General features: G+C 29.3%; 2 long non-coding RNA genes across 2 annotated transcripts; one reads left to right on the forward strand and one right to left on the reverse strand.

The window, feature by feature from the left end:
• Positions 1-4,973: 4,973 nt before the first annotated feature.
• LOC147810001 (uncharacterized) lies at positions 4,974-7,812 on the reverse strand. The gene is made up of 3 exons (XR_015433559.1): positions 7,706-7,812; positions 7,192-7,300; positions 4,974-5,062 (listed from the first exon to the last, which is right to left on the reverse strand). It is a non-coding gene; the product is annotated as an uncharacterized LOC147810001 (long non-coding RNA).
• A 25,317-nt stretch (positions 7,813-33,129) lies between these two features.
• LOC147810002 (uncharacterized) lies at positions 33,130-39,639 on the forward strand. Its single transcript, XR_015434043.1, has 4 exons — positions 33,130-33,209; positions 35,047-35,156; positions 39,206-39,255; positions 39,493-39,639. It is a non-coding gene; the product is annotated as an uncharacterized LOC147810002 (long non-coding RNA).
• The last annotated feature ends 26,704 nt before the right edge of the window (positions 39,640-66,343 follow it).

The following is a 66,343-nucleotide window of genomic DNA, read 5'->3' on the forward strand; positions in this document are numbered from 1 at the left end:
TAAGGCCAGTAAGAATGAAATTTTCAACAGGTTAGATACTGAACTTCAAGATATATCATTTAATGTATACGAAAACAGAATATAAATGATAATTAGAACAATTAATACCACAATTTTTGAAAGTTAAGTTATTCTCAAAACTAAACTAGGTAATTCTAACATCAACTGTTTCAACTTTTTAAGTAAAATAAAGTTTTTTATTAAAACTTCATAAACATGTTGATAAATTGCAGATAATGAAAAGAAAACAATTACAAATAACAAAATTGATTTTATTAATTTCTACAGATCATTTCATATAGGCAAAATAAACACCTTTAAACACTTTTTTAAAATGTTACGCACCCTGTGAATGAAGGAAAGAATAAAAAATTGATGAATTTATTAATGTCGACAATCTTCCCTTATGAAAAAATCGAGGTATAAACGAGGTATATTTTAAAGGTATAAAGGAGGTTGTTGTTTAAATACGTCGTAAAGGTTGAAAAGGGTGCAAATGAATACCTCAAATATACCTTAATTATACCTCCAGAGGTATATATGTTTCAGCCTGAAGTATATTTTTTTACACTTGAAGAAGTATTTATTCAACAACCTATGGTGTGTCATTTTACAATTTAGCTTATTATAAATCTACCTTAGGTGTATTTTGTTCGACATCAGGTAATTGTTTTTCAACCCCAGTTATATAATTTTATGCTTGTAGAGGTATATATTTATCAACCTGTGGTGTGTCGTTTTACACTTCTGGTTGCTATAAATCAACCTCAAATGTATTTTGTTCTACCTCAGGTAATAATTCTTCAACCTCAGGTATATAATTTTATGCTTGTAGAGGTATATATTTTTCAACCTAAGGTGGGCCATTTTACACTTCTGGTTGTTATAAATCAACCTGAAGTGTATTTTCAACAATTGGAAAGGTTATTTTTAATTAGCGCCATGTGTTCCATGTTCTACCTTAAGTTATTATTTCGTAACCTCAAGTATATATTTTTGTATTTTTAGAAGTACTAATTTATCAACCAAAGATGTTTTTTTTTAGCACTTACGAAGGTGAGGTGTTATATGGACCACCTAGTTTATTAATTTTTAGACTCACTATATAAAAAATATAATATATATATAAAGATATTATATATATTATATGAAGAATAATGTACATTACATTTTTGTTCACTAGTAGAGATCATTTATCAACCTGAAATTTTTAATATTAAACCTTCGGCAGTAATTGCTTCTTTTGTTAAGCTATAAAAGAAAGTTTCAAATGCATAATTCTTCTATAATTTTAATAGATTGATTTAAATCATCTTAAAATAACACTTATCCAAATTCTACAGTTAGTAAAAATTATTTATAGGAACTCATACTCGTATTTTTAGAAGATAGTTGTCTAAGGTGCTTGAATTTTTAAAGCTATAAAACTACAAATTTAAGTAATTAGTCAGTTGAAATTCAAAGTACTTTTATTTAAAACTAAAATTTCACTCTTTTTACAGACCAACAAAATTATTTTAAATACTGTTTCCGTCTACATGTTGAAACTTGTAATTATTGGAACCTAAAAGGAAAAAAAATATAAATTAGTAAGAAAGTCATATTTACAATAATAGTGGCAGGTCTTAAAATATTAGAAAATATTTTTTTTATCATTTAAATTAACTGGATGAAATTAATTTTCCTTTTCAGATAAATATCTTCTGCCATTTCTATTCAATCCTCGTAGCTTAAAAGCATGACATGTATCACAGCCACAAAATAAAATACACTGAAGACAGTATTACCATTAACAACATTTACAGAAATTCAAATATACAGGGTGTTTATAAAGTCTCGGACCCATTTTGATGTTTAATAACTCATAAAAATAATAAAGATAGATTAAAATTAATAACATAAATGGTTAGATAGACTCAAAAACTTTCATGAACCTTGTCAATGAACTTCCACGTGTGCCCCCTTCGTCGCACGGAGAATATCAAGTCGATAGTCATTTTCACGCCAGGTAGCGGCAAGCATGTCGGCATCCACAGAGGCTATTGCGGTTGTAATTCTGGCTTTTAGGCCATCAATGTTCGACACGATCCTCCTGTAAACATTGTCCTTTATAAATCCCCAAAGAAAAAAGTCCATCGGCGTTATATCAGGTGATCTGGGTGGCCAAGGAATTGGACCTCCTCGCCCAATCCATCTTCCTGTAAAATGATCATTCAAAGAACTACGAACGATGATACCCCAATGAGGTGGTGCACCATCTTGTTGCAAAAAGACATGTTTCTGAAGCTCTTCTAGTTGTGGAAATACGAAGTTTTCCAACATGTCTAAGTATACGACTGATGAGATTGTCTTTTCTGTAAAAAAGAAAGCTACCTCTCGTGAAATTGACTATCGACTTGATATTCTCCGTGCGACGAAGGGGGCACACGTGGAAGTTCATTGACAAAGGTCATGAAACTTTTTGAGTCTATCTAACCATTAATGTTATTAATTTTAACCTATCTTTATTATTTTATGAGTTATTAAACATCAAAATGGGTCCGGGACTTTATAAACACCCTGTATAATTCCAATCTTATTATGCAATTTTAACACTTTTTATTTTTCTATGCATCTGTAACATTATGGTACTTGTAAGTTTAATAATTAGATTTCCTTCCCTTTCTTTTTTAAAAATCTTTAAACTCAATAAACCTAGTCTATATTTTTCAACTTTTTGTCAGACTTCATGAAACTAGCAGCTTTTTTTTAAATTTTTGACGCTGATTCTGAAAAGGACTTATGTTATTGTCAATCACATCAGAGCTTCTTGAAAAATAGTTATTTTAATATTTTTTAATCAATGTAATCAAGAATCTACAATCGTTTAATAAATTAAAATTTTAAAGTTATGTACCAATTTTTATTCTTTTTTTACACTCAATCGAATAGAACAAATTACAAGCTGATAAGGAGCATTTATTTTAAAGTTGTGAGTAATTTTATGTGAGGAAAATGTCTAAGAGAGAATGATTTGAAATAATACTTTTAAAATAAGTTGAGTATAATATCTCCTATATAACTTATAATACCGAGCAGAATAAAACTAATAGTTGTTACAAACACTTGTTTAAATATAAATACACATCCCATAGGATGAAACTCAAAATAATGCATATTACTTTCAACAATAAATGTTTTTATTTGCAATTGATTTTATTCAATTCAGGATTAAAATTGCATACTATACTGACATATTTCTAAAATATTTAAAATTTCCGAAATTCGCACTGAAATAGTGAACCATAAACAGCTGCATGAAAAAGCTCATAACCTTGAAACAAATTGTCATATAAACTTGAAATCGGATTTAATTTCATTCTGCCCAATATTCTAATAAGTAATAACAATCTGCTTAGTAAATAATTAACGTGGGTAAAATGCGAGAAAATAACATGTAGTGAAAATAGTTTTGTGATCAAACATGAAGAAGTGAGCTAGTACAGTTACTAGTTTTCAATTATCAAATATCTAGCAAACTATTGTTATCAACAATTACATAAATTCTGTAGTTTATTAGGAGAGATTACTTTTTCTTTTAGGTATAAATTCAGAACTATATCCTAGGGGAAGGCTGAGCAGTAGCTTGCTTGTCTCTTCTTCTGCGCCGCCGCGCATGTGCTATTTACAGCCTAGGGCATCTCAGTAATATCAGGGAACTGTGGATAAGCTCTGTAAATATATATATATATATATAAATAAACTTTGTATATATATATAAACAATAATATAAACTTTGCAACAAATATCCAAACGATAAGCATACAGCTATAGTAGAATTTCAAAGCAAAATTGCTATTTTAAAAATCTTTCAATTTTCAATGATTTATTTATAAGAGAAATTGTGAACATTTTTCTCAATTAATCAGCGTGCATACTGCTACGTTAAAACATATACATTTAAGCAAAATAAAAAGAATAGTTCTATTTGACTGAACTACAAACAATAAAATATACTGTGCATATCCTGCTGTAACGATTCACCAGTAATGTTACCCAAAACAGTGACGAGAAATATTTCGGTTATTCTCTCTTATTGCTAAGCCTACAACGATAGCCTCTAAGAATATCCTCCAACTTAAATTATTTAAGATCAGGACGCGTCGTTGAAACAAAAATAATAAAATTTAAGTTTCAAAATCGAAGCATATTTGATTAAAAGTGATAAAACTAAATTAATAAATGTCAAGCACACTTACCGAATTTCGAATAGACTTTCGATTGTCAACACACACGCCATTTGCCGGCTCGCATGGAACTCTGGGAAGTGAGTTAGTTAATATGAAGTATACTTTAAGCAACCTTAAAACAAGCTTAGGTATAAATAAAATGACTTCAACACCTCAATAAATACCTCACTCTCTTTAGTTGAAATAAGGTATATTTTTTTATACCTCAATATCGTTAGTAGAAAAAAGGTATACTTTTTATACCTCGTAATTACCTCACTCTCGTTAGTTGAAATAAGGTTGATTTTTTTATACTTCATAAATACCTCTTTTGTTACAAGTGTAAGAGAAACAACCTCGTATACCTCAAAAATCATCTTATCAGTTTGGATGATTTGAAGTGAATTTAAAACAACCTCAAAATAAGGTTAGGTATAAATAAAATGACTTCATATACCTCAATAAATACCTTTTTATCGTTAGTTGAAATAAGGTAAAAATTTTTATACCTCAAAAATACCTCTTTTGTTACAAGTGTAAGAAAATAAACCTGGTATACCTTAAAAATCTCCTTATCAGTCTGGTTGATTTGAAGTGAATTTTAAACAACCTCAAAACAAGCTGAAGTATATATAAATCAACCTCGTACACCTTAATTACAACCTTTACGAGGTATAATTTTTATTGCTGTTTTCTCTGCAACCTTAAATATACCTCAAAAATACCTCAAATCAACCTTAAATATACCTTAAATTTTCATAAGGGTTTCACCCAACTGTCAAAGATAGAAAGCTTAAAATCTTTGGGTGAACTGGACACTGGAACTAGACACTGGATTTATTCTAACAAAGCACCTGAAAAATATGTTAAAATTAGTAAAAAATAATTTTATGTACATCATTTTTCTTGGGCTTCAGAAACAACTATAATTATGATAAAATTCAATATAATAGCAAACTGATTTTTTCTATTGAAAATTTTGCAAGACAAACATTACTCATATCAATATTCCAAATACTGATTTTTAAGAAACAAATTTAGCCAAAATAGAAAACCTTGCCACACTATATCTCAAATCTCATATTGTGGAAAATGAAAAAAAAAAAAAAAAAAAACTCCACGAAGTCAAAAATATTTTCAATACTATTTTAATACCAAGTTTTCATGGAGAATCGTTTTATTTAGAAGCGCTCAACATACACATATGTAAGAAAATAAAAGCTAAAAAAATGGCTATCAACAAAAGCAACTGAAAGGCAAATTAGAAATTACCATAAACATTTATACAAATTGACAAGTTTATTATTAGTTATAGACAGTTAATTATTAGAGAAACCAGTTAGTTGTTAATAAACTCAGCACAAAAAGTTTGACCAAGCCAAATGCAACTTGATGCAAAAGTTAATGAACAAATTTATTTTATTACCTCGGAACTAGATTAAAAAAATGCGTAAATATGTGTTATCTGTAGCAAAAAGAATCTATTCTCAATCAGTATGAACACTCAATGAATAAAATTGATGCATAGCATATATTCAGCAGCTTTTTAAGCTCTTAAAAGATAATACAACACTACTGTTTTAGTGACAGCCTCATTTTGTTTAAAATATTTTACTAACATAGGAATTGTAACTTTCAGTTATTTCTAACATTTTAGATATTACATTTTCACATGAGAAAGCAAACAATTATAGAATATTGAAAAGTCACATACATTTGTTTAACAGACTTAATCTGCAAACATTTTTAAATTAATTTAATCTATTAAGAGTAGTAGAGCATAATAAAAATTAAAAAAAGGCGAAGGCACATCCAAGCAGAATCTACTGTTAATTTGTATAATAAAATATTTAAAATTTCTCATAATTAAACTTATTTATCATAATATTTGATTTATTAGTGATTTGATTTCAGTAAAAAAAAAAAAAAATCGTGAGTTAAATCAGAGCTTCTAATCTTTAATCAAGGGTCTGTCCAGACATTTTGTGAAAGGCCCGTTTTTGTAAAATTGTGAAAAAATTACTCGTAATTTGTGAAAATAAAATAAACGTTAAGTCACATTCTTTCAACCAGGGTCAGTTTTTGTGAATTTGTGCAAATAGGGTCCGCTATTGCAAATAAACTTTTTCAAGGAGTTTTTAAATTGTAAAGACATACAAGATTATGCTTAACACTGTAAAATTATAATAAATAAAAAAAATTAAATTTTCAAAAATAAACAGCAATTGCTGCAACTAAATGAGAGGGGCAACATACAAATATTTCGTATTTAGCTTTTACTGCTTAACGCAGAATATTTATTTCGGACGAATAAAGGAAGAAGCGTCTGCCGAAGACAAAACTTAGTTTGTTTACATCTGTCTTTCCCCCCCCCCCTGGGAAGGTTTTATTCGATTAGCAAAACAATAATGAAGATAAACAAATTTGTGAAGAGTCCGATTAAAAGATAAATTATTTTGTGAAGGGTCCGTTTTTAAGTTAAAATATTTTGTGAAGGGTCCGTTGTTATGAAAAGATATTTTGTGAAGGGTCCGTTTTTATGAAAAGATATTTTGTGAAGGGTCCGTTAACGGACCCAAATTTCTTCTAAACAGACCCCAGTTAATTTAAGTTGTTTACATTATGATAAAAAGCACAAAATAACTGATGGATCATCCCTTAACTGAATTGAGATTCATTTGTAATTAGTTTGAACTATTTGAATTAATAATTAAATTTTAATCATAAACAGCAATTCTGATAGGATATTGTTCCAATCATAGGTTTATTTAAAATATAATTGGTTTTAATGAATAATATATTGAAACACACATCAGGTAAATTTTTGTGCAACAATTGGAAGAATGGTATAAAAAGTCATGTTTATAGGTCTTGTGGCATTCTAACGATTTGCTAAAACTTTTTTTTTTTTTTTTGCTCAAGAACTTTCGAGCTTAGGGAAGGGGGGGTGGAGAAGAAGAAAAATCAATAAAATTTTTAGTACCTCTAATTTGTAATAAGACGCAAACCAAGTTGCTACAGCTACTGCATCTTTAATTTTGGTGTTCTCGGCTATGCCATCCATAGTTCCTCACACCTCAACATTGATGTCCCTAAAATTAAAAATAATAATAATAATGAGTGATATGAGAATAAAAAAATGCATTATCTTATAAATTAATTTATAATTTTCACAAAATTTTAAATTTAAACATTTCTGAAAACATTCAAATGCTAAGACAACAAAAATTAGATATAGATTATTTCAAACGTGTGGAGATACATCTCCCAGCAGTGAGAAATTTTATGAAATTCTAATTAATTTTCTCAATTATTAATAAAAATATCTTACAACATTTATTCTCATGAAATTCAATATGCAAGTTTAAATAGGGAGAGAAATATCCCAGAAGAATTCTTTTAATCATTTTTCTCTTTTTAAACAATAGCTAAAACTAAACTAAAAATATATTGACACTGGCAAATTGAAACTCTATGTTTGTGGATCACACAATTACCTAAGACATGGATGCTTTGGTAGTGATTGCAGACCAAGTGGTTTGAAGACCTGAAAGAAAATTAACTATTTAGATGTACCAACACTAAGTAGATACTTAAAAAGTTTGAAATAAATTTTTAAATAAACTTATTAATAGTAAAACAGCAAATTAATTTATTTGCAACTAACGAGTTACACTTAAACTTAACACGGAACTCGTGTCTATGAGTTGACATGTGGAGATAGTACACTCTAGATGAGTAACTTACATAATTACATATATTGCAATGATACATTATAAATTTTGCTTTTAAATTATTATTCATCACATTTTCAATTTAGCCTACATTTCACTTTTGAAAACTGTAAAAATATATAGCACCTTGCCTCATTACATTAAAATAACTTAAAGTGAATTTAAGTAATAAAAATGAACACACTAGATAAGTTGTAACAGCAATTAATGGGATAAAAGCTAGAAAATAAACACTAAATCATGAATATGAGAATTTTAAAAGGGAATTAATTGTGTAAAATTACTAAATACACTACTACACTTTACAAAAACAAATAAAAACTAGAAATTTTTTTAATTTGACTCTTTTTTTCAATATTTAGGCATGTTCAGGTTTAGTAGTCGGCCTGAAAAAAAAACACAATAAATAAATAAAGACATTTTTTGTACATAATGGATGTACCAGACTAACTATAACTGAAATAAAAGGTTGGGATAGCTTGGTCGATAGGGCCCAGGGCACATGTCCAAGAGTTCGTGGGTTCGATCCATGCCAGTAGTAGTAAATGGTGACTGATGAACATTAAATCTGTCGAGTCTCTAAGTCCCTCATGATTTTATAACAAATCAATACTTCTGTGAGTACTGATCCAGGAGTTTTCTTGTCTTCTGGATTGGTTCAAAATTACAAGGCTACGGAGTTGAACATTTGTTGTCATAAACCCAAAAATTGGGTTGGCTGTTCAACAACGGATATAAAATAAAATATTACTGAAGTATAATTTGCTCCACTAAAGTGCAAGAAAAGCAATTTCAACATAAAAGAAAGAAAAAACTATTTTTAAATTCAAAACCTACTATTTTTAATTATTATTTTGTTTAGAAGAGAACACTTTTACAATTTCCAGTATAATTTTGTCAATATTGTACAGTATTGTGCAAAATTAACAGTCACCACCTACTTTAAGGCACTAAACATAACAAATGGCAATTCGCTAGCTAGTTGTCACACTGTCACTTTTTTCATAAAAAATATGCCTTTTACTACTATTTTAATAAATTGGAATCATTAAGAAGACTTTATAATATTCTGAACTTTATTTTACGGTTAATTCGCAAACTATCAACCAAGGTAGCATTAACCTCTTTTGCTGTTTCAATCAGATAAACATTTAATATTAATTATTACCAGGCAGTTTTTTTTCTCGATAAATTTATTAAAGCAATGAGTTTTTGAGTTGGTTCATACCTTGGTCAATGTCATCAAGTTCATTTTAATATTTAGTATAGAACAGAACTAATCAAAACTTTTAATTTATCACAAGGTCAAATGTTAATTATATATATTGAGGTAAACAAGACTTCTTAAAATAATTTAGGGAATAAGTCCATACAAGGATCTGTGCTGCCACTATCACCAATGTGCCAAATGAATTTCAAACTACCAAATTTAGGATAAACAAATATACTACAAAAATACAATAATAAATTCTTAAATAATTGCAGTCAATAAATATTATGTGACTTAAGGATTTTTAAGGCGACAAACCTGAAATGAAGTATCTGTTTACAGTCGATGGTAAAGCATTTGTGAGTTATTTAGCCAATTATCTTTGAAAAACCGAATATATTAAATAAGAAACTTCAAGGAACCAATAAAACTCTTGTTGATGCAAAAACGAAGATATTTGGCTTCATTACCCTTATTGAGTTATGTCAGAAATATATTAACAACAAAAACTTTGAACAGTTTCATTGGCTCCAAAAATGTGAAGTAAATGATACCACTTTACTTGTTATTGTCTATCATCTGAAAATTCTATCGGCTGATTTAAGAGAAAGATATTCTGATTTAAAACAAATTTATTTTCCAGCATGGATGTTGCAATCCATGTTAGTGGATTTGTCTGATACATCAAGAACTTGCAGAAATGGAAAATGATTAGTCAGTTAAAACTTTATTTAATATGAAATGAGTGATGTCATGGCTTCGTGAGGAAACAAAAAACAAATACCCAAATTCAATCAAATGTGCAACAAAGAATAATAATGGAAATTTTATATAAGGTGGGTCAAAAACATTCCCAGCGTCCGATATTTAGTGTATACTATAGTTTCCTTCCGTTAGAAGGCGTTGCTCTCGCTTACTTTCGAATTCTTATTAATAACTGCATATGAGTGGTTCATTTGGCTGACACTTTAACAATTTTTTATAATTTTTTGGTTTAAATGAGAACCTTGATCTTAATACCAAGTCAAAGGGTGGGCGTCAAAATTTCCTAGAACATATTCGTATGCAAAAAAATATTTTTTAATCATTTTTAAAAAAATTTTATGTTGTCCTTGTCACTCTACATGATCAGCGCAGTTGTTGCAACAAAGAATAATAATGGAAATTTTATATAAGGTGGGTCAAAAACATTCCCAGCAACCGATATTTAGTGTATACTATAGTTTCCTTCCGTTAGAAGGCGTTGCTCTCGCCTACTTTCGAATTCTTATTAATAACTGCATATGAGTGGGTCATTTGGCTGACACTTTAACAATTTTTTATAATTTTTTGGTTTAAATGAGAACCTCTATCTTAATACCAAGTCAAAGGGTGGGCGTCAAAATTTCCTAGAACATATTCGTATGCAAAAAAATATTTTTTAATCATTTTAAAAAAAATTTTATGTTGTCCTTGTCACTCTACATGATCAGCGCAATTGTTGCAACAAAGAATAATAATGGAAATTTTATATAAGGTGGGTCAAAAACATTCCCAGCGTCCGATATTTAGTGTATACTATAGTTTCCTTCCGTTAGAAGGCGTTGCTAGCGCTTACTTTCGAATTCTTATTCATAACTGCATATGAGTGGGTCATTGGGCTATCACTTTAACAATTTTTTGGTTTAAATGAGAACCTTGATATTAATACCAAGTCAAGGGGTGGGCGTCAAAATTTCCAAGAACATATTCGTATGCAAAAAAATATTTTTTAATCATTTTAAAAAAAAATTTTATGTAGTCCATGTCACTCTACATGATCAGCGCAGTTGTGGCAACAAAGAATAATAATGGAAATTTTATATAAGGTGGGTCAAAAACATTCCCAGCAACCGATATTTAGTGTATACTATAGTTTCCTTCCGTTAGAAAGCGTTGCTCTCGCTTACTTTCGAATTCTTATTAATAACTGCATATGAGTGGGTCATTTGGCTGACACTTTAACAATTTTTTATAATTTTTTGGTTTAAATGAGAACCTTGATCTTAATACCAAGTCAAAGGGTGGGCGTCAAAATTTCCAAAAACATATTCGTATGCAAAAAAATATTTTTTAAACATTTTAAACAAATTTTTATGTTGTCCATGTCACTCTACATGATCAGCGCAGTTGTTGCAACAAAGAATAATAATGGAAATTTTATATAAGGTGGGTCAAATACATTCCCAGCGACCGATATTTAGTGTATACTATAGTTTCCTTCCGTTAGAAGGCGTTGCTCTCGCTTACTTTCGAATTCTTATTAATAACTGCATATGAGTGGGTCATTTGGCTGACACTTTAACAATTTTTCATAATTTTTTGGTTTAAATGAGAACCTTGATCTTAATACCAAGTCAAAGGGTGAGCGTCAAAATTTCCAAAAACATATACGTATGCGAAAAAAATATTTTTTTTTTTTATAATTTAAAAAAAAATTTTATGTAGTCCATGTCACTCTAGATGAATTACGCAGATGTCGCAACAAAGTATAATAATTGAAATTTTATCTAAATTGAGTCAGAAACATTCTGTGCTACCTTCAATTAGTGTATACAGTTGTTTCCTTCCGTTAGAAGGCGTTGCTCTCGCTTACTTTCTAATTCTTATTAATAGCGATTCTTGAATGAAAAACGTTCTACATTTAAAAACAAGTATTTTTCTTTGTTAAAGATGCGAATAATGTTCATAATGGTAGAAAAATAGTCCCAAATGAACCAGGTCCGGGCGAAAACTTTAGGACCACGTAACTCCTTTTAATATTAAACTATAATGTTCAAACTCGCAACGAATTTATGTCTCCGTGGGCCGAACACCCGTGGCAGAGAAAATTTTCATAGAGCGTTTAGGGAGCCCATGGTGGGCCAAAAACGTTCTTTATTTTGTTTTTTTTCTCTATGTCATAAATTCAATCAACAATAGTTCTGCAATTGACTGATTATTAACACGGTTCCCAGCGGATGATTACTTGCCGATGTCAGCCTGCGGGTGAAAGACTGCTCGGATCAATCTGTGAAGGAATCGAGGGTGTGCGGTATTGATCCTCGTTAAAATGTTTTACCGAAGTACTTGATTTCGCGCCTATATCTTCGGTCTATTGAAGGGAGGCATCACCTCTGCAGAGTTCAAAATTGTGATGGCAGGTCAGCGGATCATTTTCAGGGATGCTTCCTAGATCGTTGCCCATTGAGCATCTTTAAAGCGACATAAATTAACTACAACAACAACAATGAACAAAATTTACGTGGTAGCACTATGTCATCATATTACCTCTAAAGTAATCTGAAATCAAGCATTTAATTTGTTTAAAGTATTTTCGTAAAATGTCTTTCGGTAAAAGTAAATAATTTAAAAGTAGCGATAATTGAAATAAAAAAAATATTCTTATGCAGTGAAAGGCAAAATTAATGGGAAAGTGGTACCAATTTGCTTAGTAGAAACGTAGAAAATTACCATACTATTATTAACCGTGATCCCCCTTTTTTTCTCCGGCTTTTTAATTCCTAGTAAGAATATAATTTTCTTTTTTTTTTTGGTAATCTTTAAGAATAAAAAACAGTCAAATAGTTGTTAAAAAAGATTTATTAGATTACGAAATTATATATGTTTACTGAAATACAAAATTAAAAATAGTTAGTTTGAGAAAAAGGGTTTTTGATTTATATTCAAAAATGTATTAATAATTAATTTTGTAAATTAAAGAAGCTTCACTTATAATCGCTAAGATAACTGAATATTTGTTAAATTGTTTGGAAGTGAGCAGCCTATGAAAGATTTTACCTTTTAGGCAGAAGACGTTATATTTCATTACCATATATTATTAAAATTCTAAATATAATATTTCTCATTTATTCTGACATAAATACGAAGAATTAACGAAAAAAAATATGTTTAATGAAAATTCTGTGTCCAAGGGTTAACGGTCAATTCATTTAAGTAGTGTAAGAGATGTATATTGAAATACTAAAAAATAAGCTATGTAGCAAAAAGCAACATTTGTGGAGTTTGGGTACTCAATCGTTTAGAGAATAATCGTAAACAAGCGCCATGCTGTCGCCAATGATGCTTAATTAATATGGTTAATAGCTATTATACGAATTTAAAAAATTATTTATTTACAAAAATTCCAAGTTAATGGTAAATTTCAATATTATGTCTAGTAATGCTGAATACAGTTAATTCCATTTGAATGGGCTGAACTGCAAAATAAGGTTTTATTTTGTTTATTAATTTTGTCAGTATATACCGCTCAGTTTTGCTCACGATTTCATTGCATTGTTCCGTACCGAGCTATTGTTTTTCTTATTTTATTAATCCTGTTTGAAGAGCGGATATTCAGCTAGTTGAAAATAAGAAGATGTTGAATTATAGTTGTAAAAATTAGTTCGTTAAAAAATTAGTTAACTAACTTTTTTCGTTTCCCGAAACTCTGGCTTTTCCTCAAGTTAAAAGCAAGCTTTTGTTCAATACTCATCAGTATTTAAATCAAATAACTTCCACTAAACTACTACTGGACGTATTTTCGAAATTTTAACAAGTTTTTAATTAAATATATTAGCATTAAATTCTAATTTGAGATTCATTTAAAGTGAAATAGTGATATAGTACGTGTATATTAAGTGAATTGCGTACCTTGGTTATATAATACTATAAAATAGTAGCTTTCTCTTGATCTTCAAGAAAGGATAAATAAATGAGATTCTTTTGAATATATTTTCTTTTCATTTATTTATTTTTCAGTGGTAAGTAAGAATGCATCAAATGTAAAAAGTATAATATAGGAAGAAAAAAAATAATCAAGTTGGATCTGAGAAATTTGAAGCATGTCTATTTCTTTTCGTTCTTACACAATAGAGAAAGAGTATTGGTAGCCAGTTTGACTCTATGATGGTGCACAATCACATAAGGTCTATGACCGCTACTAGTGGCAACATCCTGAGAGCAGCTAAAAGTCCTGTCTGCTTAGTCAGCTGTAAAATAGAAGCATTCATTAGAAATCATGTTACCTTAAAATTCTGCAGTGGGTCAGAATCCAACCTAAGTCTTCAGTTATACTAATAACTGAGAACTGTGTCAGAAAATAAAGAGCTTAATTATTTTTACGAATTTAAAAAAAAATACAATTATATTTAATACACATTGCAAGATCAATAACTGAAATGTTATCTTGTTAAGGAAACAGAGATATTCTTCAAAGTAAATGAGAATCTGTGTAAACCATTGTAGAGTCCTCACAGAAAAGCTTTTAGCAGACAATGCTGTGAGACTATTCCTCGGGACAAATATGAATAATCAGTAGAACAAACTACATTGTGAATACTAATTACATTTTTAGATTAAAAACAAACTATATTTATTACTCCATATATGATCTAGGCAAAAGCTAGAAGAGAACAAGTTGCCATATATATATATATATATATATATATATATATATATATATATATATATATATATATATATATATATAAGAATTTGTGAAGTTCAAACTTTATAAAGATTATTGTTTATTGCTCTTGGGGCTAAGATATTTTAAGTTAGTCACTAGAATACTGTGATAATATTTTCTCAATCTCTATTTTTTATTTGTTTTTAAGAAATATTTTGACAAAATTTTTTTTTTAACTAATTTACTTAGTAAGCAATTAAAAATGTCCTATTTTAAGTATTCATAAAATTCTCATAGTATAAATTATTTAGATATATTAATATGGATTTATATAGACTAATTTTTAGCAAGAGAAATGAGCATAAATTATGTATTGCACTTTCTGAAATTCTTTTTTTTAACAAGAAACATCTTTCAATATTGTGGTATTCAATTTTATTTTCTATATTGAGCTATGAGTTCGCTCCATGGATGTGACACATTCATAACCGCTCAGAGCTTCTTCTTTGAATTCTAATTTTTCTTAAAGTAATAAGTTTATCTATCTGTACTAGTATAATAAGTTTGAACTCTCAGAGTGGTTTAAATTTTATATTTCTTAATAAATTTAATTATATTTTTTAAGTTGTGTTGATAAATACATAGCGATTGTAAAATGAAATAGATCTACTTTTGTTTTAAAAATTCTCTAAGTTAAAGTATTTTTTTTTTCTAAATGTTTTTGTTGTATACCTTCATTAAAAACATTAAATGTCTTTTTCTTTAAGGATCTTTTTCTGGATTTATAAAGTTCAATGCACTCTTCTAAGGAAATCGTTTGTTGTTTTTTGTTGTACACATTAAATGCGCATACCTTCATTGAAAACATTGAGCATGTTTCTCTCTCAATATATATATATATATATATATATGTATTTATTATTATTATTGCTTTTTTTTTAATGCATAGGGTTTTTTAATCCCTAAGCTAATTTTTTTTTCTTTCAAATTTAATAATTTTGAAAACAGCCATATTCAATTTATAAACAAAATATATGTCTATATTTAAGGATCTCTTTCTAGATTTTTCAATGTGCCTTTGCTCAGGTTTAAGAATTCTTTTTTTTAATAATCACTAGAATAATGTGATAATATTTTATTAATCTGTAATATTTTTTTCCTTGTTTTAAATAAACATTTTGACATAATTTTTTTTAAAATTGATTTACTTTGTATGCAATTAAAAATGTCCTATTTAAGTAGGGGAGAGTGGGGTCAATTGTAACAGGGTACGATTGTAACAGAGCAAAAATTTCGAGTGTCGGGTTCTAGATTTGGTTCCTAGGTGGCGCACAAGGTGTATTTAATAAATCTACATGTACACCCCTGCTGGCAACCATTTTTATGTACTTTTGAAAGAATTACATCACAAAAGATATTTTCATGCTACGTAAGTACTTTTTTGGTATTAGAATATTATATTAAAACAAAGTAATTTTGTATAAACAAATAAAAATTATTAACCGAATAATTATAAGTGGACACCTTAATCAACATTTAAAAAAAAAGAAGATTGGTTTTGTTAATTAACTAGCATTTTTTTTAACAAATGAAGCTGAAGTGGCGTCTTGGGGACGATTGTAACAATAAGTAAAGGGACGAATGTAACAGCTGAAAATAAATAATCTTATGTTTACAAACCATTACTTAACTCTTTAAGAACCACCTATAGTTTCCTATATCATTTATATTATGTTACACGTGCATTATTTTATTTGTCACCTTTCTCAGCATAAATTAAAATTTTGAACCCCTTAAAGTTAAAAGTTTAACCCTTTAGGTCTCTGCTCATTATTATTTTTACTCCTAAAATATCACTACTATTTTGATTAATAAAAAATATATCACAACTATGATAATATGTATAATTAACTATGTTTTAGTTGAATTTATGGACTGTTACAATTGACCCCGTAAGTAGGGACAATTGTAACAAGTGCACGACTGTCAAAAATTGTTAATAACTAATATAATAACATTTAAAATAAGGTATTTATTTTTTTTTCTAGTAAAGGATAGTCTACTTTACTCGTCTGTCAATTAATACTAATAATATATTGGATTTTTTGTTAGTTAAAAATAGTTAAGTAAAAAATTTTACAATTGACCCCACTCTCCCCTATTCATAAAGCTCTCAAAGTATAAATCCTCATATGTATAGATTTATTTTTAGCAGGAGAAATTTGTATAAATTTATGTATTTCACTTTCTGAAATCATTCTTAAAAAATAAACATCTTTCAATATTGTGGTATTCAATTTATTTCTATATTGAACTTGGAGTTAGCTCCATGGATGTAACACATTCATAACTACCTAATATTTTTTTTCTTATCGTCTTTTCTTAAAATAATTAGTTACCTGACTTTATGGACCTATGAATTAAAACTATCAGAGTAATATAAATTTTAAATTTCTAGATAATAAACTTTTCTATCTTCTTGAAATTGTTTTGAAAAGTGCATAGTGATTATTAAATGAACTTGACCTAATATTAACTTTACCAAGAATTCCATTTGTTTTAAAAATTCTGTCAAGTTAAAATGTTTTTTTCTAAAAATTAGAAATACGAAAATTTTAACGGCTAAATAAAAATGGGAAAGCTTGGATGGATGGATCTCTTATTTAACTTAAAAGACTAAACTCGACTAAATTAAAAACCCTTCAAAACAAGCTCCGTTAAAAAGCATGGATTAACTACAAATAGAGAGAGTATGAGAACGCACAACGACCCAGCAAATAAGATGGCGGTGTCTTCTCTACTTACTCCTAGCTCCATGAGATTCGCCATCTCGAAAGAGACTTCACAGATTTTGGACTACGGCCAATCAAAACTGAACAGATGAGGAAAAGGCGTGGCCAGGACTACAAGCTCCTCCCACTCTACCTGCTTATCCTGCCTGACGATCCCAAGCACCGGGAAATCTTCAAAAATCGATTGAATACTGGACACGTGGCAACCGCTAAGTAATCCAATCAAATGCTATAGGTGTCAAGGCTTCGGCCACACACACAAGAACTGCACCAAGGAGCCGGCTTGCATGCCTCCCTCTCCCTCTTAATTGAAATTCAGAGTAAAAAAAAAAAAATTAATTTCGAAAATAACTTCAAAGTTGAATATTTTTTTTTTTTAAATATTAGTTTAACTTAACATTATTTTCATGAATGTCTAAATTTTAGAAGAGGCGAAGCACGTGATTCGCTTCTTTACTTTAATTTCAGAGGAAAATAAAGTTTTCTACTTAAAATATCGCTTCAAAGTTGGAAAAAAAAAAGTTTTTTTACTCAATTTCTAAATTTAGAAGGGGCAAAACTCATTATTGGCCCTGTAAAGTTTCAAAAGAAAATAATTTTTTTTCTTTAAATAACTTCAAAATTGAAAAAAAAAACAAAAAAGAAAACAGTTTTTATTTGTTGAAATAACCAATATTTTAGGGGCCTCTATTTTGGGGGCGAATGTTCACATTTCAGGAGGGGAAAAACATGTTCTTCGCCCACTCGCTTAAATTTAAATTTCAGAGAGTGCGACTGTTCCCTTTGCCTCCCCCCCCCCTCGGTTGTCACGCCAGGAAGTAGAGGCTATAGCAGACAAGTATAAACTGAACAATAGCTTTTATTCTCCTTCTAATAATGATGGTCAGCGCACAACTGGGCATGCATTAAGGAAGTGGTACACAGACTTGGGGCGATTGACCAACAGGGCGATTTCTACTTTCAATGGGGCAGTGAGTATTAACAAGGAAATAAATTAAAATAATGATAAAAAAAACCAGCGAATATTGAAATAGAAAATTTATACGAAACCCATCGTTCAGATGAAAAATTATGAATTTAAAAAGAACTAACATTTCTGAACTTTCTCGTTATAATTTGGGTAAAACGAAGATCTGTCTGCCAGATCCCTTCAGAACAAAGAAATAGGCTGAATATTTTCTTGAAAGCGGACCTCTAACGAAAATTCATGTTTTAGCTGGTAAAGCAAACCTAATTCATTGTTAAGACAAATAATAGTTGTCAAATTTTAATTATCAACGCATCCAGTTAGAAAAACATATGTATTTCCTTTATATATATATATATATATATATATATATATATATATATATATATATATATATATATATATATATATATATATATATATATATAGAGAGAGAGAGAGAGAGAGAGAGAGAGAGAGAGAGAGAGAGAGGAAAACATCATGAACTAGGATCCACAAAGCAGCTAGGAGGAATTTTTGTCATTGTGAAAAAATAGAAATTCCATGTGTGATGTTTCGAACATAGTGTAAACTTTCACGTTCAGGAAAAAAAAAATTTCAAAAAGTAGGTTTCATCAAATGTTAATAATTTTTATTACTTAAAAATTTGAGCTAAATGGGTCCAATATTTTCTGAAATATGAAGTTTTAGAAAAATTCGCATTTTTAAAATTTGACTTCAGAAGAATTCTTCAATACATTTCGCTCAAAGAGATTCCAGGACTGACTATATTCAAACCATATTTCCTCGATTGCAGCAACCTCCCTAGATTTGAGTGTCAGGAATCCGAATGTTTTGAAAAAAGTGTTTATTCAGAGACAACGCGTTTTCTCGTCTAATTTCGTTACTTATGAAAATTGCTATGAGTAAATATTATAAGAAAAGACATTTTACCCGGATTTTCATCACGGAAACTGCGGTTTTTTAAAGAGTATATAAAACTCAATAAAAACTCCAAAATTTAAATTAAAAAAAAAAAAAAAAAAAAAAAAAAAAGAATAACCTACAACTTTTTTGATCTAAAGATTGGCCCATGGTGCTATCTCAATATTTTCAGCGAATTATAAATAATTTATTAAACGTTGCAGTTGCCATAAGGGATATAAAATCATAAGAAAACATTTTTTCCCTAGAGCAGCATTTCCCAAGTTTTTCAGGCTACGGAACTCTAAATGATTGATGTAGCGGAAGACCAATTTAATAAACAAAGAAAGACTATCATTAATTTTGAGGTGAAGAATTAATTTTTGCTATCTTTTTAACAACATTAGTTTTAAAATTAGGTGTTGTGTCAGATGGTTGAATTTTTCCGGACGTGTTCTGAATTTGTAATTAGAACAAGTCTAGTATAAACTGAAAATGAATAAAATAAGCTGAGTTTCAGATAAAAACAAAATAATACAAACATTGAAAGTGGCTATTATGGAAACACTTTTTTTTTTTTACAATTAAATTTGTTTTTTTAGTATTAAAAGTTTATTGGAAAATATGAGTGGATTTATTAAAAAAAAACGAGACTGGATTGGTAGGATATTACTTAAATAAAAACTTAATTCGCTGTACTGATTGGAAATAAGAGTCAACATGTTTCACGCGCTCAAAAATGGGCACTCATTTTCAAGACTTGCCAGACGTAAATGATACAAAACAGAGGCTATTTTAGTTATAAAACGCGAAGTTGCAAACGTGAAATGGAAAAAATGAAGGTGAGAAACAAAACTAAAAGAACTCCAAAAGTCGAGTTATTTTTTAAAAACTGTTAACTTTTTCAGTGATATTTTGCTTGAATAATTTAGCAGAAATAATCGAAATATTAAATAAATAATGATTAGATATGAATGTAATTGTATGTTTCAAAATCTGTTTCTAATTTAATTGAATTTTCTTTTATAACCGACACATTTGTTAGGGTTAACGATTTCTAATGTTTAACTCCGTAGCCTTGTAATTTTGAACCCTATCCAGAAGACAAGAGAACTCCTGGATCATGCATTGGGAGAAATTTGCCTTCATGGAGAACTTTTTGATGAAACTAACCCGAATTTGCGTTACATGAAGAGGAAAATCTCCCACAGTTAGCCTGACTGCAAGGGGACTCTAACCTATGATCCGCTTACCACTGAGGATAATTTATGCTAGAAAGCAGCATGCGGAATTCGTATCGACCAGCCACTGATGGGATTCGAACCCGGTTCACCTTATTGAAAGGCTTTATCCCCTGACCCATCACGACACAATTTAATTGAATTGTCTCAACTCTTGGCCATCCGCGGAACACATTTTGGGAACCGGTGTTCTAGAGAAACACGTTTTTTTTCACGACGGATTTTTGATTCAAATTATAAGGAATAACCACAATTTGAAAATGCGGTCCAGCAATTTTGTTAATTTGAGCCACATACTAAGAATTTTATTTTTTGCAGAATATATTTTCAAAGAATTAAAAAGTAGTAAACGTTTTTGTCTTGTAACATAAAAATTTTTTTATATTGAAATTTTCAGCTAGCGTTTTACAATGCAAGATGATTCTTGCTTTGTTTAAAGCCTTTTTAAATAATTTACGAAAAATATTTTACTATTTATCAATTACTTTTGAAATTTTAACCACACCCGAATTGGACTTTTTTTCATAACATTGTGAGGAAAATGTAATTATTTCCTCGTTTGCGTTGCTTAAAACTACCGATAGTTCAAATATTAATAGTTCTCCAGTGTTTATTTTTTAAATTTTACGCATTGTTCTTTATTATCTTTTAAATACATCGTTCATTGAAATTCCTAAGATCGCTGGTGGCAGCGCTGTATAAAAAATAAAACTGTGGTAAATTAAAGAGTTCCCGCAACAGCCCGTAGTGGGTTATGGGGGATAAGACTGCACCATTTCGTGACCAATATGGCACGACTGTGATTAGCACTATGCACAGGCCACCTTTATTTTACACATCAACTAATACCCATCGATCTGAGGCTGAGTAGGCTTCTTACCGCCTCTGGAAATCGAACTCCAACTCTTCTCAATGACAGCTTATTGCGGCGTTAACCACTGAGCCATCACGACTCAAAACAGTGTTAGGAGAATTTCGATAACTTTCACCAATTTTAGCCGTTCTAAACCAAACCACTCTAAATTTGAAAATCAAAAATCCGAAGACACTCCCGCCAGACCTAATTGTCAACTTTAAAATTACCTCCGAGCTCCGATCGGGGAGTTATCCATAGTAGATACATATAAAATAAAGCCGGGATAGCTTGGTAGGGCGCTGGACTTAAGTTTATGAAAAGGGAAGTTCGAATACAGTAGGCCGAAGACTCCCGTGTAGTAAATGGTGACTGATGCGCGCTAAATCTGTCGGGTCACAAAGTCCTCGATGTTCCCATAAAAATCAATTCCTCTGATGGTGCTGAATTGGAGATTTATCGTTCTCTGGTTCAGGTCAAAATTACGATCTGTGGATGAATGTATGAATGATTCTGCCTTATTAACGAGTATGACAGATGTCAAATTCTTGGCCATAGACGCCACTAGAAAACAAGAATAATCGCACCCTCTGTGTCTTAATATCCGACTACAACAACAATATATATTATATAAAATATTTATCTATCAATACTAATAGATAAATATTTTATAATAGTTGCATTAATCTCCCCCAGATCGCACAGCATTCTTTTTCTATAGAAGTATTTTAAACAAAACGCTCTTGCAGAAAAGATCATGAATAAGGGAACATGGAGGACTTTGTATTTACTTCGGCTGACCGGATTCGAGCTGCAGTTCAAACGAACGTGGATCCAACGCCCTGCCAACCAGGCTCCTTTATCGTTGCAACACCGGTAATGTAAAAAAAAATGCATGGAAATTTTCTGCAAAAATTATAGCAATTTTTTACAATGTGCTAATTGCAAAGATAAAAAACCCTTTAAAACATTTAATAAATACATTAAATAATTCATTGAATTTCATAAACAAGATACGCACTCTCATCAAGTTCCTAAAACCTTTCCAGTTTTACGAAAAAATACACTCCTATAAAGTTGTTAAAACCCGTGTATAGGTTTCATAACTTGAAAAGAAGCTCCAAGGAATATATATTGAGTTCATTCATGCTTATAATTAAACTGAAGCACGTATGAATGTAATAAGTAAGCAGTAAGTATAAATTGAATTTTCTTCAAAAAGTGTTGTTTTTTTACTCTTTAGTTTCATAATTTCAATTTTGAACCAGTCAGGTTATATATTTTCTAAATCTTTGGTCTAACTGAGAGAGTTTTCGTGGTTTTCTTCTCCTTGTAATAAGGTACAAGGTTTTACTGCAATAGCTCCTCATTGATGAGAAATTTCACCTCCGAAAGGTTCCTAATTTTCTATATTGGGTTTAAATTAAAAAGGATGCTGAATTTTCACTAAAATCGAAAATTCGCTATCTCCCTTTTAGTTTCCTATTCAATGCTGGTATAAGAAAAAAAAAATTCAACTCTACGTTTTAATTTTTAGAACATCACTTTAAGAGACAATTCATTTTATCATGTAAAATTTATGAAGACTTAAGCTCCAGATCTTTTTAGTTTATCTGGTGATTTTTTTAATAGTTTCATTTTAAATGGTCGATTTTTATTTAAAAAGAGAAAAGATAAAATTCATGTACCTCAAAAATATATATATATTTTTACTCTTTGCTTTACCAGAATACTTTTTTTTAAATGAATGAATTTCATTTGACACATTTCAAATTTTAGAGTACTTAATATTTTTTTTTAGCAATAAATTGTTCCAGATTTATATTTTCTCCCAAAACCAGGAGTAATATCTAATGTTCGACAACAAAATTCGTTATCATTGCAAGTGTTCTACATGGATTATGCCACCGGGCGAACCATAGAAGGTTTCCTTGGTTTTCTTCATTGTTTTCCTGATTACTGCCATTGGAAGTCTTCCATGAAAACAGGTTGTGACAGAAACTTTTTTCTTCTTCTCAGTGATGAAAATTAGAAAGCGTTAAGCAGTGGTTGTCACGAATTTATGGTCTATTATCAACGCCCATGATAAAATAAATTAGACATAGCATTTTTACACACAGTTTGAGTTAAATTCTTATACATAATATGCATTGCAATGCTCTATATTTTAATCAAAATATTTATAAAAACTTTCCTTTTTTTTAAATTAAAAGTGCTAGTTTAATTGACACCTGTGGGGAAATACACAGAAGTTCCATCACCGTAGTTACGGGTAAATTTGCAAAAAAATCTATGCAGTATTTTTTTTTATATACTATTAAATAGAAGCAAAACTTTCCCAGGCTCTAATTTTTCTTGAATTGGCGTAATTTATTTAGTTTTTGGTAACCTTTAAAATGACGTTGAATCCCGTTCAAAACAAACTATTTCAAATTTAAAAGTTATAAAGTAAGTGTTCTTAATGATCCAATTCGTTCTATTTAATATTTTATTCTATATACTATTTAGTTATTTCAATACTTTTGTTAAAATGAAAGTCAATTAAAAATTGTTTTGTATATAATGACTTAAAATATCCCTATACTAAATTAACACTATGATTTAAAGTGTTGTTTACCTGCAGATGCAGGTTTATATCGGAATTTACATATCGTGATATATACTCAGAAAAATATTATGTTTTAACAATATATCACGTTATTTTTCTAATTTAACTGAATTACATTATTTTGCTATTGGTTTAAAAATTATATCTGCTATTGGTTTTAAAATTAGATTGTTTGTTTAAAATTGTATTCTTTTCAGAAAGTATATTGCAAGAAAGTATATATGAAAGTATTAGTAATATTGCACAGAGCTCTTTTGATTTAGTTAAAATTTTCGACTGATTATTTTTAGAAATTTGCATTTTTTTTTAAAGAAAACAAACACACAATATTCTCATACGAATGCACATATATATAAGAAAACAAATACTCAATAATTAGGAAAAATTCTATTTATAATTTATAAAATATATAATGTAAAAATTGAAATATTTTAAACCATGAAATCGTTCATGGTGTATGTATAAATTGAATTTGAATAAAATTGTGGTTTCAGTGGAAAAATGCAATAAAAGTTGAGATTATTTATGAGAGAAACATAATCTATATCCTTTCATTTTGGTATTTTATTTCGAACTAAAAGTCTTGATGAGAAATATTTATGAAACATTAATGCATATCTAATTCTTAATTTAATCAATATATTTTAATTGAAATTTTTTGAAATTTTCCCACTTTTATATAAATAATTTCATATAAACAATCAAAATATTAAATAAATAATGGACTGGATAAAAATAATTAACATTATTTCTCGGACCCCCGCAGAACACCTTTTAGGTACTACTGGCCTAAGGATCACTTCGCCCAAATGCAGTGGAGTAGCAAAATGTTAGTCAGACGTTGTCTCTTTAACTGAGAATATTTATGAAACATATTTTTCATACTTTTTATAATTTTGTCTTAATTTTGATCAAAGTAAGAGAAAAATATATTTAGCGTCAAACACCGGTGTCCATTTCTGTGTTGAAGGTAAAATCTTTCAAACACTGCTCACTTCCCAACTATAACTTTTCAAATTATCCAAACAATAATTTTGCAGTTATTTAGATCTATGAGAAACAATTATTCATAATTGAAATTTCTTTAATTTATAAAATCAGTTATTGATTAAATTTTTTGAATATGAATGAAACAAAACTACTTTTTTTGGATATTATACTCTTATTCAAATATAATTCGGATAATCTAACATACTTTCTTAGTAACTATTAGACTATTCGGTTTATTACTTTACTGGGACTCAATCTTAGTGATTTGAGAGTCTTAAAAATGCCAATTAATTCAGGTATATTATATTTTACATTACGAAAGCAATATTTTCTTTTAATAAACGTACTTTTTATTTACGTATTCAGACTTTTGACCTTTAATATTCTTCTATAATTCAATAAACGGGGAAAGAGTTGGACACAATCTGGAAACTTAGGCAGGAAGTGTGATTGGAAGTTTGGGTTTCTTAATGCTGAGTTCACTTTTTCACTTGCAAGATTATTTATCCGGAAAAAATTCTTTGTTCTAAACATTTTTTGAATAATTGATTCAGTTATTTTATTCAGTTATGGTAAAAAAATCCTGAAGTGTAAATCACATTAAAATTTATACCTTTTTAAACTATGTCAGTAAAAATTACGATGTTCTAAATTTGAGCATAATGAATCGAATAGTTTTTAAAATAAAAATTATGAAGTTTCTTTTAAAAGTTTTTTTATTATTTTTTATCTAAGAACAATTCGATTGATTTCATTCAAACTTGGCAATTTGTGTCTAAATTTTGATTATGCAGGTTTTTTGATTTCGTAACTAAAAATACGAACAGCGCAAATTAACTTGCTTGCTTAGCATCCTTGAACTATTAAGATTAAGCTCCAGTATTTAAAACTCCGATCATTGAATCAAAAGTTATTCAAAGTGTGATTTTCGTATTCTCGAAATAAGCAGGATTTGTGTGAATTTTTGTGTATTACTAACACCGTAAATAGTTAAATTATTCAAAACAAAAGCAGAACAACTACAAATAAGCAAAAGAAAAGATTATATATATCATTTAAATTTATTTATTTAAATATTTTTTAAGAATTGCAATTGGCAAACATCTCAAGTATTTTAAAAACCAGCGGGTGACCGAGCTCCGCTCGGAGAAAACAGGTATCGAAGCTAACTCGAAGATTTAAATTTTCAATTGTGATTTATCAAAACAATACATGCCATAAGAAAATTTGTGAAACCATTGGTGAAAAGATAACCGGTTAAAGTGCACCATTGTTAAACTATCTAAACAAAGTTTGGAAAGGGAACTATTCTATACAAAGGTAAAGTTTGAAAAGTCATAGGAAATAAAATGTAATTGATAACAAAAAATTATACAATTAAAGACACTGTTCACAACGAATTCGTAAATTTGCTTCCGTTCATCCGCTTCTTGAAAATTCTTGTCCAGGAAAAGGCGTCGATGAGAGAGGTATTGTCGAGCATAAAAGACGATGTAATCTCCGCAGGAAGACGCGTCATCTTGGTAGTTGTAAGCGTTGCGAGGTTTCACGATGCATCCTTTCAGCTTTTCATTCGTAACAACGGTATTCAAAACGTGTCGCAGTATTTTTCTCAAAACAGCATCGATGGGCAGCGGGTTGTCGACTGGATCGCAGACTAATAGTTGACGTTCTCCATAGCTTGCTTCGTAAATTCCTAGCATCCAGTGCTCGCCTCTATCCATTTGAGCTCTCTTGTGAATGGGAATGAGTAGCACGTCGAATCCTTGTTGAACGCCGTATAGATAGTTGGAAGTCTTGTTCTGGTCGCTGATATCGTTGAGAAGAGCCATTCCTTCATAAGCGCCATCCGCTGTTGTAACGTAGAAGCGTGCGACAAATTCAGGGTGAAGTACGGCAACTTTGACGGTCGGGTAAGCTTGTTCGGCGTAATGGAGAAGCATTCTGACAATGACGGTATCTTCTAGTTGTCCATTTGCGGGTAGAATTGAGTTGATCGCTTGTTGTTCCAAAATTCCTGCTCCTTGAAGAATTTCATGTAGAGGTGCGTTCTGCATGTTGAAAATGTAGCTTGAAATCTGATGAATGTTGAAATGTCGGACTTTGTTGACGGTGATTTTAACACAAAAGTTAAACTTTTCTCCACTTTGATAAATGTAAACTAATGCGAACCTTACAATTAAATTATTAATTCCTTCGTATATTATTGGTTTAAGTTGTCGAAAATTAATATTTCAATTGTAAGGTTCGCATTAGCATACATTTATAAGAGTGGAGATAAGTATCTATAGCCATTATGGCGAACTAATAAAGTTTGAAAATATCCTATCTGTAACTCCGAACTGCTCGACCGTAGCGCTTCAAAACCGGTGCCAATCGATTCCTCGTGGCCAAAAACCCCAGACCCCCAAGTTTACCGGAGTTTATAATTTCTGGGGCGATTTTCGACTTGGCAACCATTCCTCGTATTATAGTATAAGATATGCATAGTTTAAAAATGCTTTTTTTGACGTAGGATTTTTTGGAGTGATACAATTATTTTTAAAATTTATTAAAATTTTTGTATGTCTTAAAAAATGCTTTATTTAATGTATCTGAAGTTTTTTAGTTTTATTTTAAAAGAGAATGACACGTTAAAGGGTCGATAACATTTCCATGCCCGAAAGCTCTGCTTGCTAAGACGGTTAAAGTAATTTTAAAAAAATGAAACTTGGATACCTTATACATACATAAGGTTACCTTATACCTATACCTACTTGGAGTTTTGAGGTAAATACCCAAATAACTAAATGATCACTGTGGTCTCTTCTGTCAGAATTAAGGTTCTGTATATATTTTCTGTATATACGTATTTACATGCTGTTGGTATGGTATTCTTAACTGTATGTAAAGCTTTTAATACATTCACAATTTTATTCCTTTCTGCAAACCTTCATACCATTTCAATTAATTCGTGTATTTTATATTCGTGTATTCATACATTTTATCTGATTTCATTTATACCTTTTATCTGATTCTATTCACCTACTTATGCTATTTTAACACTTATAGTTAATTGTACGACAACTAAAGTGTTCTGTGCGAAATATTTTACTGTATTGTTTGTCGTAGTATGTCCTGTTTTGGATTTTGTGCCATTAAACCCTACATTCAATCAATCAAGGAGAAAGGATTAGTAGAAATATAGGATCAAACTTTTAGTGCTCTAGTCTCTAAAAGTAGATACAAAAAAAAGTTTTTAGTCTCTAGATGTATAACGAAAAAATACGGTAACTAAAATATGAGGGACTAAAAAATGAGAAGAAAAAAACATTGAAAAAAAGGATGATAGATAGAAAAAGTAATCGGTATATAAGAAAAATTTGCGAACTTAAAACTTTACTTGAAAAATTTACTTGAAAAGATACAGAAGGAAATTCGATGTTGGGGGCATTAACGCCAAAGCATGATAATTTAGACACTAAATGCCGAATTGTTTTGGTGAGGTGTTAAATGAAATATTTTTTTATTGACGTGGTTAGAAAATTTTGTCGCCTGAACCAGGAATTTTTTTTTTTAATCTAGATGATTAATGGAGATGAAAAATTTAATTAAGAAAATGGATGTTGGAAGTACAAAAAAATTTTACAGAAAATTCTGGATTTAGAAATAATGCAAGGCCTGAAATTTAAAAATTAACGATCATAAACGTGAATAACAACAAAATTATTTCTGGTGATAGACGAAATTAAAAGTAAAATTAGAATTGCGGTCAAATATTGCAAAATAAAATTTTTTGTCGAAAATGGTAAACTTATATGCTGAACGAAGTACCAGATTACGTTAGTAAGAATTTTTATTTCTATACAGTTCTATGATGGTATAAAAGTTAAGTTATTTATTTGCGTATAGATTTAGAAAAAATTTGATTGTGCATTATGTTATTTTGTATATACGTAGTTGTAATTTGCACACATATTAATTTCATGAGATTAGCATGTTACTATGTGTGACGTTATTAATGTCAGCTGGCACTCACAAATCATAGTATGCATATGATTCTTAACTTTTAAATGACGTAAACGAAGAACTTTTCAAAAGAGAAAAATTTGCCGAAAAAGATGCGCATTTTGTTTTCTTTTTCTTTTTTTTCTGCTTTTGTGTGACATGTAGAGAAATTGAAGATTTCGTAGGCTATTACCAAATTTTAGAGATTTTTTTAAACAAAACATCTTTATTATCATTGTATTTTCTCCTTCGCTATATCATACAGATTAAACGTATGTTAAATGAACAGTCGCATTTTAATTGTTTTGATAAAATAAGAAGGTATTAAATGTTTGGTTTCCCAATTATATAAAAAAATGTATTAACACTTTTCCTGTCATCAATATTTTTCTCTCCATAGAAATTTCCTAGACACACAGGCTCTTTCCATGAGTACAAGAAATGTTAATTATTCTTTTATAAATCAAATCACTAATAAAAAAGTAGCAATAGCATTTTAAACCATATATTTACCTATACATAAAGTTCTATTTTTTTTTTTTTTTTGCAACAAAGGAAGTTAGAAAAGTTTATTTTTTCACCTAAAATCACTTTTAAATAAAAATTCAAAGCTAAACCTGGCAAATAAAAGAACGATATACCTACAAGCCATTCGACCAATTCTTACCTACGCTAGCCCCGCCCTAACCACAATCAGTGATAATTTAAAGAAAAAATTGTCATACACAGAAGGCAAATTTTTAAGATACATGACTGGTGCCCCAAGATCTATCAGCAACAGACTGCTAAAGAAGGATCTAGACATAGAAGAAATTAACTGCTTTATTGCCAAACTCAACAGTAAATTCTATAGCGAAGCTAGAAACTGTAGGACCACGAATTTCAATCATTTGCTAGACATCAGCTTAATAGACGACAACATTAAATATAGCCCAGTAACCGCATTCCTCATATCAGATTGTATCATATCAAAATATTACAATATTATTTTTTGATATAACGTATTAAAAGTTTTTATGTATTTTTCTTTCAAAATACACGTGAAAGTAATTTAAAAAGAAAATTCATGAATAGTCTTCTTAAGAAATTTTTTTTTTAAATGTTCATTAAACATATTTTTTTTTCATTATAAATGCAGAAATTTCTCCTCGGTAGATACTTATCCGGAAATGAATTTTCATAATTACCAAATTTATTTCTCAGACATCTGTCTAAATTTGACTTCACCTAAAACACGTAACTACATGGTTATCTACTCTCTTTTGAAACTATTTATGCGTCGTGAACGAGAAAACTAATTTAAGTCACATTCATTAAATCGAGAGTCAAATCATTAAGCAATACGTTAGTTACCATTGACCGCAAGAAACGTACAGAAACTAAACAGTATAACTCATAAAAATTAATATGAATTTAAAATTATTATTTAAATAAGCAATTCTTTGGTAATTATATAACTTTTCGTTACTATTATATATTTGTAGTTAATGAATATTTCAAAAATTCAGATTGATAAAAGTTTAATTCTCGCAAATATATGTTTATGTTTGCTACCACCTCAGAAAAAAGAAACATTCCTAACTTCTTTCACATTTTTTCCATTTCAATTCAATTTCAGTGACTTTTGTGTATTAATACTTTCAGAACATTAAAAAATACTGAATTACTGAGATACATTCCCTTATAACGAAGTCCATAAAAAGTTAATTTCAGTAATAACATGAAAAATACGTAGTGCATGGCTTCATTTAGAATACTTCTAATATATTAGCATGCAACTTCTTTTGAGAGAATTGGCGAGTTTCTAGTCTTCAAGAATTTTATCAGGATTCGACGGTACTAAAATACGCCAATGCCAACCTCATAGTGTAATCCTTAAGCTTTCTCAGAGTTCTGCAACTGACTCTCTCTGCAACTGACCATCATTAATAACAGGTGTGTTCTCAGGAGAGGGGAATGTCTTGAGTAGTACAATAGTTATCATTTGGGTGGGAGAGAGTATCCCCGATAATGTCACTGTCATTTTTTTTTCAGGTGTCATATTTCAGGTGTCTAATTAATTTAACATACAATCTGGGAATGTCTTTACTTCCTAATGAGTTACTAATATTTAGCTAGGGAAAAAATTTTACAAATTAATGTCAGCTCATATTTGTAACTCTTTATTGCTATAAACATTAAAAGCTGACATACACTAACATGTAGTATGCTTTTCTAATACAAAATGAATACTAGTGGTCTATTCTATTTAAAAGGCTAACTATGTTACTCTGATGATCATTGTAAAAACCTGTTTACTGTATATCATATTATATTACAGTATTGTTATAAGTAGAAGATATTCAAACAGATTTCATGTGTGTCTATTTTGTTTTTATATTATGTCAGGATTTTTTCAGATCAACGTAAGTAACAATTTTAAAAAATAGTGTATTTGTTCTTGAGCTATGATTAATTATAACTTTTTATGATGCTTAGTTTTTAAATTGTTGTAATCCTTATCAGTTACTGAATCATATGTTCAAGTGTCAAAGAAAAGTTAAAATATTCAAATGGAGAGGTAATAATGTGTAATTATATACAGTTTTTTTTTTCTATTTCAAAAACTATGGCATGAGCATAATCAATTAAAGGATTTAAGACAGTATAGTGAAAAGTCTCACTTTTTCGAAAGATATTTTTCTATGTAACTGTTCTTTAGTATTGTTTCCAGAATTTCTGAAATTTCTTTTAAATAATAGCACAATTCACATAAATATCTTGTTGTCTGTCTATTCAGAAATCACTCTAGTTGCATTCTTCCAAAAACTCCAATTGGGCTTACTATATTCTCCCAAGCTCTTCAACTTTACAATGTGAAAAAATAAAATTTATAGATGAGCCTATTTCCAAAATTCTATTTTAAGTGCTTCTCTGTGCCTTCACTTGCCTATTTAGAAAGAAAAAATGAAAAAAAAAAAAAAAAAAGGTTAAGACAGCAAAGTGTTTTGTTGGCACAGGTTCGAGTTCTGCTGGGAGCTCCATCTTGGTAACAAATTGAACAACTTGATTGTTTATGCAGCAAGGTGCGTGTTAAACCTGTCATGAATAAAAGGTAATTATGTGGTATGGTAGTTAATAAAGAAGAATTCCAGATATTTAGGGTTCTCACCAGCAATGAAAATTTAATGGCCCAATAGAACCACCTAGGTATTCATTATGTTTTTTTTAAAAAAATTTAATGATGGACAGACTTGAGAAAAAAATCAATCTGTACAATTTACACATCAAAAATTATTGCCATCTATAATACCCTAAAACTCATTAGATTCATTAGCCCATAATGATTGAAGGTAAGTATTTATTATAATTAAGTATAAGAAAGCTAAAAGTAGATTTAACTGAGACGTTAAAATGCTGAGATCGAATAAGTAAATGAGGAGAATAGAGAAAGTAAGACCTAACTGAATACTAGATTAAAAATTATTAAATTATAAAAGTCAATTATCAAGTCAATTCTAAAAGAAAAAAAATTTATTTTATTTATTAATAATTCATGAATAAAAATGTCAAAGTCTGTACTTGGTAAAGGTTCAGTACATGAATGCAAAGCACAGCACAATATGTAAAATAACATGTTTTCATCATTTAAATTTAAAAAAATTTGTACCAGACACGTTCTCTTATTCCCATTGAATACCACACATTTTAAATTCCATATTAAACATTGAACAATAAAATTTGTGCAGCAAAGTTTTTTCTAAATACATGGAATTGAATTCAAAAATCTATTTTTCGTTACTATTCTGCAAATTCCGAACATATTTCTAGGTGACAAATGTGTCGCCAATGCGTGTGTGTGATTTTAGCGACATTATAGCCTTTGAAAAATAGATGGCCTGGTGGTTTACCCGTGAATAGCAATAAAGTTTAGTGTGTATATAAATAAAGTGTAGTCCATATTATTATTATTATTATAATAAACTGTCATTACTATTACTGTTTTGCTTTTAAATAAAACTTAAACTTCTTTTGAAAAATGGTAACAAAATTTTCTAATTACATAATTTCGTTAAATATTCTAAGAAAATTTTGTTTTATTAGTAGTTGTTAAGAAAAAAGATGTAATTTTATTTTTAAATTTTCGATTTCAAATTTCTCTCTTGCATAAAAGATAATAGTGAACCATCTTTTTTGTTTAATAAATGAAAGTATAAATTAGATTTTAAAAGGCATTTTATTTTAGGCTGATGTATTTTCTTTTGGTATTATCATGTGTGAAATTATTGCCCGAATCAAAACTGATCCTGATATTTTGCCTAGAACTGAGGTATTTTTTACCTTCTTAAATAGTCTACTTTTATGATATTAATTTACTATTTTTCATGTTTGCACAAAAAGCAAAAGAAATTAAAAGCAAGAATCAAAAGCTTTAATTGTATTTAATTTTTGGCCTAATGTTTAAAATAGCCAGCCATGTTATTCTGCCATGAGACTGGATATTCTGCTCTTTTTTAATTTTATCTAATATTCTATTTTTTAATTTATATATTTTTCTGAGTATGTTGAAAAAATAACCCTATTGTTGAAATTTTTCAGTCATTCAAATTTCGAAATGTGTCAAAACTATTCAAATAAAATTTTAATTTAGATTGATAAAGATTAAAGTCAGATGCAAGCAATTTAGATTTTAAAAAGTTTGCTTATTAGTAAATTAATTCCTTTATTAGTTTTTTGTTAGTTCTAAGTGTTTGTCAATTTAGTTTGAGCTTCTATGCTCAGCTTTGTTTTTTATTTATATTAATTGTGTCTGTATGCAATACTTTAATGTTATTCAATTTAAACTTGTAAGATTCCAAAGATAATTAAGTTTTTCCAAGATAGTTCAAACATTTTACAGAGGATACACTTTCTGAAGATCTATTAATGATATGATGTATGAATTATACTTTAAAAATTGCTGTAAATTATTATGTAGCTTTATATTTGATGCTTTTTTCTCCCATAAAGCAGTATTAAAAACATTTTGATTTGTTATCGATTTTATCTTATGTCTTGTATTTACCGCTGAAAAGTATTTGTGTAAAAGTGCTTTTTTCTTTGTTACATTTGTCATTCATGAAATAGCCATGTTTTAAAGCTGAAAAATTACTTATGAGATTTTTGTTATATAATCCTATTGCTTATTACCACAATTCTTGTGACAATTTATATAACATTTTATAGGATTAATGCAAAACGGGCATGAAAATAGGAAAAACTTTTATTCTTCTGCCATGAGTTAATTGGCAAAGCGAGAAGAGGGGAAAAAATACTTGTGACTTTTCTATTCTCGTTGAAGAATAATAAAAGATAAAGAATGATGAAGTAAACATTTTGGATTTATTTTCTGTGGAAATGTTCCTTCCAATTTTTCATGCAGTTATTGCTACTGATTTCCAAATAGTTTTTTAAATCTGTCACAACTAAATCTTGAAATGAAAAATGCATTTAGTAAACCCTTTTTGAAGAGTCTGATTCGCATGATTTCATCGTCTATCTTTTTTATCCGCAGTTACTACTGCAGATTTTATGATTTTATTTTTTTAATGTGATGATGAATTATAAAATGCGAAAAAGGAAATATTAGTGTGTTATCTTTCTACAAAAGGCGAGAATATCGCCCATAATATTAGAATGAAGAAATCACATATTCAATTAGCAAAATTATTTTATTTGATCCAATTTTTATTTATTTATTTAAATAGTTTAATTTTTTTTTAAGTTTGTATATTTGTTATTGTTAAATATCTTTCGGAAAGATATTAGTATTAAACAGGTAGGTCGCAGAAAGCCCAGCTAAAAAAAATCTGTCGCAGGGAATAGTACTAACATAACTTACGTTATTTAAACTGTGTACCCTAATTTGGTTTATTTTGACTACTGGCTAATTTAATCTCAATACTTAATTATGCTTGGTTTCACTTGAATGATTTTACAAGAATTATCTCTCTCTTTTTTTTCAAGTATGACAATGTGTCAGATTTTCTTTATCTTTAAAAAAAAGGGTCAAAAGTGCTTGATACATAAAATACCTATTTATTGTTTAATATCTGAAACTAATGCTTGTTTTTAAATAACTTAATCTTAATTAAAATAAATTATTCAGAAATATTTTCAATTTTCAGTATGATGATGATGTAGGATGCAAAACGAATGGATTTCAGCGTGATTCAACTAAAATTCCACCACCTTTTCATAGCTGTAAGATTGTTTCCGAGTCTTTTCTTTCTGAAAGGTAAATTTGCATTCCTAATCTAGGCATAGAAAACTTGTGATCAGAACTCTCTCTTATACCAATTTTTTACTGTGCATTTTTATTTATATTTGTATCATTCAATTTGCAACATGGATTTAAACACAGTAATTATAAGAACTAGTTAGATTCTTATTTAATCTATATTTAAAATCATAAGTCCCCAAAAAGTGTGATTTGACTGCAACTATACAATTCATACTCTAGATGAGTATGGATCTCAGAACCTTAAGACATTTAAGTAATATTTCTTTTTTTAATTTTTGTAATAAACAGCAAAACTGGTTTGATTACAGGAGGAATCTGAAAGGAGTTGAAAAATGATTGTTTAAAAGAAACCTGCAAATTTCAACCTTAAATTAAACCTGTTATGGTGTTTATTATTCACACCTTCCTTTGTGTAGTTTCTCAGATTTGATAGCATTTTTTACTCATTTAAATATCAATTTGCAACCCCAGTGTGTGTTGTATACATGCTTTAATTTCACTTTTGAAGCACTGAATGAGCATGAAAAATAGTTTTTTTTTTTAAATACCTCTATAATACTTAAAAAATTCATTCAACTAATTTTAAAAAATAAACCTTGTAGCTGTAGGAAACAGCTAGTTAGGCAGTTTTGGGTATCAATAAAATCAATCATCAACCTTTAAACAAAAGTTTTAATGTGTGTTCAACAATTTTCAGCTAAATTATATTCTTTAGTCAAACTACCAACCTTTACGTTATTGAATTATATTTTATGGAGTATTAGACAGTCAAAAACAGAAGCTTTCAGAATCAAGGTTAATTTTGTCAACATTGCATGTCTTGCCATAAAAGAATAGAACAAAATTGCTTTTCATATTAACTTTTGAATTATTAATGTATAGTGGTGTCAAAAATAATTTTAAATCAAATTTACCCAAACAAAGAATCATACAATAAAGCATAAAGTTTTCTACTACTATAAGAAATTTTTCCAAAACTATGGAAAGTTTGTAACCCTGCTTTAATTATGCATCATTTTGCTTCTTTCTTTTTTCCAAAAAAAATAGGGTTTTTTGAAATTTTATTAATTAAAAATGTTCTTTTGTACCTATTTATTAGAGACTGCATGGAGAGATTGTTTTGTTGCAAAAGGAGTTATCTTATTTTTGTAAAATATTTTCATGCATGACTTTATTGACCTGCTTTTATCGCAAAGATGTGGGAATACCATTTACGACTAAATTAGCCATTGGCTACAACGTTATAGAGCATTGGCTTGAATTTTTATGGATTTTAATGTAAACCACTTACAAATACATATCTGCATGATGCTCGATGTTTTATTTATTTTTTAAAAAAACGATTTCATTTTGCAAATGCGATATTTAAATGACATAATCATATTTAACTGACATAAATGAATCATGAAGACTGAGTGAACTGTATTTTTTATGTTAGTCAGCAATATTGAAATAGTAATATAGTTTTTTTATAAAAAAAATTAAATTAGTTACTTTTTTTTGCTCTTGTAAGAAAGTTTCTGATGCCTGTGCGACTAGTATAATCTATGATATAATGATGTACACGAACATTTGCAAACCAGATCTTTTTAATTAATATATTAATGAATGAAATAGTTATAATATCAGAAGGTAATGATATCAATATACTTTACTTTCCATTCTGCTTTTGTCATTGTAATTGTTCTTCCATCTTGGCATCAACTGTTTATATATAGAGGAAAAGGTGTAAATATGGGCACCCTCTTTTGTTTTTTTAATAAAGTTACTTTCAATTTGAAAACTTCTAGATTTTTATCTTTCATTAACAACTATAACAAGTTTCCTAAATGTGAGAAGGCAAAACAATGATTAACATCAATTATTTCATTTCAAAAACGACGATTTTCAAAAATCTTTCAAAAAGGCGCCAGAAAAAATGGGGTGTAAATATGGGCCCTCTTCAAAAAAGTCCCCAAAAAAAGTTTAAAAACAGAATAAAACAATACAAAATGGTAGAGAATTTATTTATTACAGGAAAAAAATTATTTACAGAAATCGCAAACATAACTGGCTCTTTCAGCCCCGGCACAGTGCCCACATTTGGCACATAATACATCTCACCCACACCTCTCCCCGAGTGTCGTTAGAGAACTTTCCATCACAAAAACTACAAGTTGCATCGCTTGAGTCTGGTTTATCCCCACCGTTGACATTTATTAGATTGGTATCATCATCGCTGTAGATAAGGGGAGAATCATTGAGTCTGATGATGAATCGTATCGTTGCGTGGGCCGAATTTTCTTTTTTTTGAAGGCCTTTCGTCTTCCCACCCTGCCCCCTGGCCGGTCTCTTACCCCGGGAAAACTCAAGGACGTCTTCTTGAGAGCACTTTTGTCCAGCGTCTTGGTCAACTGATCCTTGTATGGTAATCCGGTGATGAGGCTGAACCTTGCTGCTTTGCGTCCACGAGTAGTGGTTCTCTTCTTAATGTTGGGAACAGGAGATATGTCGAACGGAGAAATTGCACTTGAAGTTCCCGGGGAACATTGAGGTATTTCAGCTGCCTTATCAATTAGCATAACTAGAGCCTGATGTTCTAAACTCCACTAAAAAAAGTCGGTGTAATTATGGGCACCCTTTAAATGGGGGCCCATATTTACACCAACCCCACCTAAGAAGGATGGCCACTATCACATGTAACCTAAAAGCGTGCGCAACTAAAGGTGTGCTTCAAAAAATAGCTTAAGATCTCCGCTTTCCTGATATCACTATGAAATTATTTTTAACTAAACATAAGTACATGAAAAGAAAACGATTTCACATACCTCTCAAAAGTTTGCAGTCCAGAATAAACACCAATTTGCGCAATAACTCACGCTGCATCTACACTACTTGAAAGAATGGTTCCAACTGCTCTGTACAATCTTATATTAGCAACTGGCGCCATATACAGTCCTTGCCGCCAGTCTTCAGTACCTCCCACAGCTACTAGGGAGGGGTGCCCATATTTACACCTGTGCCCATTTTTACACCTTCTCCTCTATACATATATAAATATGTTACTGTGAATTACCGAAATCGGCGACTGCTGACTTTCACCGGTGAATATACACACTCACATAGTCACTTTGGTAAATGTCCCAAATACATACTACATTTAATTAAGTACCACTGTCTGTTATACATTTGTCGGGTACTCCGAACACTGTTTCTACTAATCGTTCTTTAGCAGACATTATAATATCGAATAAATATAATAATATCAAGGAATAAATTAATATCAAATTGGATACAGAAAAATATTTCGGACATTCTCCAAAGTGACTATGTGATTGTTGATATCCACAGATAAAAGTCGACATTCTCTCGATTTCGGTCATTCACTGTATCATATGTATAGTTTTGCTTTTCTTCTTGCTTTTGTCCCTTTCCCTCTCTTCTTGCAAATATTCTGCCTACTTACGAGATTTTCTTCAATATTTTCCAATGATTTTATGATCATTCATTTCTATTTATTCTTTTGCATAATTTTTGCTCATTAAATTTTTCTCTTAAGGTATAAGTGTAACTTTTTGTTGCGGGTGTAACTATAAGAGTGAAATTTAATAAACTTACTCTTTGTAATGATATTCAATAATATTTAAGATTATTTACGTAAGTTCAGAGATTTGCTGAATAATTTCCTCAGCTGTACAAGACCATGAAACAAAAAGATTTTTGACTTAGTCTTTTTCACACAGATATAGTGTCTCTTTATAAATTAAAATAAAATAAAATGATAGCAAAAATTTCTTTAAAATATGGAATAGTATGCACTTTACAGTTAATATGCTAAATTTCAACCATATCTTAGGAAATTTAAATTTACATGCTCTATCTTGTGGATAGAGCAACTTATGGCATTTTTTAATGTTGTGTTTTTTCGTAATATGTAAAGATTTAAAGCATATTAACTGTACAAATATAAAGATACTATACATATATAACATATATAAAGAATAAAGTACTATATATGTCTATCTTACCATCTCAAGTGTTTTCTGATAATTATTTTGTTTCAGAAATATGATAATGAGAGCTCATCACCCTGAAAGATTAGTATTCGCAGAAGGTAGTAAGTTATTAAAAATGATTCATAATTATGATTCTTTTTTTACTCACCTTTTTATTTATTTTTATTTAAAAGTTTACTTTCTGTATTTAAGAACTTGTTTTATTTTCTTTCTTAAACAAAATTTTATTTTTTAATTTGCATCATTAGCAGTTATTATTTTTCCTGTGCATTTGCTTGACAAATTGCATTAAAAATTATTCCAAACCCAAAGTAATTTTTTTTTTTATCTTGCAGAATATAAAGATATGTGTCATTTACAAATCTGGTAATACTTCATATTTACTTAATTGAACCAACTGTTGTTATAAATCTTTAAAAAAAAATAAAAATTATTATAGTTGTTTTCCAATAAATATTATTCACTTTTTGTAATGTGTAATATCAACGCATTGGCAGTTTTTACTTCAATGAACTTTTTTTAAAGATAAAAAAGAGATTTTTAAGTTGTAAAAATTTGTAACTGTTTAACTATATAACATTTAAAATTTCTGTCAATCCACTAACTACTTTCTGTTAAAGGTTATTTTTACCACGTTTATATAAACTTGCTTTCGTGTATGTCTGTCCGGGTGGAATTTTGTAATCGATTTTAAACTAACTTCCCGACTAGCTACAAACTTCAAATTTAGCACACAGTTCAGAATTGGATGACAATGCATGAAAATGAAGAGAAAAAAGACATGCAAAGTAAAATAAAATTAAAATTTAAAAATTTTTTTTTTTCGAGATTGTCTTTTGTTGTCGATTCCATTATTTCAAATTATTACGTGTCAGGTGAAAAGATTTTTATTGTCGGAGTATTTTTATTGGCTGAAAAATCACGTGGTAGGATCCAGTTTTTCCTCATTCATTTCCAGATTGTTTTGGTTGTCATCAGCATAAAACTAATGAAAGTCGTAAAGGTATTGCTTTTCTATTCGCGATCGCAACGAACTATAGGGGGCGTTGTTGTATGAGACGCTTACCTGCGATTTCTATATGAACCGTCATTCAGTTACTCTGGAGACGTCGTTAATGTAGCGTGTAGCATTGCAACGTTCCTTCTTTAATGTGGCTTATTAAATTTAAAAAAGAAAAATGCTTGATCTTCTTTCTTGTACAACCGAAAACAAAATGGTATCTCTTTTTATTAGAGAAGGAACATCCAAAACACATCGGAAAAATATTTGTACATTAACAGAAAAAAATATGTATATTCTTATAAGAGTTAAAACCTAATGCCCGAGAAATAGTATTACTAAATTTAATGATATAACATGAAAGGCCCATTTAAACTTTACATTCTATAGTTTTAAGAATCATATTAGTTCAAAAATTAAAATGAACAAAAAGTATACATAAGCCTCATAATTTTATGAAATTTAATTTTGTAAACAAAGTTTTTTGACAACAATTTTTATCAAAAAATTTCAAGTTTCAATAAAAATCATTATTTAGAAACTAAAAAACGTAAAATAAAGAATGCTGACGAAACAAAAACAAAAAAAAAAAAACAATTCTTTTTTGTCGCCATTTTTAGTGCTACGAATATTCGTCTTTGGGATTTGCCAAAAACAAAACAAGATGCAATTTTATTTTTTCAGGAGGGAAATATTTTACCGAAAAAACGAAAATGTACCAATTCCCACAACATAAAACTTTATCTTGGTAAACGTACGTTTTGGAAATGTTATTTCATTTGGAATCTTATTCATCAGAGTTCATATGGCGATATGATTGTTTTGAATCTATGCTAAACTCTATATCGGCTCATTTTCCACCGAAATCCGATTAACTATTTTGATTTTAAATAAAGTGTTTTATTTTATGAATTGTCGCAAAAATTTTAAGTGTAGATTGGCGGCACTTAAAAACCGCCAAATCTGTAGCGGCGGTGGCGTTAATACGTAAATACCGAATTTTTATTCCATACTTTTCTGAATCATATTATTTCAAACATTGGAATATACAAGAAGTATACATAAACACATAATGCTATACCATTTAATTTTTCAAAAGTATTTTGAGAACAATTTTTATCAAAAAATTATAAACTAAAAAACGGAAAATAAAGAATTCTTAGGATAAAAAAAAACGATTTTAAGAATTCTTAACATTGAAATAAAAACTTTCATATTGTTTCTTTTTTTATTATTCTTATAGTTCTTAATCAGACGTAAAAAAACATTCTGTAGAGAACCATCATCAAATGAAAAAAAAAAATATTTACAAGCAAATTTTTTATTGTAAAAATCATTGCACTTACCTGATTTATGATTCCCGGAGAATTCCAAAATGATAAGTTCCTTGTTTGAAAACTTTATTCTCAAATAATAGATACATAGTTTATACCTTCATTACTTTTAGATAACATATTACACAGCAAAATTTTATAATTGATGTGAATTTGAATATGTAGCTAAAAACAGAATAGCTGAATTCTAGTTGAACTTATTCTTTCAAAATTAAAAAAAAACTTACCAAGAAAACGATTTAAATTAATTAAGAATCAGCACAAATGGCACTATTTCAAGTAACTTGGATAATTTTTTATTGTTGTTTTCCGAATTATATGGATACAGAAATATATACTATTCTATAACGAAGAAGAATATGCTATAACTATTACAATTCTGTATGTTCTGAATTCATATTTATTCACTGGAATGACGAAAGCAATGTTGATTTCACTTTAATTCGTAATGAATTGAAGACAGAAGAAATTCATTTTACCTTAATACACACATCTGTAACAGTATCCGAAATCGGAAGTCATCAGTTGCAAGTTTGTTGATAATAGAAATTAAAAATTATTGAGGAATTTTTTTTCAAATGTTTGGCGTGTTCTGTTCCTGAAAGATTTACTAATATTCTGGAGATTTTTTTCAAGTTCTTCGGCCTTTTCCTTAGGGAAATTTTGTTTCTTATTTGCTGCTAAAAAATGGCGTCTGATTCAGTCAATGACTTTGATGGAACTAAATGAAAACGTGATAAATTAATGTCCGATATTTACAGGCTCCCGCTAGACGGCGTACTCGAGCGTTGCGATCGCGAATAAAGATTTTTGTGTCCCTAATTTAAAATAAAAGTTCTATTACTTTAGTAGTGGTCTTGTAGTAGTCTTGACTACTCTTGACTAAGAAAAATAATCTAAATAAAAATATATATTTTTAAAAACCACGTTTTTTGTAGTGAAGAATAATAATTAAAAAATAATAATTTTTTAAAAATATAAAATAAAAATTAAAAAATCATAGTTTAAAATAAAAAAATTCAAAATAAAAAGTAATATTTTTAAAAACCACGTTTTAGTAGTGGGGAATAATAATTAAGAAAAAAATTGAAAAACGAAAAACGTGGGGCGCATGAAATACATAACAGTACATATACACATACATATACACATTTTCTTACATGCACAGCCTCATATACATCCACATACATATGCATATACAAAAGCATATTCCACATTCAGATACAATTACAATTACTGATATGCATACACATATTCTCAAGAGCACACATACACACACTAATATAACATTACTGTTATGTATTTCATGCGCCCCACGTTTTTCGTTTTTCAATTTTTTTCTTAATTATTATTCTCCACTACTAAAACGTGGTTTTTAAAAATATTACTTTTTATTTTGAATTTTTTTATATATATATTTTTAAATCTTTTAATGAGATACTCCAGCTGAATTACTTTCTTTAAATGATATTATTATTTGTCATAACCAATAAATAGTTGCTTACCTTTTACTGATTTTAAGCAACTTTTTTTAAATTAAATATATTTCAGTTTATTTTTGATACCTTTTAAATCTTTAATATTTTTTAATAACTTAATTATATTTTTTGGTACATTTTGCATGACGAAACTTTTTTTTTCTTTCTATTTTTGTATTAAATAAACTGACAATTGATTATATTGCTATCCATATCAACAGCATTACTCAATATACTTGAACACTTTAGTACAAGTCATAGTTTTTAACTATATATTATTTAGAGAACCTTTTCCCTGTAAAGAAAAACTATCATATCCTACTAAAACTGAATTATAATGGATGAGACTTATAATGGTCTTTCAGATTACTTCGCGAGCTTAACTTGCCGAAAATGGTTTGCTTCTCCCTCAACGGAACCTCCCCCTCTGATGATTTTGGCATACACTGCAAAATTTTTCTTAAACTTCATTTCTCCTGAATTAAGTTGAATTCTAAATGAAGTTTATGTTCGAAAGTAAGACTTAGTAGCTGCAAAAGATTATATTTCTATTGCTTGTAAATTAAGCTAAACTAAATTACAAAGTATATATAATAATAATACTAAATTGAAAAATTCTTTTAAAGAAATAATCAGTCGAAGGCATGATAATCGAAAGGCACGAATCTAAATTCGAAGAGAATTAACGAATAAATTTACTCTTTAATCTTATATCTGGTAAGAAAAAGTTACAATTATCAAATTCAACCTGATGTGAAATTAAATTTTAAGTAACGTGTATGTTTACAAATTTGAAGTGTAGAGATTTAAATTGAATCTCTAATTTAGCAAACAAATTATAAGAGCGAGACAGTAAACGTATGCGCGATAGTAGAAGACAGAGAATGAAACAAAAAATTAAATATATTGGTTTATGTAAAGATTAAGATCCAACAACTAATTAAAATATTCATTTTTATAATGAGCATTGAATATTTGGTGTTTTGTTCATACCCAAAACACGGAAATGTTACGCATTTTTTTAGCATTTCAAGTTTATATAAATATTTTTATAATTTAATAATAACTCAAAAACCCTGGAAAATTTTTTAAAAACTTTAACGTAGTATGTGACAGCAAAAGTTTATAACTTGAGACTGAGATTAATTTTTAGTTTACATTGAAAAATTTTAGAAACCGTCAGTATGAACTATTTCATGGTCGTAAAAGTGTTTCGAAGTTTAAAGTGTACTCATTTCCAGACACAAGAGTATGTGATTGCAAAAGTAAAAAAAGAAGAAAAAATCACAATTTTCCTGCAAATGGTTTTTGCTAAACGCCGCGCATAGAATAAATTTATAACTTTGAAATAAATTAACTAAGAAAGTAATTATCACAGCAATTAAATTTTGTTATCGGTATGTTCTCAAAACGTTCCTGTAAAAATTTAATATTGATCATGAAATAAATTTTCAGTTATGACAATCAGAAGCCAGGTCGGTGATATTTTCTAAAACAGCTATGACTTTTTTTAACCGACCTAAAAAAAAGGAAGTAAAAAAAGCTATGCAAAAGCAATTGTTCTGTGATAATTATTTTGACTTATTTTAATAATAGGTTATTTTACTTTTCAAAATTAAGTTACTTTATCAAAAAATTTCTGTCAACAGAAAATTTCGTTCAAGAATTTGTTTGTACTGCTGTGTATGTATAGTATAAATATAGTGTGTAAATATGGAAGTCTCAATAATTTGTTATTTTTCCTGTTGTAATTCAAACATTAAATTTAAAGCGTAAAGCATATTGTAACTTAACCTGTTCATAAAACTTAAACTTGATCTTTGAGCAATTTCATAATAAAGGAAATTTTGTTAGAAAATTGAAGGACTAAGAGCATTTATACTTTTTTTTAGTAGCGGTAATTTTACAACCTTAAACTATTGCTGAGTATTGTTTCCAGACATATATTTAAGAACACTAATAGCCCATAGGCTAAAGTCTCAAAAGTAGTTCTAAACTAATTTTCATTCTGACATTTGAGAGGCAATCTTGGCTGAGAAACATAAATTTAAAAAGTTCCCCAAAATTCTAACTGTCCATTAATTGTTAGTTATCAAAACAATGAGGAACTGTTCTGTTTTCACAAATTCAGAATTAGCCTGAGAATATCCGAAGAGAAGCGTACTTTGACGTCACTTAGAAATGAATGAACTAATCAGAAGAAAAGCAATTGTCTGTTTATTACGATAGCCTTCGTTCCTTCTCGTTTATTATGCGTTTTTAACTCTACAATTTTATTAAAAGCACTTCCAAATTTTTATACAATTATACTTACTTCAAGTTCTTAAAATATTTTTTTTCCCTTCTTAATCATGATGACCATATCACATACTTTGTTAATTCAATATGAAAAGCTAAAAGACCCTTTCAGGGCCTAAAAGCTCAGACAATCTCAGACTATGACAACTATAGTTTTATGATGAAGGAACATGATAATTTATCTTTAATCATTTTCGAGTTTTTTTTAAATAATTTTTGTAAAAATATTTTAAATTTGAATTCTGTAGAAAATTTAAATCTTTCCTCTTCTCTGTAAAAATAAGAACTTGCATAAACCTTTTAAGAATTGCTTGCTACCCTACAGAAAATAATCTGATTTTCTTTAAAAATATGGAGATATTTTCCTCTTATTTATTAAAATGATATATACTTATTTTCTTTTTATTTTAGATATCACTTTCATTTTTTAGTTAGAAAAGTAACTATTTCATACAAATGAATATTTGAAATTTAGTTTGATGTAAAAATAATAAAATTCCATTTGTATAAGATTCAAATAAATTTTAACTGATTTGTTTGTTTGTTTTTTTCTTTTAGTGTTACACTTTATCTTAAATCCTCTTCTACTAAAGGCTTAAAACTTTATACAAGAGCAGTGTATTTTACACCCTCTGAACATGCTATTTTTTAAATAATTTATTTTAAGAAAAGTAAGATTCAAAAAAGGTAATTTTTTAAATTGAAATGCCAACAATATGCTATGTGCGCCGGCAATATAAAATGCCAGCAATACAAATGTGTATAACAATATTCTTCGGAAAAAACTTCATTTTACGTATGTTGATTTGCAGTAAGTATTCTTGTTTTAGAATAATGACTATTATCACTTTCTTTTCTGTTAGTCTACAATAAATTAAGAATGTTGAAAGATTTTTAAATCTTTATATTTCATACCTTTTTAAATAATTTCGCAACAAAGGGATAAAGTTTTAGTGCTTTTAATATTTATTTAATGGTATTTTCTTTCAACTTTATTTTATCTAATATCTATGATATAAGATAAATAAGCCATTAATAACAACCAATTTTTGAAACAATTCTTATCATTGTGCCTTTGTAAGTGAAAAAAATAATTTCTAGTACCAATGGCAAGACAAAAAGTACAAATATCTAAAAAGATAAAAATATAAATATGTACATGCAAGGACAAAACATGACCCTATGCAGAAAAACGATACTTAATTTTAATAATTAATGCTTGATTTTAATCTTTTTATGACTAAAATTTTATCTACTTAATAAAAAAAAGGAAAGAAAAATTGTTAAAAAAAATATTGTTAATATTTTAAAAAATAATAATACTTTTATTTCATTTGGTGTGATTTATACAGAAATATTCCCTTTAAATATGCATCGGCTAATATTATACAAATTAAAATAGGGAAAGCAATTCACACTTATTTTGAAGCAAAGGTTATATTTTGTCTTTTATAATTAAGGACGAATTCTTATAGGTACGTTGGTGAAGTATTAAAATGTGATTGGCTGCACAATTCTCGTTTTGAAATGAAAATCAAATATTGATCAACAGAGCGGTATAATTAAATATTATCAATATATAAATGGCTTTTTAAAGAGCCTGTTTATTATTATTTTTTCAAAAGTTTAAAAGGAAATCGAGAAAATTAGTTTCAATGCAACGATTTGTTTACAAACATTGTTGTAAGCAACTGTGAGAAGACAATGTATGATTGTCAGAGGAAAAAAATTTCAAGGATTCCATTGTTCTGAAGCGCCCAGAAATGGGGTGTGGAATAAAATCTATTGTTATTAAATTTTGACCAAATAATTTTTTTGAGAAATTAATAAAATAGAAGTTACTAAAACATTCCTTATCGTTTTGTTTAAAAAAAAAAAAAAAAAAAAAAAAAAAAAAAAAAAAAAAAAAAAAACTGCCCCTTAAGTATCGGAACAAACTTGAACGATAACTGAATGCACCCCCACGGACTATATGTTTTTTTTTTCCTTTTGCACTTTTAAAACTATATCAAAATTGGGCGTTGTATAGCCTCATGACCTTTCAATTTTAATAGCCAATTTGTTCAAAGCTAGCCAAACCTTACTAAACTCAAATCTCATAAATTCTCGCTTACAATAATAGAAAACGAATCATTCTTATCTTACATTTACCTCCAATAATATTCTTTCTTGTACATAAAACAGGTTTACAGATACAAAAGTATTATAAGCATTGGCGCAATTGTAACTGTAAAACTTAGAGCTAATAATTTTCTTACATAGATTTAATGTATAAAACTTTGGAACTTAAATGAGAGGCCAATGGAACACCTTAGAATATTATCCTAGTTGCCCCAATGCAAGTTATTATATATTGATGTTTATAAAATTTGTTGATTAACTTTTCTAGAAGGGTAAAACTTTATATACATTTTTTTATGTAAATCTAAATTTAATCAAATTTAAGGCAAGAAAACACACGTACAGTTGAGTGTAAATGCCTCTCTTAATTATTTTTTTTTAAAGTAAAAATTTCCGACAAAAATTAAAACATTGAATACATACGCCTAGTCACTATGTTACCCAAACTCTTACCACTAAGAACTGTGAGAGAGAGAGATTTCAATTATGTACTTGAGCTGCCACTCCCCTCTAAATTACCTATAATTTTGAAATGCATTAAAACATGTTACTATATATGCGACCAAATTCAAAATAATAAATTGATATTTATGAAAAATACTGGCAATTGTATATGGCCATGAATGAGGTTTGTTCACTCACATTTCTGAGAAGAAAAAATTATCTTTCATTTTGACGACATACGATTTTATCAAACTAAATTAAGAGGATTTATTTACGTTTCAATTAGGACTGTTACTCCCCCTCGAATTAGTCTACAATAATAAAATTTGGTATGGTATAAATGTTTTAATATTATAAGTGGTTAAATTTCAAAATTATAGGTAAGTATTACTGTAAGTGCTTTTATTTGTGGCCATATAATATAGAGGAAGCAACTACATATTAAGTAGGGTTATATTTTAAACAGGCTTTAATGTATGGCCAGTTTCATCAAGGCAACATTGCCTGCAGTGTGGACTCCATGTTATAGATATACATATTTTATAGAATCCAACATTATTTCAACGACTTATTGAATGGAGCCAAATAATATGTAACATATTGTATAGCATATTCTACAGAACAACATGCAGTCCCTGACCAAATTATTAGACGCATTAGTCTCAGTGTAGAATGCATTTTTCAGGATGCAAAGCAGTGGTGCTTATTTTAGTTTTCTAAACACTTGTTATGTTTTTTTATGATGTGCTCCTCTTCTCTTTTCGTGTTTTTGTTTTAAATTTTTTTAATAAATTAAAAGTTGTAATATGTAGAAAAAATTTGAAACAAAAACGAAGCATTTTTCTTGGGGGAGGGGGGGATTTCTATTTTAATTTGAAAAATAGCTATTAAATTGGGAAAAAAAGTAGTTTCTTTTTCTGAAATTCTCAATTCTGCTTTACCTTATTGTAGCGAATGTCAAATTTTCAGCAGGGGAGGCTAAAGTTTTCGATTTGGAAAATAGCTTTAAAGTCGAAAATAAGAGTTAAATATAAATTTTACTCTTGAGAATGTCTGAAATTCAGAAGGGGTGAAGTATATTCTTCACCCCCTCACTTTAAGAAGAAAATAAAATTTTCTTTTTGAAAAATAGCTTCAAGGTTTTTTTTTTTTTTTTTTTTTTTTAAAAAAAAAAACAATTTTACTCGACTTTATTTTTTCAAATGTCTAAATTTCTGAAGATACAAAAAAATTTTAGCCCTCCTTACTTTATATCAGAAGAAATTTAAGTTTTCTATCCCCTTACTATAATTTAAGAGGAAAATGAAGTTTTCTGTTTGGAAAATATCGTCGAAGTTATGAAACAAAAATTTTTTTTTCTTCTAAAATTTTCAACTTTACTTGATTTTATTCTATTAATGTCTAAATTTCAGAAGTTGAGAAGCAAATTTTTCTCCCCCTCACTTTTATTTGGAAAATAGATTCAAGGATGACATTTTTTTAGTTACCAATTTGTATTATTTTTGAGCACTTTGAAATTTCAGAAGGGGCGGAACACTATGTTCGCCCCCTCATTGCTATTTCGGAAGAAAATAGAGTAAAAATTGGAAATAAAATACTTTTTCTACTTTTACTTTACTTTTCCAAAAGTCAAAAAGCATATTAATCGCCCATAACAGAATAACTTGATGTATATCTCTTCAAACCTGAAAAAGAATAGCTTTTTTTTCCCTCTAAAATTACCTATTTTACTAGACTTCGTCTTGGCGAATAACTAAATATTAGAAGAGGCAAGGCACGTAAATGTTAGAGGAATATAAAGTTTTCTATTTCAAAAATAGCTTCAAAATTGAAAAAAAAAATTTTAAATTACTGATTTTACTTGACTTTATTTTTGTGAGTGTCTAAATTTCAGGAGGGGCGAAACGCATCGTTTGCCCCATCATCTAAATTTTAGAGGGGCCCTCTGCCACTGGGTCTGACGCAATCAACTACATGCAGCTGAGGCCTTTCCCCTTCTCTGTAAAGCGTGTTTGTTCTTTTAGGAAAGGGAAATAATTTGTGAAAAAGTGTTTTACCGTTTTTTACCCTTCCCTTTATGTTATAGTAGGTACGCAATTACAAAAAAGAAAATTTTCATCAACTCTATCTTAACACAATTTCTTTCCTACATATATATAATTAGAGTGCTTTATTTTGAAAGAAAAAAAAACATGATGTGGTCTCTTCATATGGGGCCCCCTCGACCGTCGGGGCCCCGGCGTAGTTACGGCCCTGGCTGTCGCCCGCAAACGCGATCATGCTTTAGAAGTTCTTTTTACATGAAGTTTCTTAACATTCACACGTATTTCTCGGGCAATCTATTGCAGTATAAATGACTTGCGAGAAATTCGTATGATTGAACTAGAAGATGCGAATGAGAATTTGAGTGGTTGAATATATTTACACGCGTTGTCTTGCTAACTAGGTTTTCGTTGAATATGTTTTAAGAATTTTTATAAGTGTAAAATTAATATATATTCGAAAGGGAAATTACATAACTAACTAGTAATTATAAGATCACTTAGATGACTTTTTTAATATGATAAATTAGACGATTTATTGTATAAATTAGAATATTTCTTACATCAGTGCATTATAATAATTAGACTTAATTATTAGACATACGCTAGTTTTTTAATAATTCCATGCGCTGCACAAGTTTAGATGCAATAATTTTATATTTAAACATAAATGTAATGGGTTTTAATTCGGGAGACTTTTTATATACTTCCTATTTGTATTTATTTTTAACTTATTGCATTGTAAGGTTAAACAATTGATTCACGGATACAAATGCAAACCGGTTTCAGTCGCGTAAAAATAATTAAGATTTTACATAGAATCTAGATATATTTGAAAGCATCTTTTGACTGTGGGTGGTATGAAGGTGTTAAAACCTTCATACCCCCCCCCCCAGAATTGACCCACAGTTATCCGACTCCTCAAAAAATAGCCATCTCCTTTTACACCATGGGAAAATGACATTTTCCTTCTTTAAATTGCCTTAATCATTTTTATGACCCTGGGCTCTTTTGTGCTTTTATAAAATGTCGTATATATTTACAGTACCATCTATATGTCCCTTAACTTGTCTGAAACTAGCAATTATCTAGATGTTCTAGGAAAACGGATGTAAGCTTTTAAGGGATCCAAGGGGATGACTCTTGTTAACATTTACTCAGGTCATTTTGTCAAGAGATTTTTTCTGAGACAAACGTAAAACGTTGCAGTTAAATTCCAGTTTTTAACTCATTTAATTGCGTCATTTAAATTAACCATTTTTAATTCAGATATAAATTTTCTGTTACCTTTTGTTTTGTTTAAATTTGGAAATTAAAATTTAACTTTAATTAAGAGTTTTTAAAATTATTTGCAACTTCATTTTTTCAAACATAAATCGTGATATCAATAATTCCCATTCTTAATAAATTTTTTCCTTGGAAAACAAGAAAACCAAATGTAAATTTATTTATAAGGAGGTAAGTAAATGTTTGCATTAACTCATTTAATACATTTAAATTTTATATTTATATACTGTTAGAATTCTTTTATAAGAATGGTAACATAAAAATTGCTTTTTTTTATGTTCGTATATAAAATTTTATTTGTATAGTACTTTAATTGATAATTTTACTGTTTATTGTGTGCATGGATTTTGTTCTTATTTTATATTTTTGAAATTATTAAGACCTTTAAATTTTTTAAATTGGAACTTCGAATTTTTAGGGTTTTTAACAACTTTGTTTCCATTAAAAAATTAAATGCAATCTTTATTTTATATTAAAAAAAACGCATTTAATTTAATAAAAAAGTTATGAACATTAACCTAGAAATCCGTAGCAGTTAAAATTTATTGCCATGACAAACCATTAAGAGGAATTTTTTTTTTAATTAGCAAATATGCTTTGGCTTTTTCTCATTTTTCTTTCATAAAAAAAACAAAAAACTATTACTCTTTGTCATAATTTTGCCACATATCGTTGGTTCAAAACTAAAACGACACTTCTGCACTATCTTCTCATGTTATTTGAATGAGAAGTGAGTGCAGAAGTGTCGTTTTAGTTTTGAACCAGCGATATGATTACATGGCGTCATGAATACATAGACTAAATATTCAAGAACGAATTCTTTTCAAAATGTAGCTATATTTTCTAAGGACCTGTCCATATTGGAGTAAAGCAACTTGGTTTTTTGTTAATCGATGTATATAATAGAGAAAAAATTTCTGTATATTTTTTCAATTAGGACTTTTTAAATTGTGGCTATATGTGCCGATAGAAAAAAAAGTCTATTATTTCCTTCAGTTTCCATAACGCGATCAAAAACTTTTAGATTTGAAACTAAAAAATAATTTTAATTATTATAATGATTTTGTCTTGAAAAGACCTTCCTAACGGTATAGTAACCCGATTCAACAGGTTTATAAAATTGGTATTTTATGATTAGCATTATATTTAGAGGAAAAGGAGGCTACTGTGGACATGGGGGACAAGAGGAGACAACATGAATAGCTTTCCCCCCCCCCCAGTCATATTTCTTAGGTGAGATGCCGTAAATTGGTAACATTTACGTGCAGTGAACCAAAAACGTACCACCTAGAATAACTTTTGATTTAATGATCGGATCTTCACGTTCTAGGGCTCCATCTTAATAATTCGAGGGTGTGACTTCAAATATGCAAATTAATTAGTGCACGATATTTTATTTTAAGTTACGCAATGAGACACAAAAACATACTTTCCAGTTCAACAGATTTGATTTTCTAACCACCGCAATATAGGAGGTAGCTGTAATCTGGGAAATATGGTCCCAATAGTTGGGTCGGGTGAGCTATCCAAAGTTTGGACCCCCAAATGTTAAGGGAATTGAAAAATTTTTGCACACTATTATAAAATTCTTTTATCTAAAGATAATTCCATGCAAAAAATAACTTTTAGTAAATATTTATTATTTAATAATAGTCAGATGTTGTTGATCATTTACGTCGCACTAGTGCCACACAATAGGCTATTGGCGACGGTCTGGGAAACATCCCTTGAGGTTTGATCCTCTGCAGAGGGGATGGCACCCCCGCTTCGGTAGCCCGGCGACCTGCACGCGAAGTCGAGCACTTTATGGTAGAACAGTTTAACGAGGACCAATACTGCACAACCTCGGTCCCTACGCAGACTGATCCAAGTGGTCGCACACCCGCACACTGACAGCAGCCAGTGATGCTTGACTTCGGTGATCTGCTGGGAACCGTGTTTTAACGATCAGTCCTCTACGGGACAATAATAGTCTGAAAACTTTTGAATCGTAAGGCATATTTTTTTTTTGTATCATTTTAAAGTATCTAATTCCACATGGAAGATACAAAATTTGAGCGAAATTGGCTGATTAGTTCTTGAGAAATCGAGTTTTATAAGTACGACTTTTTTAAAATTTAATTTCTCAGGATTAATCGATTTCGCTGAAATTTTGTACTTTGCCATGTGGAAAACTTACAATGTTTTGTTATCCAATTTATATGCGAACAAATAACTTGTTGTCATAAACATATTCGCTAACATAATACATAAATAGCTAAAATGACGATTAGAGATGGAGTACTGAAAGTTTTTGAAAGTGCCTCTGTCAAAAATTTTTGCCCCAGGGCCCCGAGGGGTGAAGTTACGGCACTGGCGACAGCATCACTTGCCCCGAGTATCAACAGGAATCACACCGTACCGAGCACAGTTCAAGGAAGTGCATATTGTGACATGCAGTGAGCATGCTCATTTAGACTTAAATGTAGAGAATCCTTTAGCATGAGATATATATATTAATTATAAAATGAAAGAATTTATAAGAATATATTATTTAATAATACTTTAAAGAAATTATTCTATACAATAAAATATCAGCGTTGATTTCCTTAAGAACATACAAGCACTAAATTTAACTTCTTTTTTTTTAATATTTTGTCTTTATTTGCCATAAACATATGAAGAGAAATAATTATTAAACATCTTTTAAAAAAATTATTTTGTCCGTATTTCCCTAGATTATTACCATAAGTATCGCTAAAATCGATAGTGATACTAATTTGATGTAAGAAGGGTGGGAAAAATTCGTTTTGGCCTACTTTGAAGTACGCCAGTGATTCCCAAAGAGTGGTGCGCGTACCCTCAGGGGTACGGGAACAGTTTAGCGGTGGTACGCGTTCTTATGCGAAATATCGTGCAACAAACGAAAATTTCAAAAAGTTTTATTTAAAAATAAAGCTAGCCATGAAAATTTACAGTCACGTAATTTTCGATTGGCTATTTTTTGCAGAGCTAACGGTTAATAATTAGTGGTATCAATAGCCAGTTGTGATTTTTAACTTTTGTGCAATTTTTTTTATAGTAAAAAATACATTCATTTTTTTATTAGTGATACACACACTATTAGTGGTATCTACTTTAGCACAGGTGTCGCTAAAATCGGTAGTGACGCACATTTGAAAGGAGAAGGGTGGGGAATATTCGTTTTGGCCTACTTTGAAGTAAAGTAAGCTATAGTCTATTTCAGTTCTAGGCACTGTTCTGATTTTCCTTCTAATCAATGTTAAATTCTGCATCATTTGGCCATTTGGTGAACACTTAACACTTTCGTGCCGACTGTCACATATACGTGGCAGCAAGAAATGCACTCACTTCCCGGCCGACGCACCGGTGTGCCAGCTTTGGGTATTTCGATTAGCGGTCCAGTTTTTACTGCAATGTTAGTGTTTTCAAATTTTTCATACGAAAAAAGAATTTGAAGTCATATATTTAGTTTTCAGATATATAATGTTAAAAGTTATTAAATGGTACGGTAAGTACATAATGGAAATAAAATGTGTAAAATATATATTAAAACAAGAAATAACTTAAGTAAATAAAGTATCTGTAGAAATATTTGTAAAGCATATGCCATTTAAATACTCTACAGAACATTATTAAACAAAGCGTTGATATTTCGGTAATTTCATGGGTTTTAGGCTTAACAGCAAAAAACCATCCGGCCCAGAACAGACACTCGCAAGACAGACTGCCGGCCTCAGCGATAAGTGCGCGTTTGTTCTTCCCATCGCGAAAGGGTTAAATGATTAATTATAATTTTTTGGTTCACAAGAGAACTTTGGTATTAATTTCAAGTCATTGGATAGGTGTCGAAATTTCTAACAATATATACATATGCTAAGATATATAGATTAAACATCGTTAAAAAAGAATTTTATTTGTTCGTGTCACCCTAGATTATCAGCACAGTTGTCGTTAAAATCGATAGTGACGCAAATTTGAAAGGAGAAGGGGGGGGGAAATATTCGTTTCGGCCAACTTTGTTGTTGTTGTTATAGTTCATTTACGTCGCACTAGAGCTGCACAATGGGCTACTGGCGACGGTCTGGAAAACATCCCTGAGGATAATCCGAAGACATACCATCGCAATTTTGATCCTCTGCAGAGGAGATGGCTCTCCTGCTTTGGTAGTCCGACGACCTGCACGCGAAGTCGAGCACTTTACGGTAGAACAGTTTAACGAGGACCCATACCGCACACCCTCGGTCCCTACGCAGACTGATCAAAGAGGTCACCCACCCGCACACTGATCGCAGACAGCTATGCTTGACTTCGGTGATCTGCTGGGAACCGCGTCTTAACGATCAGTTCACTGCGGCCCTGGCCTACTTTGAAGCGCACTATTATCTATTCCAGATTTAGGCGTTGTTCTGATTTGCTTTCTAATCAATATAAAATTCTGCATCTGAGGGGGTCATTTGGCGGACAATTAATTGATTTTTCATATTCTTTTGGTTCACACGAGAATTTTGGTATTAAATTCAAGTCATTGGATAGGTGTCAAAGTTTCTAAAAATATATACATATGCTTAGAAATATAGATTAAACATCGTTAAAGAAATTTTTAATTTGTCCGTATCACCCTTGATTATTAGCACAGCTGTCGCACTAAAATCGAGAGTGACGCAAATTTGAAATAAGAAGGGAGGGGAATATTCGTTTTGGCCTACTTTGAAGTGCACCATTGTTTATTCCTGATTTAGGCATCGTACAGATTTTATATCTAATTAATATTAAATTCAGCATTTGAGGGGGTCATTTGGCGGACACTTAAATGATTTTTTACAATTTCTTGGTTGACAAGAGAACTTTGATATTAATTTCAAGTCATTAGATAGGTGTCAAAATTTCTAACAATATATACATATGAAAAGAAATATTGATTAAACATCGTTAAAAAAAATTATTTGTCCGTATCACCCTTGATTATTAGCACAGCTGTCGCACTAAAATCGAGAGTGACGCAAATTTGAAATAAGAAGGGAGGGGAATATTCGTTTTGGCCTACTTTGAAGTGCACCATTGTTTATTCCTGATTTAGGCATCGTACAGATTTTATATCTAATTAATATTAAATTCAGCATTTGAGGGGGTCATTTGGCGGACACTTAAATGATTTTTTACAATTTCTTGGTTGACAAGAGAACTTTGATATTAATTTCAAGTCATTAGATAGGTGTCAAAATTTCTAACAATATATACATATGAAAAGAAATATTGATTAAACATCGTTAAAAAAAATTATTTGTCCGTATCACCCTTGATTATTAGCACAGCTGTCGCACTAAAATCGAGAGTGACGCAAATTTGAAATAAGAAGGGAGGGGAATATTCGTTTTGGCCTACTTTGAAGTGCACCATTGTTTATTCCTGATTTAGGCATCGTACAGATTTTATATCTAATTAATATTAAATTCAGCATTTGAGGGGGTCATTTGGCGGACACTTAAATGATTTTTTACAATTTCTTGGTTGACAAGAGAACTTTGATATTAATTTCAAGTCATTAGATAGGTGTCAAAATTTCTAACAATATATACATATGAAAAGAAATATTGATTAAACATCGTTAAAAAAAATTATTTGTCCGTATCACCCTTGATTATTAGCACAGCTGTCGCACTAAAATCGAGAGTGACGCAAATTTGAAATAAGAAGGGAGGGGAATATTCGTTTTGGCCTACTTTGAAGTGCACCATTGTTTATTCCTGATTTAGGCATCGTACAGATTTTATATCTAATTAATATTAAATTCAGCATTTGAGGGGGTCATTTGGCGGACACTTAAATGATTTTTTACAATTTCTTGGTTGACAAGAGAACTTTGATATTAATTTCAAGTCATTAGATAGGTGTCAAAATTTCTAACAATATATACATATGAAAAGAAATATTGATTAAACATCGTTAAAAAAAATTATTTGTCCGTATCACCCTTGATTATTAGCACAGCTGTCGCACTAAAATCGAGAGTGACGCAAATTTGAAATAAGAAGGGAGGGGAATATTCGTTTTGGCCTACTTTGAAGTGCACCATTGTTTATTCCTGATTTAGGCATCGTACAGATTTTATATCTAATTAATATTAAATTCAGCATTTGAGGGGGTCATTTGGCGGACACTTAAATGATTTTTTACAATTTCTTGGTTGACAAGAGAACTTTGATATTAATTTCAAGTCATTAGATAGGTGTCAAAATTTCTAACAATATATACATATGAAAAGAAATATTGATTAAACATCGTTAAAAAAAATTATTTGTCCGTATCACCCTTGATTATTAGCACAGCTGTCGCACTAAAATCGAGAGTGACGCAAATTTGAAATAAGAAGGGAGGGGAATATTCGTTTTGGCCTACTTTGAAGTGCACCATTGTTTATTCCTGATTTAGGCATCGTACAGATTTTATATCTAATTAATATTAAATTCAGCATTTGAGGGGGTCATTTGGCGGACACTTAAATGATTTTTTACAATTTCTTGGTTGACAAGAGAACTTTGATATTAATTTCAAGTCATTAGATAGGTGTCAAAATTTCTAACAATATATACATATGAAAAGAAATATTGATTAAACATCGTTAAAAAAAATTATTTGTCCGTATCACCCTTGATTATTAGCACAGCTGTCGCACTAAAATCGAGAGTGACGCAAATTTGAAATAAGAAGGGAGGGGAATATTCGTTTTGGCCTACTTTGAAGTGCACCATTGTTTATTCCTGATTTAGGCATCGTACAGATTTTATATCTAATTAATATTAAATTCAGCATTTGAGGGGGTCATTTGGCGGACACTTAAATGATTTTTTACAATTTCTTGGTTGACAAGAGAACTTTGATATTAATTTCAAGTCATTAGATAGGTGTCAAAATTTCTAACAATATATACATATGAAAAGCAATATTGATTAAACATCGTTAAAAAAAATTTTTTGTCCGTGTAACCCTAGATTATTATCACAGGTGTCACTAAAATCGAGAGTGACGCAAATTTGTAATGAGAAGGATGAGGAACATTCATTTCGGCGTACTTTGAAGTAAGCTATTGTCTATTTCAGTTCTAGGCATTGATCTGATTTTCTTTCTAATTAATATTAAATTCTGCATTTGAGGGGGTCATTTGGCTGACAATCAAATGATTTTTCATATTTTTTTGGTTTACAATAAAACTTTTTTATTGATTTCAAGTTGTTGGATAGGCGTCAAAGTTTCTAAAAATAAATACATATGCTGAGAAATATACATTAAACATCGTTAAAATTTTTTTTTAATTTGAACGTGTCACCCTAAATTATTAGCACAGGTGTCGCTAAAATCGAGAGTGACGCAAATTTGAAATGAGAAGGGTGAGGAAAATTCATTTCTTTGAAGTGCACTATTGTTTATTCCAGATTTAGGCATTGTACTGATTTTCTTTCTAATTAATATTCGCGATCGCAACACTCGAATACGCCATCTGGGGAGAGACCGGTTTCATGCCTTCAGTCCTTCTCCCTTCCCTCTCCTCCTCTTTTCAGTTATATAGGAATGTACTACGATATTTTCCATTTTTTTAATATTTTTCCTTTTTACTTAATAAAAATATTTTTAAAAATTTCCGTGATACTTTTCTTTAGAACTATGCTTAATGTAGTTTTCAGTTCCATATAGTTTTTCAAGTTAAAAGATTTTAATCTATATGAAAATCAAGGGAGAAACTAACATACTTCCTTCCTCTATAACTTTCCACACTCTAATGGGGAAAGCATGTGAAGTGTTGCCATAGGAAAAGATTTCTGCTCTACGCCACCTGCAGCCCATTTCGATCACCAATTAAATTCTGCATTTGAGGGGGTCATTTGGCTGACAATCAAATGATTTTTCATATTTTTTTGGTTTACAATAAAACTTTTTTATTGATTTCAAGTCGTTGGATAGGCGTCAAAGTTTCTGAAAATAAATACATATGCTGAGAAATATAGATTGAGCATCTTTAGAAATTTTTTTTGAATTTGTCAGTGTCATCCTAGATTATTAGCACAGGTGTTGCCAGAACTGATAGTGAAGCAAATTTGAAATAAGAAGGGTGGGGAAAATTCGATTTGGCCTACTTAGTAGTTTTTTCTTAATAACGGCCTTAGGCCATTCAAATTTTCAGGGCCCTTAGATTAAATTTTTTTCCATTATGTTTCATTTATTCAAATATAAAACTATTTATTAATCTTTTCATTTACGAAAGCATATTTAAAATAAAAATAAATAATAATAAATTAAATTTTACTTTATTTTATTAAATTATAACTAAAAAATAATTATAACATTTTAAAAAATCATTATTTTTCTTAATTCTTTTAAATTTATTAGTTAATGAGTTGGTCTAAACAGGTGTTAGGTGATAAAGTTGAAAAATTAATCTAATCTCTCTGCGAGTTATACATTATTGAAGTCAGCGAAAGGGGTTTTACCTCACTTTGACCTACTTCACTCACACATCATTTAGAATGTAAAAAAGGCACAGAGTGATTTGTTTTGTAGTCAAGACTTGTGGTCCCCTCCTGGTTCGCTATTAGCTTTGATAAGAAAAAGTTTCAAAAACATAAAACAGTGTGTCTTTCTCTTAAGTAAAAATAATTATTGCTTAATCCAGTGAATAACTCTGAGTTGGTTGTAAGTTGAGCGAGAAAAGAATGGATTTGGATTAATTGGAGGAAAAAAAAAAAAGCAATGAATCTGAGAAACAACAAACTTACAAAAAAATCCAAAACCAAAATAGCGCATTAATTTAGAATTTCTCAAGACAAGGATTAGAAAAAAACAAAAAAACAATCTGAATGTATTTGAAAGGAATACGCAAGCCATGAAAGTTTTAATAGAAACTGAAAGGGAAAATCTAATCTTGATAAATTGACGAATTAAACGGGTATAAAAATAGTCTTTAATTATAGATTTTTTTGGAAGGGATCAAATAATATTTTAGTACTTATATTATATTTTTCACTAATATTGATTTATTTTTATGTAACTTTAAATTACATTTATATTTTATGATACTAACACAGATAGTATTAATTATAATTGTCTATTGATCATAAAACTAAGTTTATTTAATCAAAATGCTATACTTTGCATTAAATACCATTAAGAAGTAAAATTTCGCAGAAATTTAAAATTGAATATTGCACTCCCCTTTTAGTCGAATAACCCGCTTAATTGCATAGATTTGGTTGGAATCGATGGTATTCCTTTAAGCGAGGTTAACTGGTTAAGCGTTAGCCATTGTTTTTTCAAAAATCTTAAAGATATCATTGATACTTGATAGCTCTTTTTAATAAAAAAAAGAGTTATTGCGCATACTTTATTTAGTTTTTTTTCCGCTACGTCATAAATCAATAACAGTTCCGCAATTGACTGATCGTTAAGACACGGTTCCCAGCAGATCACCGAAGTCGAGCATCACTGCTAGCGTGCGGGTGAGAGACTACTTGGATCATCAATCTGTGAAGGGATCAAGGGAGTGCGGTATCGGTCCTCGTTAAAATTTTCTGCTGAAGTCAGGGCCGGATTAACCTATATGCACACTAGGCAGGTGCCTAGGGCCTACGAAAAACTTGGGAGAAAAAAATTAGTTGACAAAAATAATTTAGCTTTAAAAACAACAAGTGTATTTTGCACAAAATTATGAAGATGCAAATAAAAATATAATATTTTTCGGTAATAAATTATTGTGCAGAATCTTATGATCTAATATATTACTTTTTTGCGATTTTTGGATTCAACGAAATCTTGTATTATGCTGTCGAATTCCAAACTACGCAAAATGTCGTATTCAATAGACATAAGTGCGAGCGATGCCAAACGATCTTGATTCATTGTTGAACGCAAATAATTTTTTATCAATTTTAATCTGGAGAAAGATCTTTCTCCTTCTGCATTTGATCCAAGAATCGACAAATATATTCTTAATGCAATGTGAACGTTAGGAAAAGTATTCACTAGTTTATCTTTAACATAGTTATCGATCGAACTAATCATAATGGTATTATCGATATCAACTGCAATATCGGCAGTATGTCGGTATTGCAGATAAAGTTCGATAAACAAATTTGTAAACTAAAATCCATATTAATAAAAATGTTAAAAAAATATGCAAGAAGATTTTAGCATATATTTTGAAAAGAGGGGAGGAGTGGGGGAAGGAGGGGAAGGCCCAAAAACGGCTATGCCTAGGGCCTACGAAAGGTATAATCCGGCTCTGGCTGAAGTAACACTTGATTTCGCGCGCATGTCGTCGGTCTATCGAAAGGAACGGGAACCATCACTGCACCAGAGTTCAAAATTGTGAAGGCATGTCTTCGGATGATTTTCAGGGATGTTTCTCAGACCGTTGCCAATAGCCCATTGAGCAGCTTTAATGCGACCAAAATTAACTACATTGAACAAAATTTCCGTGGTCGCACTATGTCACCAAATTATCTCTAATGTTATCTGAAATCACGTATTTCATTTGTTTATAGTATTCTTCTAAATGTTTTGGGTTTCGGTGTAAGTAAATAATTTAAAAATAGCGGTAATTAAAATTAAATTTCTTTTTAATGCATTGAAAGGCAAACTTAATTGGAAAGTGATACTAATTTGCTTAGGAGAAACGTAGAAAATTACCATAGTATGATTAAATACTGTCCCGCTATTTTTCTCTGGCCTTCGAATTCCTCGTAAGAATATACATTTTTTTGTATTCCTTAAAAATAAAAAGTCAAATAGTTGGTAAAAAAAATTTGTTAGATTACAGAATTATATAATTTTACTGAAATATAAAATACAAAATAATAAATTTGGAAATTTTTTATTTATTCATATTCACTAAATCTATTAATAATTGATTTTGTAAATTAAAGAAGTTTAAATTATAAATAACTATTTCGCTAAGATTTAAATAACTGCATATTTGTTAAATTGTTTGGAAGTGAGCCACGTATGAAAAATTTACGCAGGAAAAGACATGGTGTTTCACGTTTTATTTCATTACCATATATAATTAAAATTCTAAATATAATATTTCTCCCTTATTCTGACAAAGAAATAATGAAAAAAAATATGTTTAATGAAAATTCTGTGCCAAATGGTTAACGCTGACGCTCAATTCATTTAAGTAATGTAATAGATGCATATATTGAAAAACTAAAAAATAATCTGTTACAAAAAGCAACATTTATGGAGTTCAGGTATGACTATACTTATTCTTTCAGATTAATTGTAAACAAGCGCCATGCTATTATTGTCGCCAATGATAATTAATATGGATAATACCCATTATATGAATTAAAAAAATTACTTATTCACAAAAATTCCAAGTTAACGGTAAATTTCGATATTAGGCCTAGTAATGCTAAATACAGTTAATCTCTATTTTAATGGGCTGAACTACAAAAAATGGGTTTGCTATGTTTTTGCTTATTAATTTTGTCAGTATATACCGTTGAGTTTTGTCCATAAGTTCGCTGCGTTGCTAAGTACCGAGTTACTGTTTTTTTTTTTCTTTTGTTAATCCTGTTCGATGAGCGGATATTCATCTAGTTGAAAATAAAAAAAAAAGCTGAATTAGTTTTGAAAATTAATTCATTAAAAATAAGTTAACTAACGCCTTTCGTTTCCTGAAACTCAGGCTTTTCCTTGGGTATAGAGCCAGCTTTTGTTCAATATTTATTAATATTTTAGTCAATTGACTTCTATTAACTTAAAAGTTATTTTTTAAGAAGTATTGTCACTTTTTAGCTGACGTCACACTAGAGACACGATCAAATTGCATTTATCCACTAAAGTTTCATGACAAGGTGAATTTTAGCACGGCATACAAAATTTTGCGAAAAGAAACTTCATAATTACCTAGATTTAAGATAATTTTCATATTGAGACTAAGGATTTTTTCTACGCTTGAAAACCCTAAGTCAACCTCGCTTTAAGGTTTTCATATAAAAGGTTGTTTTTCACGGTTTTGGATTAGGTTAATGTGTGTAGAATAGAGCAGACTGTCACAGATCTCGTTCTAAGGTTAGAAGGTTTACACGTAAACCACATAACAAACCTTTTCAGTTTTACATTAAAAGGTTCTTGCTGAATGAAAATAAACCTTATTTCGCTCTCTGGGAGAGTCCAGGTTGATTATGAAGGTGCAATCATATAAGATCTACTAGTGGCAACATCCTGAGAAAAGGAGCAGTCTACTTTATAAATATTGTCTGCTTAATCAGCAGTAAAATAGAATCATTTTTATAGATAGAAAGCATGTTATCTTAAAATTCTGCAGTGGGTCAGAATCCAGTCTAAGACTTCAATTATATTAATAACTGGCAACCATGCCAGAAAATAAAGAGCTTAATTATTTTTATGAATTTAAAAAATATATAATTATATTTAATGCATAGTGCAAAATCAATGACTGATATGTTATCTTGTTACCGCACAGAGATATTCTTCACAGTAAATTGAATCTGCATACACCATTGTTGAAACATCTAGTCCTGGTAAACATATCTCACAGAAAAGCTTTAAGCAGACAATGCTGTGAGATTATTCCCCGGGACAAATATGAATCACCTGTAGAATCCAGGCAAAAGCTAGAAGAGAACAAGTTCCTTCAAATTAATATTGCAATCAAGATACCTTGTTAAGATTTCAACTGATGGTCAAGTATACAGTTAAAAGCACAACTCTTTAAATTGTGAATCGAATAAAGGATTGCATACATTAGTTTGAATCAACTTGAATTACAGAGTGAAAGAGGGACATTTAACACAGAAGTATACATTGTAAGAGAACATTTTTAATTACCAGGAAACAGTTATAAGCACACATACACGGAAAAAAAATTTATTATTAAACCAAATTAATTCAATCATAAAATTTTATTATGTGCGCTACCCGTTATAATTGAATAAAACTTTGAATATATTAATTTAATTCTGTGAAGTATAATTGAGTAAAATTTAAGATATTTTAAAATGTTTTCTAACAGAATTCATTAATTTTATATAATAGAATTAATTTTATTCTGTTTAATAAATTCTAAAATCGGTTGATTATTAGTGATAATCCAAGAAAAACCTTCTTTAATAATATTTTTAATAATTTTATTTAAGTAGTTAGAGAAAATTGTGCAAGGTTTAGTAAGGTAATTATATTAGACCCACTTGTCATTGTTTCAAATTTTATAGGAATTTTATGAAATTTAGGACTGATAATTAAGTAAGGAAATTATACAGGGTGGCCACTCGAATCAGATTTCCAATTTCCTTGATTTTTCCAGGTAAAAATCTTAAAATTTCCAGGTTCATGTTTTTTTTCTTCTTATAAAGTGTAGGATGTCTACAAGAAAAGTGTCTATATTGTACAATATCTTAAACTGTCATTTTTTTTTAACGTATCATCTTGAAAAAAGAATTTTCTTGACAAGATTTTGTTTGTTTATTTTTTAATGTTTTAGTACAACATTAATTTTTGTTGAAAAATTAAGACACATGAAGAAAATATGTTTAGCTTGCAGAATATATTGTTTTTTATTGAATAAAAATTTTTTAACATGTTACTTTAAGTAGTATTTGCTCAAAGTGTATATACAAAATGGCAAAAACAGAATAACCAATAAAACCTTGGATAAGTATTGTGTAATATATTTTCATTAAGCAAAGGAAAATCGTTTCAGGTGATTATATATCGATATTTTTTTATAATTACAGTGGCTCCCAAAAGTGTTCGTTTACTTATAACTTTTATTTAAATATTCATTAATTAAAATGAATATTTCACAATGGGTATTTGATAATAAGATGAATATATTCTTAGCAAAACTGCATGGAATATTTTAAAAACAAAGCAAAAGTTATTTTTTAACACATTAATAATGAAATAGTAAAAAAAAATTTACCCCACGAAAGTCATCGTACAGTTAAAAGTTTTCGGATTTCAGAAACAAAATTATCATCAATTGCTTCAATTTTTTTATTAGCAATTTAGTATCAAACTTATAATAGCAAAATTATATCTTCATTTTTGCTTGCTAACTCCGTAATATTTCATTTTATCATATAAAAATGACTCCTAGTCATAATAAAATAGACCAAATTTGATTATTTGTCATCATAAGAGGTAAATCAGTAATGAATAAGGTTAAATTAGTTCATTGTGTCCTATTGCACTGTGAAATATGGGATAAAATGCTCAAAAGAAGGACTTCATATCAGAGTTAAAAATTATAAAATTTGAGGAAAAATTCATAAATTCACAATTGAGTGTTGTAAAAGTTTCTGTAAAATTTTTAACAAAATATTTTGCATGAATTTCACCTGACAAAATAAATACTAGTTGCATGAATTTACAAACTTATTGTAGCTGTAAGTTATTGTAGATGCGAAAGTAAACTCTACTAAATGTTAATTTAAAGAAAAATTAGAATATTTACTAATAGAAAGTTTTTTTCTTTTAAAGTGCACAATGACTTTTGTGGGATAAACAGGGTGGCCACTCAAATCTGGTTTAAAATTTCCCTGATTTTTTCAGGTAAAAATCTTAAAATTTCCAGGTTACTGTGTTTTTTAACCCGCAAGAAAAAAATTTATTATTATTAAGTCTTTTATTTAATATGTATTTTTTTTACTTACATTCTTGACAAAAACCATTATGATTAATCAAGATAAGTAATTAGTTTCGAAATACCAGCAAGCAAACTTCTTGAATTTTCTCGATACTTTTGCCTACTATGACATACATTAGGAGTAGACTGAAAATAAAACACTTAAAAACAAATTAGAGAAATTTTTAGTTAAATATGAAGTTTAGTTAATAAATGAAGTTAAATTGTTTCTCCTCAAAAACTTAAAACTAAGTAACTTTCTTCATATAAATAAATAAAATAAAATTAAAAATAAAACAATATAAAAACTTCATTGATCAATTTTAAGTTATAATATAAATAACTTAAAAAACAGCATAGTTAAACAAATTATATTAGGTTACTGAGGTGAAATACATTATTGTAAATTAATCAAAAGCAATATTTTTTGGCTTCATTTTTTAAAGAAAAAACAAAATAAGAGATGGAAACAAATAAAAATATATGTAATGAAAAGAAAAGCAGTGGTGTCTGACATAAAAATAATTCTACCATA

Source organism: Parasteatoda tepidariorum, chromosome 5 (genome assembly GCF_982258835.1).
Source record: "Parasteatoda tepidariorum strain Cologne lab strain chromosome 5, Ptep-v5.0, whole genome shotgun sequence".
NCBI classification, from domain to species: Eukaryota; Metazoa; Arthropoda; class Arachnida; order Araneae; family Theridiidae; genus Parasteatoda; species Parasteatoda tepidariorum.